Below are 72,089 nucleotides of genomic sequence, written 5' to 3' on the forward strand. Positions count from 1 at the left end.
TGTGGAAGTTGCTCAGCATTCAAATGATCTTTGGATGAATTTGTGGGGGAGAACGTGGTTTCCCTGTCCTATTCCTCGGCCATCTTCCCATTTCCAGTTGTTTACTTTTTCTAGATTCCATGTAGAAGCGATAACATGGAGTGTTTATATTGATATTTAATATACATGTGTTATATATATATTTTAATCTCCCCTTTATCTCCTTTATCCAGTCAAATGTTGGTGAACACTAAGGTTGCTTCCATATCTTGGCTATTGTAAATAATGCTGCAATGAACGTTGGATTGTACATATCTGTTCAAATTAGTGTTTTTGTTTTCTTCAGATATATATACTCAGGAATGGAATTGCTGGATTGTAGAGTAGTTGTACTTTTAGTGTTTGAAAACCTCTAGTAAGTTTTCCACAGTGGCTGTATCAGTTTACATTCCCATCAAGAGTCTAAAAGAGTTTCTTTTTTCCACATTCTTGCCAACATTTGTTGTTTGTAAAGTTTTGGATGATAACCATTCTGATAGGTATGAGGTAATGTCTCATTCTGGTTTTGATTTGCATTTCTCTAATAATTAATGATGTGGAGCATCCTTTTTTTTTTTTTTTGGAAACTACAACTGGTAAATTTATTTCCTTTATTTTAGGTCAAATAATACTTAAACATTTAAGCTGTAATTTTAATGTTTTCATTTTATTTTTTTAATTTAAACTTATTTATTTTAATTGGAGGCTAATTACTTTACAATATTGTATTTGTTCTGCCACACATCAACATGAATGTGCCTGTTAGCCATCTATATGTCTTCTTTGGAAAAATGTCTATTTATGCTTTCTGCCTATTTTTTGATTGAGCTTTTTGGTCTTATTGATACTGAGTTATATGAGCTGTTTATATATTTTGGATATTAACCACTTACCAGTCATACCATTTGCAAATATTTTCTCCCATTCAGTCGGTCATCTTTTTGTGGATTGTCATTTTGTTTTATATATATATATATATTTTCCTGTGCAAAAGCTTTTTAACATTAAGTAGGTCTAGTTTGTTTTTGCTTTTGTTTCTTTTGCCTTAGCATACAGATTCAAAAAAAATGTTGCTATGATTTATCTCAAAGAGTGCTCTGCCTATTTTCTCTCTTAGGAGTTTTATGGATTCTGGTCTTAAATTTAGGTCTTTAATCAATTTTGAGTTTATTTTTTTATATGATGAGTGGAAATGTTGCAGACATTCTTTTACATATAAATGTTCAGTTTTTGATCACTTCAGACTTACAAAAGTTTTCAAAACTAGTAAAGTAAACAGATATGATGATGCTATACAAATTGTTTTTAACTTGCCTCATGCCATGCTCAGTCACTTCAATCGTGTTCGACTCTGTGCGACCCAATGGACTGTAGCCTGCTAGGCTCCTCTGTCTATGGGATTCTCCAAGGCAAGAATACTGGAGTCAGTTTCCATTCCCTCCTCTAGGGGATCTTCCCAGCCCAGGGATGGAGCCTGTGGCAGGATGGAGCTCTTGCATCTTCTGCATTGCAGGCAGATTCTTTACCACTGAACTCCCCAGGAAGCCTGTTACTTGCCTTAATTTTTAATAAATCATTCATTTTTTAAGATTAATAGGCACGTGTAAAAGTAATAATCTTTAATGCCTGCAGATAACTCCTGCCTGCTTCTATAGCATAATTGTCAAGTAGTTATTTTCACATGTTCAGATTATTTCTATTCTTCATTAGGTGCACACAGATACAAATAAACACCACAGTGTATTATGTTTTGGTCTTTGGTGAACTAAATAGCTTTTGGTAAAATGAGCGTATCTGGCAAAACACATCTTGGTCATTAGTGAACATCACTACCATCCTGTGATTGTAGCATCATCACATCTTTTTCTCAGCCTTATTGAGATGAAATAATAAAAATTGTCAAGAGTTAGACTTAAGGTGGGTAATGTGATGATTTTATATTGTCATTGTGAAATGATCACCACAATTAAGTTAAGTAACATATTCACTATCTCACATAGCTATCCTTTGTGTGTGTGGGTGATAGGAACAGTTAAGGTCTACTTTGTTAGCAAATTTCAAATACAATACAGTATTATTAACTACAGTCAGCATGCTCTATGTTAGATTGCTAGAACTTATTCATTCTATCTGTAAATTGTCATGGCAACAGTAAGAGTTCTCCTTTCCTTGTCACATTATCACTACTATGAGTAGTTATTAATCACTTATAGATCACAGCACCTCCCTGAGAACTTGATGTTCAAATTTAAGGTAATGCTTCTATAGATGACTAGAGGTACTTGATTATGTTGTAACTATGTTCATTTCTCTTAAGAGCAAGCTTTTGAATGAGTTCCAAATATATTCTTTCAGAATTCATCTGCACATATGTACATTTGGTAAACTACATAAAAATTAAACTTGCTTTTATTAATTATGTTTAGTTCAGCTTTATTCTTCCTTTCTTGAATTTAAATCTGATTTCTCTTTCTTTTAAAAAATTTTTTTACGATGGAGACTCTTGGTAAAAATTTCTCATATTATTCTGCAACAAATTCCTCTGAATTTTATAATTTTGCTCTTTTGGATGGTTACCTATTTTCATAGTACCCACAACTCAAAAAAATAGTTATTTAAATCTACACTGCTGCTGCTGCTGCTAAGTCGCTTCAGTCGTGTCCAACTCTGTGCAACCCCATAGACAGCAGCCCACCAGGCTTCCCCGTCCCTGGGATTCTCCAGGCAAGAACACTGGAGTGGGTTGCCATTTCCTTCTCCAATGCATGAAAGTAAAAAGTGAAAGTGAAGTCGCTCAGTCGTGTCCGACTCTTAGCGACCCCATGGACTGCAGCCTACCAGGCTCCTCCAACCATGGATTTTCCAGGCAAGAGTACTGGAGTGGGGTGACATTGCCTTCTCCAAATTAGTAAGGATAAAAAATTTTTAAATATTTTTATGGAAAGAAATAATTCACATCATAGAGTTGTTGGGGAACTAAGAGTCACAAGAGACAGATATTTGTGGAAGTGCTACTCAGCGACCAGAATGTGAAAGTGAAAGTCGCTCAGTCCTGTCTGACTCTTTACAACGCCATGGACTGACCATGGAATTTTCTAGGCTAGAATACTGGTTGGGTAGCCTTTCCCTTCTCCAGGGGATCTTCCCAACCTAGGAAAGGAACCAGGGTCTCCTGCATTGCAGGCGGATTCTTTACCAACTGAGCTATGAGGGAAGCCCTCCCAGTGACCAGAGCAGAAGTCATAGGAACCTCTCATGGACTTGTGGTGGTGGTGGTTTAGTAACTAAGTCATGTCTGACTCTTGCAACCCCGACTGTAGCTCACCAGGCTCCTCTGTCCATGGGATTCTCCAGGCAAGAATACTGGAGTGGGTTGCCATTTCCTTCTCCAGGGAATCTTCCCTACCCAGGAATCGAACCTGAGTCTCCTGTGTTGCAGGCAGATTCTTTAATGACTGAGCTACAAGGGAAGCCCTTATAGTGCTTTTTCCTCTCATGGATTAGAAAATGCCTAAGGCTATAGGTAAGAATGTCCTAGACTTCTGAGATATAATCTGGTAATTTGTACTTTAAGCCTGTGCATGCATGTGGACTAAGTTGCTTTGTCAAGTTTGACTCTTTCCGACCCTATGGACCATAACCCACAAGGATCCTCTCTCCATGGGATTCTCCAGGCAAGAATACTGGAGTGGGTTGCTGTGCTTCCTTCATGGGATCTTCCCAGCCCAGGGACTGAACTCACATATGTCTCCTACATTGGCAGGTGGGTTCTTTGCCACTAGTGCCACCTGGTAAGCCCCATTTTAAGTCTGTACATTAACCTAAACTGAAATATTTTGGAAAACCTGTCTAGTACTGGACTCATGTATCAAAATTCTTTGGTAGCCAATTTCATTCCAGAACTTGACAATCAGAACTTTAGCAATAAGAAGACTGCTGTCTCCAAAACTGCAATCACTGTTATTAAAGAAGGTTATTACAAAACAGTTTGACAAGTCCATTTTTTCTCCCTTCCTTCCTTTTCTTTCTTTCCTTTTAGATTGAGTATGCATCTTTTTCAAAGAGAAATTTTTATGGTCCTCTAGTATGTTGTTCGGAGAAGGCAATGGCACTCCACTCCAATACTCTTGCCTGGAAAATTCCATGGATGGAGGAGCCTGGTGGGCTGCAGTCCATGGAGTTGCTAAGAGTCAGACATGACTGAGTGACTTCACTTTCCCTTTTCACTTTCATGCGTTGGAGAAGGAAATGGCAACCCACTCCGGTGTTCTTGCCTGGAGAATCCCAGGGATGGGGGAGCCTGGTGGGCTGCCATCTACGGGGTCTCACAGAGTTGGACACGACTGAAGCAACTTAGCAGCAGCAGCAGCAGTATGTTGTTGCTGTTTAGTCACTAAGTTGTGTCCAGCTCTTCTGCAACACCATGGATTGTGCCCTGCAAGACTCTTCTGTCCATGAAATATCCCAGGAAAGAATGTTTAAGTGGGTTGCTATTTGTATCCATGAGTCAAAGCTTTTTCTTTCCCAGAGTTCTGCAAAGAGCTATCTTGACTTCCTTGTTCCGTAAACTGTAGATGATAGGGTTGAGCATGGATGTCACCACTGTGTAGAAGAGGGCCAGGAGTTTATCTACCCCAGGTGAATGGCTAGACTTGGGCCTCAAATAGCTGACAGATGCTGAGCCATAGAAGAGTGTTACTACCAGTAGGTGGGAAGAACAGGTGGAAAGAGCTTTTCGGCGACCTTCAGGGGATGACATGATGAGCACGGCAGCTAGAATTCTGACATAAGAAGCAATGATTAATAAAAATGGGCTGGAAATGCAAAGAGTGGCCACAACAAAGACTGCAGCCTCATTATGGGATGTATCCCCACAGGCTAGTGCCAGAATAGGGGGGAGGTCACAGAAGAAGTGATCTATTTCACAGGGGCCACAGAAGTCCAAAGAAAAAATATAGTTGGTTTGGCCCAAGCTTACTATGCAACCCACTCCCCAAGAAACCATTGCTAAATGGACACACACTCCATGACTCATTCGTGTTGCATAGTGAAGTGGGGAGCATATGGCCGTATAACGATCAAAAGCCATGGCTGCCAAAAGATAGCATTCACTGATCCCAAATAAGGCAAAGAAAAACATCTGTGTAGCACAGCCCTCCCAAGAGATTCCTCGGGCCTCACTCACAAGGCTCTGCAGCATCTTGGGTATGACAGAGCAAGTGTATCCAATCTCCAAGAGAGACAAGTTGGCCAGGAAGAAGTACATGGGGGTATGGAGGACTGGATTGGTCCAGATGGCAAGGGCTATGAGAGCATTGCCTGTCAGTGATGCTAAGAACATGAGTAAGATGAGGGAAAATAAAAGCCAACACTGTTCGGTGACCTCAGAGAATTTGGTAAATGCAAAGTGTTTCACAGACATACTATTGTCTCTCCACAAGGAACAATTGATGCTCATGACCTGAAAAAGAGAAAGGCAGGTCATTAAAAGACTCTTTTACTGGAAATATAAATCTTTATATTGCTCTTAACAAGCTCAAGTCAGAGATAAATTTCTTACCTCTAGTCTAAAAAGTTTGGAAGTTACACTGATCCTGTTGCCAAATCTAGTCAGCAGACATAAAATGGAAAAAGACTTCCCTTTTATATCTAGTCAGCAGGCATAAAATGGAAAAAAATTTCAGCACAATTAGCTTTTATCCCATTATTTTATCAAATAAAGTTATCATATCTAAATATTTATTTCCTATTGTCTTGCCACTGACTTGCTTTCTTCACTCATTCATTCCACAAGTATTTATTGAATTCAGAATATTTTCAGAGTATTTTTCAGTTACTGTTCATGGGTCCTGAGATTAAACAATGGACAAAAAAGGATGGAAACAAATGGACTCATTCAAAATTCTGTTAAATATGAAATAACAACTCTGAATGATTACAGAACCCTTGGTGGATATGATTTTGAAAAATTTATTCACACATCAAGTATTCTATTATGATGCATTTACACTTAAAGCATTTATAAACATTTACTGTGCACTGTGTCTAGTTAAATTAATTAATATAGTTTAATGTATATATTCCCTATGTAGCAACACAATTCAGTTAGGCCGTAGTAAAGAAACAGAGATAATAGTCTATTATCTTTTTTTTGAACCCCAAACATTTTCTTAAATATCTTCAGTTCTCAACAATAGCCTAAGCAGTTGCATAAAAGCTCTGATTGTGGAGAAGTTGTCATCTCTTCTATCACTTAAATACACAAATATGTTATTAATATAATACTTACTGATTCTATCTTCCTGTACCTGGGAAGAACTGCTATTTCCTCAGTGACACTGATGGAGGAAACAAGGAAGAAATCCAAACCAGAAATGGAGAATGCCTCACTCTTTCTTAAGTAGTGACCTCACAAAGATTTCATTTCATAAATATACTGTCCCATTTGGACTGCAGACAGTAAATGCAAATGCTTGTGTTGGGAGTGAGAGTCAGGGTCGTGAGGCATGGGAGAAAGCAGCTGGTGCATGGTACACTGGATGGCTGACTGTGCAAAGGCCAGTGCATGCTGCCAGTCATTTGATAGTCTTAGCCCCACAGGATGAGTAAAAAGTTATCCTGTGATAAGTACTTCTTACAGCTTCACAAAGTTCAGAGATAATTGAAAAAATAAGGTGTCCAGAAAGGTTGGTGAGTGCCTCTAAATAATTAAACTTACAAAGAATTATATTCTGTCTATAAATAATTATTACATCATAGAGAGATAAATGTATGGGTCTGCTTGAGGTGAGAATACAAACAAATGTAGTCAAATTCCTTTCTCCCTCCCTGTCACTGGGAATAGTACTACACGAGGCAAAATCTGATTTTTTTCATGACATTTTCTGTTTTTTTTTTTTTTTTTCCAGGATTTACTCTCTGTTGACCTTTGTCCAGGGACCCTGAGATCCATGTAGTAGAGGTCAGTTTTATGTACATATCAAGAATATTTAATTTTAATCATTGTCTACTGAAAGAGAGGGAGGTCCTCAAGGGCAGCTGTCAGGGGTCTGTAGATAGGAGCATCACAGCAGTACAACAGACGGCTTGGCACAGACATTCTTCAGGCTTTTACCTCATACATTTTCTGGACTTAAAGCTTCTAATTAATCATTTTTGTGAAGAAAAGATGATGAAGCCCTTCCTGTCTTTCTTGCTGAGTTGTTTTGAGTTAAAATGCAAACACTACAGAGGCAAGCCATGAATGAAAAATAAGGAATTAAAGTGCACTTCATCAGCATCAAAACCTCTTGCCTTTTACTAGTCTCATGTTAAGAAACTCATAGGATGATGTGTGCCATACCCTCTATTATAACCAGTCTGTAAAAATAATCGATTTAATGTACATATGTGTAAAAATGAGTTTGCTGTACAGCAGAGATTGACACAGCATCTTAAATCAACTATACTTCAATAAAAAGCCTATGTTAAGATTCGGTCATCAAGAAAATATGCACTGATATTAATCTGAAGATATAGGAGTTTCATGCCCAATAATAAATTGTATTTGTCTATCTCTACTCAATGTGATAAGAGATTAAGTGACCAATGAACATCAACAAGATTCTGAGGATTTGAATTTAGGAATGGAGTTTCAGTGATAGTTAGATGTATGAAGAGATAGAGGAAGGAGACAAGATAATTTTAATAGCTCAACGGGTTGGCTTCATGTGCCACCTTACTCAGCCCCAAGATCCAAGACAAGTACATTCTATATAGTTCTGCTTTGGAAATAATATAGCACAAGTGATTCGTTTTGGGTCCATGCCACATAATCAGAAATGCTCCTTAACTGATTCAGTCCCTTATTAATCTCTGTTCTCTTAATGAAATGTTTCTTTGTTTCCCATCAGTCAAAGGAAAACATGAGACATTATTAGATATTTTACCTGAAACACTTAGTACAGTGCCTGGCATACAAGAAAAATTCAATAAATATTCAACTCTTTGCAACCCAATGGGCTGTACAGTCCATTGAATTCTCCAGGCTACAATACTGGAGTGGGTACCATTTCCCGTCTTCAGGGGATCTTCTCAACCCAAGGTCTCCCACATTGCAGGTGGGTTCTTTACCAACTGAGCTATCAGGGAAGCCCCAGTAAATATTAATCTTTGTTATGCTGAAATTGTCATTTCTAAATGATCAAGTAGTAGATACTGTTTATGTAAATTGTTCATTAGTTTGTAGAGAAGATTTCCCATTGCTTTCCACAATTCACCCATAGTCATTTCATTGAAGACTTAATATTTAGCTGGGTGATGCCTTAACATAACCCAGACGAACTGTGTTATCGTTTCATTGGAATAACATGCACAAGATAATCTAGGCATTTCTATTACCCAACAATAAGAGGTATATCTATTTCCTGAGAAGTAATTATTTTGGAACAATTTGCAGCAATATTATGACAGAGCTACTGGCAAACTGAGTAGATATTTATACGCTTTAGAGAAGGAGAAAATACCTGATTAAAATAATCTCCAGAACTGAATAATGCTTTGGGTGTTATCTGTCCATTTTAGCATTTTAATAGACTGTCTTCCACAACCTTCTTTTTTCAAGACATCAGTTTTATCACATACCTTTAATCCTAAAATTTGAGTGAAAAAAGTAAATGGTTTTTACTTCTGATGAGCCAGTAGCTAATTTTGTCTGCATGCTCTCCATGTAGCCTCCCAAAGTTCAGAGGATATAAATCTCCACATCCTCACTCCTAAGACCATGCACTGAGAAGATTTTGCTGTGGTCAGGACCATGTCTGATTTCACGAAGGCTGTGTGTCTCTTAACAGAGCATCATGTCCTTCCTAGCAATGCTCTCACGGCTAACACACAAAGACACACAGACACACACACACACAAGCATGCAAGACTGTGTTGATTACATAATGATGATGTTTGGACTTTTCTCATCCTGAAACATTAAGAATTATGAATATTTATACTTCATTTCTTCTTCTTGTCCTGAATCCATATCCTGTCTTCCTTTCTCAGGAGACATATTCTTCTCACTAGAGTATGTCAGGAAGCAGTTTGATTCTCTCAGGAATTGCCGTGGACGGGTCTGTCTCTATCTGTTGGGGAGTATGAGTATTCAGAAAGCAAAATAAATAAATATAAAAGATAATTAAAAAGAAAAGTAAAAGTAAATCAACAGTAATATATAATGAATAACCTGTAGTATAGATAGCTGCTATCATAGACTGTGTACACAATGTGATATTAATTCAAGGGAAATCTACTACTGGAACCAAATATGTATGTGACCACTCTATACTATTAATATAAAATACTCACATTTAAATTTTTGTTTGAATTAAACTAAGTAGTTATCAAAAGTAATTATGAAAATGATGTAACTTTCATGTCATATTAATAGTATATTGATGCAGTTAGTATTTATTTTGATTATTATAAAAGACTTAATAATCTTCTAATCTTCTAGTAACATGAGTTTGACAAAGTACCTTTTTGTTTGTATCAAAAGTAAAAAAACCTGAGTCAAAGATATATATTATGATGATGAAAAAAATGTATGATACTTAATATTTTTTGTTTAAATGATATAAAAGAGTGGATAAGATAATAAATACCTATTATTGACATGATATGAAGGCAAAGGAAAAAGCCTACAGAAGAGTAAGTTGTCATTTGTTTTTTTAATTGGAGTAAATTTCTTTACAGTGTTAGTTTCTGCTGTACAAGGATGTGAATTACTTATGTGTATATACATATCCCTTCCATTGTGAATCTCCCTTCCATACCCACAATTCCACCCTTAGCAGTCATTCACAGAACACCAAACAGAGAATCCTGTGCAGCTTCCCACCAGCTAATTTTGCTACCTCATTCTAGAAAAAAAGTTTCAATTCTTCCTCTTTTTGGGAATATAGCTTTATTCCTCTGTTCAGATTCATATTCCATTATTTATTTATTTTTAATTTATTTATTTTACTTTATAATATTGTATTGATTTTGCCATACATTGACATGATCTGCCATGGGTGTACGTGTGTTCCCCATCCTGAACCCCTCTCCCGCCTCCCTCCCCATCCCACCCCTCTGGGTCATCCCAGTGCACCAGCCCCGAGCACCCTGTATCATCATATTCCTTTAAAAATTGTTGTGTGTCCTTTAAAAATTGTTGGGCTTCCCTGGTGGCTGAGCTGATAAAGAATCTACCTGCAATGTGGGAGACCTGAGTTCAATCTGGGTTGGGAAGAGCCCCTGGAGAAGGGAATAGCTACCCACTTCAGTATTATGGCCTGGAGAATTGTATGGACTGTATAGTCCATGGTGTTGCAAAGAGTTGGACATGACTGAGCAACTTTCACACATGCATGCTTAATATACAAAAAGTTGAATATATTTAATGTGTGCATTTTGATGAATTTGGAAATGGGCCTATACATATGATACTGCCATCAAAAACAGTATAAACCATCACCTCCAAAGACTTCTTGTGCTCCATGCATTTTTTTTGTTTGTTTGTTTGTGAGATGAGCACTGGTCATGAGTTTGTGCACTTTAAAACTTAAGAGGGCAGAAATCCATTCTTGAAGATGTATTTTGTCACTATTGATTTCTGAGTGGAAGACAATTACAATTCTGAAATGAGTTGTCTTTACAGGTCTAAAAGATAAAGAAGTGATCTAAATAGCTCTAAACCATTTCTATAGCTAAGTTTTCAACTTAAATCTTGAATTTTGTACTCTAAACCGAAGTTACCATTTTGTCTAAATAAGATTAAGTTAAACAAAGGTTATCTTAATAAAAATGATCAGAGATATTATATAACCTCACAGAATTTTTATTTTTCTTGCTTTGTGTGCATGTTTATGTCAAATTTAAAAACCTTTTATGGCACATCAGCCACCTATCAGCCAACTTTAAAGTTGTTTAGAATTATTATTATTTTTTAAATTTTATTTTATTTTTAAACTTTACATAATTGTATTAGTTTTGCCAAATATCAAAATGAATCCACCACAGGTATACATGTGTTCCCCACCATGAACCCTCCTCCCTCCTCCCTCCCCATACCATCGTTCTGGATTGTCCCAGTGCACTAGCCCCAAGCATCCAGTACCATGCATTGAAACTGGACTGAATTATTTTTGAAGTAAATATACCAAAGTCCATTTGTCTTAAAAACTGGACCAAGCACCAAGATGGTCTGTTCTGTTTCAAAAAATGAATCTGTATTGCAGTTAATTCTTGTTCAGGAAAACTTATGATTTATCATCCAATAATTTGCTTAGACCTTGATTTGCTAGACCAGAAGACATGCCAGAAATATCTAAATCACTCTTGTTGTTCTTACCTATTAATTTTTCACTATACAACATTATGCTGATTTCTGTATTGGCAGGCAGATTCTTTACCACTGCACCACCAGGGAAGCACTGTAATGTTGATTTCTAACTGTATTTTAAACACCAAATAAATGTAATATCCTTTAATTTGCTTTAAAAAATGTGATGTTTTATGACAGAGTTTGAAGTTGGATGTGAGTCCTAGAACTAATTTTGACACTTTCAACTTTAACGATACAGATTCTAAACCTCAAAAATATGCTTACATTGTTGAAGTAATCAGTCTTCTGTCTATTCTAGAAATACAAATTATTTCTTTTTCATCCTGATTCTTGCACAGTTTCAAAAAGCATTCCTGGCTGTCCCCACTATGCATAAATGGTTCCATGTTGTGGTTCATTATTAATATCACTATCTTGTTCTCTCACTGATTCAGAAGGCTCATGCTTATGATATATACAAGGAACATTAAGAAATCCATATGTTTTGTCCAGATATTTTATTCATTTTATATTTAATGATATATTCCTTAGTTAAAATTATAAAACATTGCACACTTGCTTGTTAGAGTAACAATGTGTTGTTAAAAGATTAGTAGAAATTAGATAAATTGAGGTGGATAAACTTTTGGCCTTAGGAAACATCACTACAAGCAAAGCTAGTGGAGGTAATGGATTTCCAGTTGAGCTGTTTCAAATCCTAAAAGATGATGCTGTGAAAGTGCTGCACTCAATATGCCAGCAAATTTGGAAATCTCAGCAGTGGCCACAACATGGGAAAAGGTCAGTTTTCGTTCCAATCGCAAAGAAAGGCAATGTTGAAGAATGCACAAACTACCACACAATTGCACTCATCTCACACGCTAGTAAAGTAACGCTCAAAATTCTCCAAGCCAGGCTTCAGCAATACGTGAACTATGAACTTCCAGATGGTCAAGCTGGTTTTAGAAAAGGCAGAGAAACCAGAAATCAAATTGCCATAATCTTCTGGATCATCAAAAAAGCAAGAGAGTTCCAGCAAAACATCTATTTCTACTTTGCTGACTATGCCAAAGCCTTTGATGTGTGGATCACAATAAACTGTGGAAAATTCTGAAAGAGATGGGAATACCAGACCACCTGACCTGCCTCTTGATAAACCTGTATTAGGTCAGGAAGCAACAGTTAGAATTGGACATGGAACAACAGACTGGTTCCAATTTCGGAACGGAGTACGTCAAGGATGTATATTGTCACCCTGCGTATTTAACTTATATGCAGAGTACATCATGAGAAACTCTGGGCTAGATGAAGCACATGTTGGAATCAGGGTTGCTGGGAGAAATATCAATAATCTCAGAAATGTAGATGACGCCACCCTTATGGCAGAAAGTGAAGAAGAACTAAAGAGCCTCTTGATGAAAGTGAAGGAGGAGAGTGAAAAAGTTGGCTTAAAGCTCAACATTCAGAAAACTAAGATCATGGCATCCGGTCCCATCACTTCATGGGAAATAGATGGGGAAACAGTGGAAACTGTATCACTTTATTTTTTGGGGCTCCAAAATCACTGCAGATGGTGACTGCAGCCATGAAATTAAAAGACGCTTACTCCTTGGAAGGAAACTTATGACCAACCTAGACAGCATATTCAAAAGCAGAGACATTATTTTGCCAACAAAGGTTTGTCTAGTCAAGGCTATGGTTTTTCCAGTGGTCATGCATGGATGTGAGAGTTGGACTGTGAAGAAAGCTGAGCCCCAAAGAATTGATGCTTTTGAACTGTGGTGTTTGAGAAGACTCTTGAGAGTCCCTTGGACTGCAAGGAGATCCAACCAGTCCATTCTAAAGGAGAGATCAGTCCTGGGTGTTCATTGGAAGGAATGATGCTAAAGCTGAAACTCCAGTACTTTGGCTACCTCATGCGAAGAGTTGAATCATTGGAAAAGACTCTGATGCTGGGAGGGATTGGGGGCAGGAGGAGAAAGGGACGACAGAGGATGAGATGGCTGGATGGCATCACTGACTCGATGGACGCGAGTCTGAGTGAACTCTGGGATTTGGTGATGGACAGGGAGGCCTGCCATGCTACAATTCATGGGTCACAAAGAGTTGGACATGACTGAGTGACTGAACTGAACTGAACTGATTAGTTTATATTATAGTTTACAGTACTTTAAAAAAATTGTTTAATAGCCATTATTTCAGTATATATCAAACAGAATAATTTTTTAAATATATTTCCACAGAATGCCCTTACTAGTGTGTATTAGCCAAGTATCACCCTTGCCTAAGAATATGAGAAACATGACATGTTTTGCAAGAAGAACATCTATTAATAACATGATATGGGAAAGTATGAGACAAGATCGAGTTATTAAAGAAACCTCTATATACCTACTAAATGGGTAAATAATTTCATCTGATGTCTACCAACTACCACTTGGAAGTGAAAATGCTCCTCATCAGATTGCCCAGTGCCCCCTTTACATCTTTATTCCTCAGAGTGTAAATGAAAGGGTTGAGTGCAGGAGTCACCACTCCATAGAAGAGAGCCATGAACTTGGGCTGGTCTCTTGAGATGGAGGAGGGAGGCTGAAGGTACATGCTGATACCTGGACCATAAAATAAGAAAACTACAATGAGATGGGAAGAACATGTCCCAAAGGCTTTTTTCCTTCCCTCTGAAGATTTAATCTTAAATACAGCATGTCCAATACAAGCATAGGAAATTAGAATTAAGCATAGTGGCACAGCTAAGAAAAAAATGCATACCACTGAGAGTGTGAGCTCATTAGCACCCTTTTCACCACAGGCAGTCTTTATCAGAACAGGAATCTCACACAGCAAGTGATCCAGGGTATTGCGGCCACACAGTGGTAACTGTAAGGTGACAGTGGCCTCTGAGACAGCATAGGTCATTCCACTCAGCCACACGGTGGCCACTAATAAGATACAGACGCGCTGATTCATGATGAGGGTGTAATGTAGAGGCTTGCAAATGGCCATGTAGCGATCAAAGGACATAACAGCCAAAAGCAGACATTCTGTGCCCCCCATTATGTGGAAGAAATAAAGCTGAACTGCACACCCCATATAGCTGATTGTCTTCTTAGATGTTCCCAGGTTAAAGAGTATCTGAGGGACAATGCTTGTGGTGTAGCACATGTCCAAAAAGGAGAGGTTGGTGAGGAAGAAATACATGGGGCTGTGCAGACGGGAGTCTAACTTGGACACCAGAATGATGGCTATGTTTCCCATCATGGCCATGGGGTACGTTATAAGCAGAGTAATGAATAGAGGAAGCTCTAGCCAAGGACGGTCAGCAAAGCCTAGTAGAATAAACTCTTCAGGATGGCTTTTGTTATTTGGTTCCATTATCTTCAATTTGTTTCACCTATAGCAGGGAGATAGCAAGAAAGGTAAAAAAATTTGAGAAATGATAAAACAGAATTATGTAGCTCACACCATTAAGCATCCAGTCATAGGAGGTTGAGTATAGTAACTAACTGGAAAAAAGTCAAAGTGAAGTCGCTCAGTCGTGTTCAACTCTTTGCAACCCCATGAACTGTAGCCTACCAGGATCCTCCATGCATGGGATTTTCCAGGCAAGAGTACTGGAGTGGGTTGCCTTTTCCTTCTCCAGGGGATCTTCCTGACCCAGAGATCAAACCTGGGTCTCCCGCATTGTAGGCAGATGCGTTACCATCTGAACTGGAGGAGAGGACTAATGAAACAAATGTGACACTAGGTGACTTAATTTCTTTTCAAGAGTCTACAGAATAAAGGTAACTAGCTTAAGTAACCTAACCTTTTGAAATTGAATTTTCTTTTGTGTATAATAAAGATGCAGTGACTGTGTCCTTGTACTATGGTGAGGATTAAAGTTCAAGTAGAAATGACTGTGCTTTATATTTTCCAAAGGAATGCTTTTCATACTATGTTTGCATACTTATCAGCTGAAGATGCAGTTAAAATGAAGTTTATTGGTTCCTATATTCAAATGTCTAGTAGAGTAGATGTGGCATGGGACCTAGGAATCAGGTAGTTTCTTTTCAGAATCACTGCTGCAAGGTATTACTGAAATATTAAGACTAAAATTGTTAGCTATAGCTATAGCACTAGAAGGAGGTGGAGAAAACCCTGCACTTAAGTGCCATCAAGGTAGCCTTGTTCAGATACAAGTATATTATTATAGTTGAAGAGTTACATCATCTGCATAGGAACTGACAAGGCAGGTTTTATTCAATCCATCTTAGTAATTTATAATTGAAAAAGAAATTTAAACATTTTTGTGCCAGTGTCCTGAAATATAAATGGAGAAGATTTAGCTATGACATGTTTTCCTATACTCAGAATTTTGTTTTGGAATGTAAATTTTCTTGCCCAACTACATCATTTAAACTGGGCAATTGGTTTTTCATGTTAAATTTTAATCATTTATCTTGCAGGAATTTTTCTTTATTGAGTGGGCTTATCCTGTTTGTACATAAGAATTTGGATAGTTATCTATGACTTAGTTAATTGTCAGTTCAGTTGCTCAGTTGTGTCCGACTATTTGTGACCCTGTGGACTGCAGCACGCCAGGCTTCCCTGTCCATCACCAACTCCCAGAGTTTACTCGAACTCATGTCCATTGAGTCAGTGATGCCATCCAACCATCTCATCCTCTGTCATCCCCTTTTTCTCCCGCCATCAATCTTTCCCAGCATCAGGGTCTTTTCAAATGAGTCGGTTCTTCGCATCAGATGGCCAAAGTATTGGAGTTTCAGCCTCAGCATCAGTCCTTCCAATGACTATTCAGGACTAATTTCCTTTAGAATTGACCAGTTGGATTTCCTTGCAGTCCAAGAACTCCAAGAATCTTCTCCAGCACCACAGCTCAAAAGCATCAATTCTTCAGTGCTCAGCTTTTTTTTATAGTCCAACTCTCACATCCAAAAATGACTACTGGAAAAACCATAGCTTTGACTAGACAGACCTTTGTTGGCAAAGTAGCTACAAATCTAATCTTTATGTCTAGGGAACTGGATCAGGAGGCAAATCTTTATTCCCGTTCAGGATAGGAGACTTATCAGTTTAGGGGCAACAGATTACATTTGTAGGGTTGCAGAGCAAAGTTTTCACATTCACTAGTTCATCAAATCCTCAAAGCCATCCTGGGAAGTGTCACATAAGGTTACTCAGGGTCAAGATGTCACCGTGGCTCTTTGATTTCACACTACCCCAGGTCAGGTGTGTGAAATACAATAGTAAAATAATAATTCCAACTAATCCTTAATGAGTGCTGTGTGTCAGACACTACAGGAAGCATTTTACATCCATTGACTCATTTAGTATCTATCCCTAAACCTCAGGATGAAGGAAATATTAGTATCCATATTTTAAGATATTATTAATCATTTATCCCTATTAATAGCCTAACAACTATGAATGTTCTAAAGATAAAAAAGCAATCAATTTCTTCAACCAGGTAGGAGATAATGAGAGTAAAACTTCAAGTTTAAAGATTCCAAAACTGTATATTTAAGTGCTCTAATCCCATCCTAAATCTCTTTCTAGTCTTTTCCATGTGATTCTCATGATATTTCTTTACTTTTAAATCTCAAATATCATGACATTTTTATCCAACTTTTGAAGTGCTTCCAGTGATTTTTCCATCACTGTTTAACCACATAGGGATCTCTTTATCCGTGAAGGTTTAATGTCCACTAAATTTTATTGTAGTGTATCTTTTACTATATAATTTTCATTACACAGTATTTTATTTATATTTACAGTGACTTTAAAGTTATATGTGGAAAAAGATTATTGAAGAAAGAAAATTTTTTATCTGATTTCAAAACATCTGGATCAATCATGTAGACAAGTTGATCCACCAGATTTTTACTACATATTGAAAATGTTCACATAATTGAATACAAGCTACACATTTAATTCAGGTATTTAATATTTGTCAGATTTAGTGTTTATTGGGCTTCCCTGGTGGCTCAGATGGTAAAGAGTCTGCTTGTAGTGCAGGAGACCCAGGATTCACCCCTGGATTGGGAAGATCCCCTGGAGAAGGAAACAGCAACCCACTCCAATATTCTTGCCTGGAAAATCCCAGGGATGGAGGAGCCTGGCAGGCTACAGTCCATATGGTTGCAAAGAGTCAGACACGCCTGTGCGACTTCACTTTCACACTTTTATAGTGTTTATTAAAATGTACATGCTTTTAATGTAGGTTCAAATGAGAGAATGAGTTTGATTACAGAGAAAAATCTAGTTTCTTTCTACACCACCACACTAGTTATTTCCAATGTTTAAAGAAGGCTCTCAGAATTGAAATGCTTTCTGATTTTCCTTCGAATATTTGGCACTATGATGTACACACATTCCAACCTTCCCTAAGAATGGATAGATTTGAAAACAAAAGTCTTTTTACTTACCCTTATTTTGATAAATATCATTTAAGAAAAAGAAGTGTGAGACATCAAGGACTGCACTTGACTTTTTCAAATTTTCAGAGAAGGATGAGAAACTGGAGTATGCAGATGAGTACTTAAGAAATAGCTTCAGAAGTGTGAGTTTTCCATTTGATAAAATGCTGCCACAAAGAAAAAAGCCCAGCTTAGGAAGACCTTAGTAGATAATATCAAGAGTGTCCTGTGGGTGTGCAATTTTAATATATTCCTGAGACCCTTGGGCATTATTTTCAAACAGCCCATTTATGGTTATCTCAGATGAGTTAGCAGACAAAGTTCCTTGGGACAGAGTTCTCCATGGGAATGCTCCTGATGTACGTTTGTTTACCTTCTGAATTGAGGTTTGTATTAAACATCCTCTATTGCTAGATTTGTTTTAAAATAGACTCATTTGATTTCCCAAAACACTGGAAACTAATTTTATTTTATTAATTTATTTTCCTTTTAACTGTATGTTTTATTTTCATGATTTTTAAAATTGGAGTATAAATGACATATATTACATTATTTTCAGGTGTACAATATGATGATTTGACATTTATATACATTTCAATCACAGTAAGTCTAATTACCATTGATCATTATACAAAGTTACAATTTTTTCTTTGTGATGAGATCTTTTAAGATTTATTTTCTTAGTAATTGTCAAATTTGCAATGTAATGTTATTGACCATATTCACAACATTGTACATTACATCCCCATGACTAATTTATTTTATAGCTGGAAATTAACCTGTTGATTCCCTTCACCCTCTTTCCCACCTTTCAACCCTCATCCTCTCTGGCAAACACCAGTCTTTTTTCTATAAGACCTGTTTTGTTTGCTCATTTGCTTTTTAAAAAATATTCCACATACAGTATGTGTCTTTGTTTGTGTGACTTATTTTCTTAGCATAACTTCCTCAAGGTCCATCTGTGTTATTACAAATGGCAAGATTTCATTCTTTTCTTATGGCTAGGTAGAATTGCGTTGTGTATGTGATACTACATCTTCTTTATCCATTTTTCCGTTGGTGGACACTTAAGCTGTTTCCATATCTTGGCCATTGTAAATAAGGCTGCAATGAACATATAGGTGCATATATCTTTTTGAATTAGTGTTTTTGTCATCTCTAGATATACACCAAGAATTGGAATTGCTGGATTATATAATAATTCTATTTTCAATTTTTGAAGGAATGTCCATATGATTTTCATAGTGTCTCCACCAATTTTCTTTCCCATGAGTTGTGCATATATTCTTCTTTCTCTACATTCTTCCCAACACTTATTATTTCTTGTTCTTTTGATAAAAGCCACTGTGACAAATGTGAGGTCATACTTTTGGTTTTGATTAGCATTTCTCTAATAATTAGTCATGTCGAACCTCTTTTCATGTGTTTGTTGGCCATCTGTATGTCTTCTTCAAAAAACTGTGTATTTGGAACTTTTACTTGTTTTCAGTTAGATTGTTTGTTGTTTTGTTATTGAGTTATATGGGTTCTTTATTTTGGATATTGTTTTTATAAATTTTTGTATATAATGATTTGTAAATATCTTTTCCCATTCTCTAGGTTGCCGTTTTAATTCTGTTTATGGTTTCCTTCACTGTGAAGAAGCTTTTATGTTTGACGCAGACTCATTGGATTATTTTTGCTTTTCTTGCCATTGCTTTTGGGGTTAGATCCAAAAAAACTATTGCCTTGAGTGATGTCAAGGAACTTACTGTCTACATTGTCTTCTGGGAATTTTATATGTTTTCATCTCATATTGGAGTCTTTAATCCATTTTGAGTTAATTTTGTGTATAGTGTCAGGTAGCAGCCCAGTTTCATACAAAAAAGATCTTAATGACCCTTGTAACCACGATGGTGTGACCACTCACCTAGAGCCAGATATCCTGGAGTATGAAGTCAAGTGGGCCTTAGGAAGCATCACTATGAACAAAGCTAGTGGAGGTGATGAAATTCCAGGTGAGTTATTTCAAATCCTAAAAGATGATGCTGTTAAAAAATGCTGCACTCCATATGCCAGCAAATTTGGAAAACTCATCAGTGGCCACAAGACTGGAAAAGGTCAGTTTTTACTCCAGTCCCAAAGAAAGACAAGGCCAAGAATGCTCAAACTACTGCACAATTGCACTCACCTCACACACAAGCAAAGTAATGATCAAAATTCTCCAAGCTAGACTTCAACAGTACATGAACTGAGAACTTTCAGATGTTCAAGCTGGATTTAAAAGAGGCAGAGGAACCAGAGATCAAATTCCAACATTTTTTTGATCATCAAAAAAGCAACATAATTCCAGAAAAACATTTACTTCTGCTTCACTGACTATGCTAAAACTTTTGACTGTGTGGATCACAACAAACTGTGGAAAATTCTTCAAGAGATGGGAATACCAGACCACTTTACTGTTTGGCAAAACTAATACAATTATGTAAAGTTTAAAAAAAAAAAAAAGAGATGGGAATACCAGACCACTTTACCTGCCTCCTAAGAAACCTATATGCAACAAGAAGCAACAGTTAAACTGGCCATGGAATAATGAACTGGTTCCAAATTGGGAAAGGAGTATGTCAAGGTGGTATATTGTCACCCTGCTTATTTAACTTATATGTAAAGTATATCATGCAAAATGCTGGGCTGGGTGGAGCACAAGTTGGAATCAAGATTGCTGGGAGAAATATAAATAACCTCAGATATGCAGATGACACCATCCTTATGACAGAAAGTGCAGAGGAACTAAAGAGCCTCTGATGAAAGTGAAAGAGGAGAGTGAAAAGCTGGCTTAAAACTCAACAGTCAAAAAACGAAGATCATGGCATCTGGTCCCATCACTTCATGGCAAGTAGATGGGGAAACAATGGAAACAGTGACAAGCTTTATTTTCTTGGGCTCCAAAATCACTGTAGATGGTGACTGGAGGCATGAAATTAAAAGACACTTGCTCCTTGGAAGAAAAGCTATGACAAACCTAGACAGCATATTAAAAAGCGGAGATGTTACTGCCGACAAAGGTCTGTCTAGTCAAAGCTATGGTTTTTCCAGTCATCATGTATGGAGGTGAGAGTTGGGACTCTAAAGAAAGCTGAGTGCCAAAGAATTGATGCTTTTGAACTGTGGTGTTGCAGAAGACTCTTGAGAGGCCCTTGGACTGCAAGGAGATCCAACCAGTCAATCCTAAAGGAAATCTGTCCTGAACATTCCTTGGAAGAATTGATGCTGAAGCTGAAGCTCCAATACTTTGGCCACCTGATGCAAAGAAATGACTCATTTGAAAAGACCCTGATGCTGGAAAAGTTTGAAGGCAGTAGGAGAAGGGGATGACAGAGGATGAGATGGTTGGATGGCATCACCGACTCAATGGACATGAGTTTGAGGAAGCTCTGGGAGTGATTGACAGGGAAGCCTGGCTTGCTGCAGTCCATGGGGTACTGAAGAGTCAGACATGAATAAGTGACTGAACTGAACTTCCAATTTTTACAGCACCATTTGTTGAAGAGACTGTCCTTTACCACATCATTATTGCCTTTTTTGCCATAAATTAATCAACCATATGTGGGTGGGTTTGTTTATGGGCTCTCTATTTTGTTACATTGATTACTATGTCTTTTTTTATGCCAGTACCATACTGTTTGTTTTTTTTTTCAATTTATTTATTTATTTATTTTTTTTTCAATTTTATTTTATTTTTAAACTTTACATAACTGTATTAGATTTGCCAAATATCAAAATGAATCCGCCACAGGTATACATGTGTTCCCCATCCTGAACCCTCCTCCCTCCTCCCTCCCCATTCCATCCCTCTGGGTCGTCCCAGTGTTTTCTGTTGATTCTTAATATAGTTTGAGATCAGGGAGATAGATGCCTCTGGATTTGGTCTTCTTTCTTAAGATTTCTTTCAGGAACTTTTATAGTTCCATATAAAGTTTTAAAATTGCAAGTTCTAATGCTGTGTAAAATGCCATTTGAATTTGATAGGGAATTCATTGAATCTGTATATTATTCTGAGTAGTATGGATATTTAAATTAATTCCATCAATCTGTGGAATATATTTTCAATTATTGGTATGTCCTTCAGTTCCTTTTTCAGTGTCTTGTAGTTTTCAGTGTACTGATCTTTCACTTCTTTGGTTAAATTCATTTTTAGGTATTTTATTATTTTCAATGCAATTGTATATGGGATTGCTTTCTTAATTTTTGTTTCAAACAGTTCTTAAACAACAATTTAAGATCTCATCAGAGTAAAGCTAGTTTGAGTAAATGATTCTGGAGGATTTAAATGTGAGTTCCTTAAATACTTATTTTTTTTATTTGTAGAATATCTCACATAAGACTTAATATTTCTGACCATACAATGAAGGGGCATAAAAATGAGCTGGCAAGAAAAGAAAAAAAAAAAAAACAAAAACAAACGAACCATAATTGGGCTTTCCAGTGAAAAAGAATAAAGTGACATTAAAAAATTCTTTAGAGCATTTAAAAACTTTTCTAATATAAGGACTCAAGACAGTCTCTCTTTCAACCACTCACTCTCTTTCTCTTAATCTCTCACTTACACATAATAGTAGTCAGTTTTGTATATATGCCTTAAGATTAAAAAGTTACACTCATAGATTCCTTAGAAACCTAGGAATAAAACCACCATATAACCCAACAATCCCACTCCTAGGCATATACCCTGAGGAAACCAAAATTGAAAAAGACACATATACCCCAATGTTCACTACAGCACTCTTTACAATAACTAGAACATGGAAGCAACTTACATGTCTATTGACAGATGAATGGATAAAGAAGTTATGGTACTTTTACACAATGGAATATTACTCAGCCATAAAAGGAATGCATTTGAGTCAGTTCTAATGAGGTGAATGAACCTAAAACCTATTATACAGAGTGAAGTAAGTCCGAAAGAGAAAGATAAATATGTATACTAACACATATATATGTAATCTAGAAAGATGGTACCAAAGAATTTATTTGAAGGGCAGAGATGGAGAAACAGACATAGAAAATAGACTTTTGGACATGGGCAGAGGAGAAGAGAGGGTGAGATGTATGGAGAGAATAATATGGAAACTTATATTACCATATGTAAAATAGATAGCCCATGGGAATTTGCTTTATGTCTCAAGAACTCAAACAGTGGCTCTGTATCAGCCTAGAGGGATGGGCTAGGGAGGGAGATCTGAGGGAGGTTCAAGAGGGAGGAGACATATGTATACCTATGGCTGATTCATGTAGAGGTTTGTTAGAAAACAATGAAATTCTGTAAAGCAATTATCTTTCAATTAAAAATAAATTAATTAAAAACTTAAATTCTTACATACAAAAAAAATTTCACTCATATCCATGAGTATATTATATATTTTGAAGAAAGCGAATTTAAATGTACTGAATAACAGTTATAAACAGATATATCTCTCTTTGAACATTCTCTTTCCATGGCTTGTAATCCCACCATCCTTTCCCTAAATGTAGGCACTAGTATAAAGTGAATCATATGTTTGTTCCACTTTACAAGTGTGATGAGTGGATATATTTCATGCCTCTTCTGTCCAGATCCCCTCTTTATGGCATTAGGTATGTAGAAGGATGGGCACTCAGCTTCTCCTGTGAGAACTCCAAAATTACAACTTGTTGCTGAACAACCGTGGACAGGAGAATGTTGGATCCCACCGAAAAAAAGATACTCCTTGTCCAAGGGCAAAGAAGAAGCCCCAAAAAGATGGTAGGAGAGGCAAGATCGTGTTTAGAATCAAACCCCATACCTGCCAGAGATGCTTAGAGGGCTCCAACAAAATCTTGTGCACACCAGAAGAACTCACAGAGAATGAGCCAGACCTGCCTTTGAGTGTCTGAGTGTCTCCTGTGGAGGTACAAGTGAGCAGTGGCCTGCTGCAGGGGTAGGGGCTCTGGGTGCAGCAGACCTGGGTATGGCATAAACCCTCTTGGAGGAGGTCACCATTAACCCCACAATAGAGCCCCAGAACTTATACAGGACTGGGGACTTAAACAGACTCTTGGAGGACACAAACAAAACCTTGTGTGCATCAGGACCCAAGAGAATGGAGCAGTGACCCCACAAGAGGACTGACCCAGACTTTCCATGAGTGTCCAGGTGTCTCCAGTGAAGGTGTTGGTCAGTGGTGGCTTGCTGCAGGGGCACTGAGTGGGGCAGGAAATGGCAAACCACTTCAGTATTCTTGCCTTGAGAGTATGAAATGAAGAGTATGAAAAGGCAAAAAGATAGGATACTGAAAGATGAACTCCCCAGGTCGGTAGGTGCCAATATGCTACTGGAGAACAGTGGAGAACTAACTCCAGAAAGAATGAAGAGATGGAGCCAAAGCAAAAACAACACCCAGTTGTGGATGTGACTGGTGACTGAAGTAAAGTCTGATGTTGTAAAGAACAATATTGCATAGGAACCTGGAATGTTAGGTCCATGAATCAAAGTAAATTGGAAGTGGTCAAACAGGAGATGGCAAGAGTGAACATCAACGTTTTAGGAATCAGTGAACTAAAATGGACTGGAATGGGTGAATTTAACTCAGATGACCATTATATCTACTACTGTGGGCAAGAATACCTTAGAAGAAATGGAGTAGCCCTCATGGTCAACAAAGGAGTCCGAAATGCAGTACTTGGATGCAATCTCAAAAATGACAGAATAATCTCTGTTTATTTCCAAGGCAAACCATTCAATATCACAGTAATCCAAGTCTATGCCCCAATCAGTAATGCTGAAGAAGCTGAAGTTGAATTGTTCTATGAAGACCTACAAGACCTTCTAGCACTAACACCCCCAAAAGACGTCCTTTTCATTATAGGGGACTGGAATGCAAAAGTAGGAAGTCAAGAGATACCTGGAGTAACAAGCAAATTTGACCTTGGAGTACAGAATGAAGTAGGGCAAAGGCTAATAGAATTTTGCCAAGAGAATGCACTGGTCCATAGCAAACACCCTCTTCCAACAACACAAGACAAGACTCAACACATGAACATCACCAGATGGTCAATACCAAAATCAGACTGATTTTATTCTTTGCAGTCAAAGATGGAGAAGTTTTATACAGTCAGCAAAAATAAGACCAGGAGCTGAGATTATGAGACCAAGACTCAGAGATCATGAACTGCTTATTGCCAAATTCAGACTTAAATTGAAGAAAGTAGGGAAAACCACTAGACCATTCAGGCATGACCTAAAACAAATCCTTTACGATTATACAGTGGAAGTGACAAACAGATTCAAGGGATTAGATCTGATAGGAAAGAGTATCTAAAGAAATATGGATGGAGGTTTATGACATTGTACAGGAGGCTGTGATCAAGATCATCTCACACAATGGATTATTACTCAGCCATTAAAAAGAATACATTTGAATCAGTTCTAATGAGGTGGATGCAACTGGAGCCTATTATACAGAGTGAAGTAAGCCAGAAAGAAAAACACCAATACAGTATACTAACGCATATATATGGAATGTAGAAAGATGGTAACAATAACCCTGTGTACGAGACAGCAAAAGAGACACTGATGTATAGGACAGTCTTATGGACTCTGTTGGAGAGGGAGAGGGTGGGAAGATTTGGGAGAATGGCATTGAAACATGTATAATATCATGTATGAAATGAGTTGCCAGTCCAGGTTCGATGCAGGATACTGGATGCTTGGGGCTGGTGCACTGGGACGACCCAGAGGGATGTTATGGGGAGGGAGGAGGGAGGAGGGTTCAGGATGGGGAACACATGTATACCTGTGGCAGATTCATTTTGATATTTGGCAAAACTAATACAATTTTGTAAAGTTTAAAAATAAAATAAAATTTAAAAAAAAAAGAAAAAAAAAAGATCATCTCCAAGAAAAAGAAATTAAAAAAAGCAAAAAGGTTGTCTGAGGAGGCCTGACAAATAGCTGAGAAAAGAAGAGAAGCAAAAAGCAAAGGAGAAAAGGAAAGATATACCCATCTGAATGCAGAGTTCCAAAGAATAGCAAGGAGAGATAAGAAAGCCTTCTTCAGTGATCAATGCAAAGAAATAGGGGAAAACAATAGAATGGGAAAGACTAGAGATTTCTTCAAGAAAATTAGAGATACCAAAGGAATATTTCATGCAAAGATGGGCACAATAAAGGACAGAAATGGTGTGGGCCTAACAGAAGCAGAAGATATTAAGAAGAGGTGGCAAGAATACACATAAGAACTGTACAAAAAAGATCTTCAAGACCCAGATAACCATGATGGTGTGATCACTCACCCAGAGCCAAAAATCCTGGAATGCAAAGTCAAGTGGGCCTTAGGAAGCATCACTATGAACAAAGATAGAGGAGGCGATGGCATTGCAGTTGAGTTATTTCAAATCCTAAAAGATGATGCTGTGAATGTGTTGCACTCAATATGCCAGCAAATTTGGAAATTCAACAGTGGCCACAGGACTGGAAAAAGTCAGTTTTCATTCCAATCCCAAAGAAAGGTAATGCCAAAGAATGCTCAAACTACCACACACTTGCACTCATCTCACATGCTAGTAAAGTAATGCTCAAATTTCTCCAAGCCAGGCTTCAGCAATACGTGAACTGTGAACTTCCAGATGTTCAAGCTGGTTTTAGAAAAGGCAGAGGAACCAGAATTCAAAATGCTAACATCCACTGGATCATCGAAAAAGCAAGAGACTTCCAGAAAAACATCTATTTCTGCTTTGTTGACTATGCCAAAGCCTTTGACTGTGTGGATCAAAATAAACTGTGGAAAATTCTGAAAGAGATGGGAATACCAGACCACCTGACCTGCCTCTTGAGAAACCTATATGCAGGTCAGGAAGCAACTGTTAGAACTGGACATGGAACAACAGACTGGTTCCAAATAGGAAAAGGAGTATGTCAAGGCTGTATATTGTCACCCTGCTTATTTAACTTCTATTCAGAGTACATCATGAGAAATGCTGGGCTGGAAGAAGCACAAGCTGGAATCAGATTGCCAGGAGAAATATCAATAACCTCAGATATGCAGATGACACCACCCTTATGGCAGAAAGTGAAGAGGAACTCAAAAGCCTCTTGATGAAAGTGAAAGAGGAGAGTGAAAAAGTTGGCTTAAAGCTCAACATTCAGAAAACGAATATCATGGCATCTGGCCCCATCACTTCATGACAAATAGATGGGGAAACAGTGGAAACAGTGTCAGACTTTATTTTTTGGGGCTCCAAAATCACTGCAGATGGTGATTGCAGCCATGAAATTAAAAGACGCTTACTCCTTGAAAGGAAAGTTATGACCAACGTAGATAGCATATTGAAAAGCAGATACATTACTTTGCCAACAAAGGTCCGTCTAGTTAAAGCTATAGTTTTTCCAGTCATCATGTATGGATTGAGAGTTGGGCAATAAAGAAAGCTGAGTGCTGAAGAATTGATGCTTTTAAACTGTGGTGTTGGAGAAGACTCTTTTTTTTTTTTTTCCGTTTTCTTTTAATTTTATTTTATTTTTAAACTTTACAATATTGTATTGGTTTTGCCAAATATCGAAATGAATCCGCCACAGGTATACATGTGTTCCCCATCCTGAACCCTCCACCCTCCTCCCTCCCCATTCCATCCCTCTGGGTCGTCCCAGGGCACCAGCCCCAAGCATCCAGTATCGTGCATCAAACCTGGACTGGTGACTCGTTTCATACATGATATTCTACATGCTTCAGTGCCATTCTCCCAAATCTTCCCACCCTCTCCCTCTCCCATAGAGTCCATAAGACTGTTCTGTACATCAGTGTCTCTTTTGCTGTCTCATATACAGGGTTATTGTTACCATCTTTCTAAATTCCATATATATGCGTTAGTATACTGTATTGGTGTTTTTCTTTCTGGCTTACTTCAGTCTGTATAATAGGCTCCAGTTGCATCCACCTCATTAGAACTGATTCAAATGTATTCTTTTTAATGGTTGAGTAATACTCCATTGTGTATATGTACCACAGCTTTCTTATCCATTTGTCTGCCCATGGACATCTAGGTTGCTTCCATGTCCTGGCTATTATAAACAGTGCTGCGATGAACATTGGGGTACACGTGCCTCTTTCCCTTCTGGTTTCCTCAGTATGTATGCCTAGCAGTGGGATTGCTGGATCATAAGGCAGTTCTATTTCCAGTTTTTTTAAGGAATCTCCACACTGTTCTCCATAGTGGCTGTACTAGTTTGCATTCCCACCAACAGTGGAAGAGGGGTCCCTTTTCTCCACACCCACTCCAGCATTATTGCTTGTAGACTTTTGGATTGCAGCCATTCTGACTGGCGTGAAACAGTACCTCATTGTGGTTTTGATTTGCATTTCTCTGATAATGAGTGATGTTGAGCATCTTTTCATGTGTTTGTTAGCCATCTGTATGTCTTCTTTGGAGAAATGTCTATTTAGTTCTTTGGCCCATTTTTTGATTGGGTCATTTATTTTTCTGGAATTGAGCTGTAGGAATTGCTTCTATATTTTTGAGATTAGTTGTTTGTCAGTTGCTTCATTTGCTATTATTTTCTCCCATTCTGAAGGCTGCCTTTTCACCTTGCTAATAGTTTCCTTTGTTGTGCAGAAGCTTTTAAGTTCAATCAGGTCCCATTTGTTTATTTTTGCTTTTATTTTCAATATTCTGGAAGGTGGGTCATAGAGGATCCTGCTGTGATGTATGTCAGAGAGTGTTTTGCCTATGTTCTCCTCTAGGAGTTTTATAGTTTCTGGTCTTACGTTTAGATCTTTAATCCATTTTGAGTTTATTTTTGTGTATGGTGTTAGAAAGTATTCTAGCTGGGAAAACTGGAGAAGAGTCTTGAGAATCCCTTGGGCTGCAAGGAGATCCAACCAGTTCATCCTAAAGGAAATCTGTCCTGAATATTCATTGGTAAAACTGATGCTGAAGCTGAAACTCCAATGGCCACCTGATGAGAAGAACTGACTCATTGGAAAAGACCCTGATTCTGGGAAAGATTGCAGCTGGGAGGAGAAGGGGATGATAGAGTTTGAAATGGTTGGATGGCATCATTGACTCGATGGACATGAGTTTGAGTAAGCTTCAGGTGTTGGTGATGGACAGGGAGGCCTGGCGTGCTGCACTCTATGCGGTCATGAAGAGTTGGACACGACTAAGCGATTGAACTGAACTGATGTCTTATTCTGTGCTGTACCTCAAGGGAAACCAGAAAAAGAGAATCTGTAATACATAGGAGCTATGACTCCTGTGTGATACCTCCAGGAGCTATGACTTTTGGTTGAGCAACTTGGGCAACCTCATGTTTCCCAGCTGCTGCTGCTGCTAAGTCGCTTCAGTTGTGTCTGACTCTTTGCAACCCATAGACGGCAGCCCACCATGCTCCCCTGTCCCTGGGATTCTCCAGACAAGAACACTGGAGTGGGTTGCCATTTCCTTCTCCAATGCATGAAAGTGAAACGTGAAAGTGAAGTTGTTCAGTGGAGTCTGACTCTTAGCGACCTCTTGGACTACAGCCCACCAGGCTCCTCTGTCCATGGGATTTTCCAGGAAAGAGTACTGAAATGGGATGCCATTGCCTTCTCTTGTTTCCCAGCTAAGAGGGAGCAAATGGAAAATAACACAAATTAGTTTTTCTCTTATTCTCTAATCCTCAACTGTCTGCTGTCATTGGCTGAACCCAACCAGAAGCCATAAATCAAGGAATTCTTTCTTTTGTTTTGAATACTTGAAGTATATGTGAGGTATCCGAATCAAAAGAACTAAAGAATTCTTTGATACCTCAAACCTTAGGTTTGAGAGAGACTCCTAAATGTGACAAGTTTCAGGGTAGTTCATGTGTAGTACTCATATAGAAATCCTTTGTTGATGTTTAAATTCTTCTCACACCTTTGTCAGTTCGTCCTTTGTTCAACTTTTCTCATTTTCCCAGTTGGAATGTGCAGCTATTTTATGCTGGGATCATAGCTGATATAACTCTCCATTTAAAAGCAGGCCAATAGAACTGTCTTTTGGAGTCTGGGAGAGGGAGAGGGAGGGATGATTTGGGAGAATGGCATTGAAATATGTATAATATCATTTATGAAATGAGTCGCCAGTCCAGGTTTGATGCACGATACTGGATGCTTGGGGCTGGTGCTCTGGGACGACCCAGAGGGATGGCATGGGGAGGGAGGAGGGAGGAGGTTTCAGGATGGGGAACACATGTATACCTGTGGCAGATTCATTTTGATATATGGCAAAACCAATACAATATTGTAAAGTTAAAAAATAAAATAAAAAAAGTATAAACTATATATTCAAAAAAAAAAAAAGAAAAAAAACCAAAACAGACCAAGATCATTTCTGGCTTCTATACTGTTTGTTTTTGTTTTGTGTTTTTTTTCCCCAAAACTTTGAACTTTTTATTTTTTATTGGGGTATAGCCAATTATCAGTGTTGTGGTTGTTTCAGGTGAACAGTGATGGACTCAGCCATACATACACATGTATCCATTCTCCCCCAGACCTCTCTTATTCAGGCTGGCACATAACATTGAGCAGAATTCCCTGTGCTATACAATAGGTCCTTATTGGCTATCCAATTTGAATATGGCAATGTGTACATGACCTTTCCAAACTCCCAAGTGTCCTGTCCCCCTGGCAACCATAAGTTTGTTTTCTAAGTCTTTGAGTCTCTGTTCTGTAAGTTCATTTGTATCATTTCTTTTTAGTTTCCACATTTAAGGGATGTCATACTCTATTTCTCCTTCTCTGTTGGCTTCCAGAACTTTCGAATTACCTTTTCTCCCACTTAAAATGCTGTTTCCCTGATTTCATCATGGCTGGCTTCTTCCTGTCTTTCAGTTTTGAGTTTAAATATCACCTTCTAGGAAGGAATACCCAATATGAATTTACTACCTAGTATCTCAATATCATATTGTTTTAAAATTTCAATCAATGGCTGAGTAGTACTCCACTGTGTATATGTACCACAGCTTTCTTATCCATTCATCTGCTGATGGACATCTAGGTTGCTTCCATGTCCTGGCTGTTACAAACAGTGCTGCGATGAACTTTGGGGTGTACGTGTCTTTTTCCCTTCTGGTCTCCTTAGTCTTATGGATTCTGTTGGAGAGGGAGAGGGTGGGAAGAATTGGGAGAATGGCACTGAAACATGTGTAATATTATGTATGAAACGAGTTGCCAGTCCAGGTTCGATGCACGATACTGGATGCTTGGGGCTGGTGCACTGGGACGACCTAGAGGGATGGTGTGGGGAGGGAGGAGGGAGGAGGGTTCAGGATGGGGAGCACATGTATACCTGTGGCGGATTCGTTTTGATGTTTGGCAAAACTAATATAGTGTTTGAGGTTTAAAAATAAAATAAAATTAAAAAAATAAAATTTCAATCAAAAGACTATGTATTTTCTAAATTATTTTGCTTTCCAAGTATATCCAAAATTATTTTGCTCTGAAAGATGTAAATTTCATGACACTAGTAACTGAAAAAATATAATAGAGTCATCTTCTACATATTATGTCAGTTGATTTTTATACACACACAGAAACTTTTCATGGCAGATAAATTGATAAATCAACAATTAAAATATATTTATTCTTCATACAAAACATATCTGATATACTTTTGCTACATTCCATATATTTTGGTATGCTGTGTTTTCATTCTTCTCAAATTCTTTGCTAAGACATTTATTTCTTCTGAGACATTTATTATTTATGAGTGCATTATCTAATTTCTACATACTTGTATGTTTCACAATATTTAAAAAATTTATACTAATATCATTTCATTGTGCATAGAGAACATACTTTCAGTCACTTAAAATGTATTGTGATTTTTTTCATGGCCTAACAAATGATCCACTCTGTAGAATGTTCCATATGCAATGAGAAATATATGTATTCTATTTTTGTTGGGTGCAGTGTTATGTAGATGTCTGTTAGCTTTAGTTTGCTTATATTTTTCAAAACTTCTCTTTTTTTGCTGATTTTATGTCTAATTCTTCTTTCCATTATTTTAAGTGGGGTATTGAAGTTCAACTATTATTGTGGAATTAACTATTTCTTCAATCACTTCTGTTAGTTTTTACTTTACATATTTTGCAATCTGTTACTAGATACATATGTGTTTGTAACCATTATATCTTCTTGATTGATAGCATAAATTTATCACTATGAAAAGATTTTTTGACTGTGGTAACAATTCTTGTCTTTATGTCTTTATTCTGTTATCAGTATAACTAAATAGTACTGTCTTTTCCCTTTATCTTATTAGCATTTTATTGAAGTATAGCTATTTTAGAATATTATAGAATTTTCAAGTATATAATATAGTGACTCAGTATTTTTATAGATTATCAGTTCAGTTCAGTCACTCAGTCGTGTCCAACTCTTTGTGACCCCATGGACTGCAGTACTCCAGGTCTCCCTGTCCATCACCAACTCTCAGAGTTTATGCTTACTCATGTCCATTGAGTCAGTGATGCCATCCAACCATCTCATCCTCTGTCATCCCCTTCTCCTCCCACCCTCAATCTTTCCCAGCATCAGGGTCTTTTTCAATGAGTCATTTTTTTTGCATCAGGTGGCCAAAGTATTGGAGTTTCATCTTCAGCATCTGTCTTTCCAATGATTATACTCTATTAAAAATTATTACAAGAAAATGGCTATAGTTGACTGTGTTATACAATATATTCTTGTTGCTTGTCTATTTTATACATAGTTTGTATCTATTAATCCCATACTAATCCCATACTTACTCCTATCTTGCCCCTCCTTTCCCTCTTTCCTTTGGGAATCTCTAGTTTGTTCTCTTTATTTGTGAGTTTGTTGTTACATACATTTGTTTTATTTTTTAGATTCCAATAGAAGTGATGATATGGACCATTTGTATCAATATTTCAATATCTATGCTTATATATATATATAAATATATATATATATATATATATATATATATATTCTTTATCTCCTTTATGCATTCAAGTGTTGATGAACAGTAAGGTTGCTCTCATGTCTTGGCAAGAAGATGCTGCTATGAACATTGGACTGCATGTATCTTTTCAAATTAGTGTTTTTTTTTTTTTCTTCAGATGTATCCCCAGGAATGGAAATCCTGGATTGTAGTATACGTTGTATTTTAGTTTTTTGAGAAACCTCCATAATGTTTTTCATAGTGACTGCACCAATTTACATTCCCATCGTGAGGAGTTTTCTTTTCTCCACATCCTTGCCAATGTTTATTGTGCATACATTTTTTTGATGATAGCCATTCTCATGGGTGTGATGTAACATCTCATTCTGGTTTTGATTTACATTTCACTAATAATCAGAAAGTGAAGAGGAACTCAAAAGCCTCTTGATGAAAGTGAAAGTGGAGAGTGAAAAAGTTGGCTTAAAGCTCAACATTCAGAAAACTAAGATCATGGCATCCGGTCCCACCACTTCATGGGAAATAGATGGGGAAACAGTGGAAACAGTGGCTGACTTTATTTTTCTGGGCTCCAAAATCACTACAGATGGTGACTGCAGCCATGAAATTAAAAGACACTTACTCCTTGAAAGGAAAGTTATGACCAACCTAGATAGCATATTCAAAAGCAGAGACATTACTTTGCCAACAAAGGTTCGTCTAGTCAAGGCTATGGTTTTTCCTGTGGTCATGTATGGATGTGAGAGTTGGACTGTGAAGAAGGCTGAGCGCCGAAGAATTGATGCTTTTGAACTGTGGTGTTGGAGAAGACTCTTGGGAGTCCCTTGGACTGCAAGGAGATCCAACCAGTCCATTCTAAAAGAGATCAGCCCTGGGATTTCTTTGGCAGGAATGATGCTAAAGCTGAAACTCCAGTACTTTGGCCACCTCATGCGAAGAGTTGACTCATTGGAAAAGACTCTGATGCTGGGAGGGATTGAGGGCAGGAGGAGAAGGGGACGACAGAGGATGAGATGGCTGGATGGCATCACTGACTCGATGGACGTGAGTCTGAGTGAACTCCAGGAGTTGGTGATGGACAGGGAGGCCTGGCATGCTGCGATTCATGGGGTCGCAAAGAGTCGGACACAACTGAGCGACTGATCTGATCTGAATAATTTGTAATGTTGATCTTTTAATGTGCTTGTTAGCCATCTACATGTCTTCTTTGGAAAAATGTCTATCCATGCCTTCTGCCCATTTTTTTGATTGCAGTATTTGGTTTTTTTGATACTGAGTTGTATGAGCTATTTATATATTTTGGATATTAATCCCATACCAGTCATATCATTTGCAAATTGATTTTCTCCCACTTAGTAGGTTGTCTTTTGGTTATGAATAGATTGTTTTCTTTGCTGTGAAAAAGCTTTTAACATTAATTAGGTCCAATTTGTTTGTTTGTTTGCTTTTTTTTCCTTTTGCCTTAGCATACAGTTTAAAAAAAATATGGCTGTGATTTTACTGAAAGGGTGTTCGGCCTATGTTCTCTTCTAGAAGTTTTATGGTTTCTGGTTTTACATTTATCTTTAATCCATTTTGAGTATACAAAAGTATACTTATTTTGAGTATACATTTGCATTTTGTATATGATGAGAGGAAATGTTCTAATCTTATGCTTTTACATGTAACTGCCCAGTTTTTGATATTTTTGAACTTATAAGATTTCACAAAATTAGTAAACCAAGCAAAAATTATCATGCTATACAAATTGTTTTTACTTGCTTTAATTTTTAATAATCATTTTTCTAGATTAATAAGCACTTTGAATAATAATCCCTAATGCCTGCATATAATTCCTGCCTATTTCTATAGCATAATTGTTAAATAGTTATTTTTTCATGTTCATATTCTTTCCATTTTTTGTTAATTGCACACAGATATAAATAAAAACTGCAATATATTATGTTTTGGTCTTCAGTGAATTATATAGCTTTTGGTAAAATGTGTCCAGTAAAACATATCTTGGTCATTAGTGAACATCACTACCATCCCCTAATCGTAGCATTATCACATCTTCTTTTTCTTTTTCAGCTTTATTGAGATAAAATGGAAAAAGTTGTCAAGAGTTAAAACTTAAGGTGGATAATGTGATGATTCTATATATGTGTTCATCGTGAAATGATTGCCGAAATCAAGTTAAATAACATCACCTCACGAAGATATTTTTTGTGTATGTGTGTGGTAGGAACACTTAGGTCTACTCTCTTAGCAAATTTCAAGTATACAATACAGTATTATTAACTACAGTCAGCATGCTCTATGTTAGATCACTAAAATTTATTCATCCTATTTGTAAGTTGTCATAGCAGCAGAGTTCTCCATTCCTGTCATGTTATCACTACTGTATGGGTTGTTGCTAAATCCTCATAGACCACAGCTCTTCCCCAAGGACTAGAGTTCAAATCCAAGATAATTTCTTCTATAGATGCCTTGAGATACTAGATTTTGTTGTAACTATGTCCATTTCTCTTAAGAGCAAGTTTTGGATAATTTCCAAATATATCCTGCCAGGATTCATCTGCACATTTGTACATGTTGTAAATTACATAAAATCATTGAAATTATTTATATTAATTATTTAAGCTCAGTTTTTTTCTTCCATCCTTGAATTTAAGTATGATTTCTCTTTCTTTTCGAAATATTTTTTCTTCGGGGACTCTTGGTAAAAATTTCTCGTGCTTTTCTTTTAATATTCTGTCACAATTACCTCTGAATTTTAAGAGTTTGCTTTTTTGAATGTTTACACATTTTTATAGTATCCACAACTCAAAAAAGAATTATTTGACTACTTCATATACCAACAATTAAGGATGAAGAATTTAAAACATTTTTATGGAAGAAAGTAATGAACATCATAGAGTTATTAGGGAATTAAGAGCCATGTGGGACTGGCATATGTGGAAGCACTACCCCAGTGACCATGGCAGAAGTCATATTGACCTCTCAGAGGAGAGACAATGCCTAAGAGTAGGGACTGAGAATTTCCTAGGCTTCTGAGATATAATCTGGTAATTTATACTCTAAGCCTGTACTTCAGTCTAGACTGAAATGTTTTAGAAAGCCAGTCTAGTATTAGATTCACTTATTAAGATTCACTGGTAGCCAATTTCCTTTCAGAATTTGGCAATCAGAACTTTTGCTATAAGAAGAGAACTATCTCCAAAATTAAAATCACTGTTACTCAAGAAGTTTCTTACAAAACACCTTGACAAGTACAGAGTTTCCTTCCTTCCTTTCTGTCTTCCTTCCTTTCTCCCCGCCCCCAACCTCCTACACTCCCTCTCTCCTTCTCTCCCTCTTTCTTTCTTTCTCTCCTTCCACCCTTCCTTCCTCCTTCCATCCTCCCTCTCTTTATCCCTACCTCTGTCTTTCTTTTTTTCCTTCCTCTGAGGTTGAGTGTGCATCTTTTTCAAAGAAATTTGTGTGGTCCTTTGGTATCTACCCGTGAGTCAAAACATTTTTCTTGCCCAGAGTTCTCCGAAGAGCTGTCTTGACTTCCTTGTTCCGTAAGCTGTAGATGATAGGGTTGAGCATGGATGTCACCACAGTATAGAAGAGGGCCAGGAGTTTATCTACCCCAGGTGAGTGGCTAGCCTTGGGCCTCAAGTAGGTGACAGATGCTGAGCCATAGAATAGTGTTACTACCAGTAGGTGGGAGGAACAGGTGGAAAGAGCTTTTTGGCGGCCTTCAGGGGAGGGCATGACCAACACAGCAGCTAGAATTCTCCCATAAGAAGCAATGATTAATAAAAATGGACTGGAAATGCAAAGAATGGCTGCAACAAAGACTGCAGCCTCATTATGGGATGTATCCCCACAGGCTAGTGCCAGAATAGGCGGGAGATCACAGAAGAAATGGTCTATTTCACAGGGGCCACAGAAGTCTAAAGAGAAAATATAGTTGGTTTGGCCCAAGCCTACTATGCAACCCACTCCCCAAGAAACCATTGCTAAATGGACACACATTCCATGACTCATTCGTGTTGCATAGTGAAGTGGGGAGCATATGGCCATATAGCGATCAAAAGCCATGGCTGCCAAAAGACAGCACTCACTGATACCAAATAATGTAAAGAAAAACATCTGTGTAGCACAGCCCTCCCGAGAGATTCCTCGGGCCTCACTCCCAAGGTTCTGCAGCATCTTGGGTACGGTAGAGCAAGTGTATCCAATCTCCAAGAGAGACAAGTTGGCCAGGAAGAAGTACATGGGGGTATGGAGGACTGGATTGGTCCAGATGGCAAGAGCTATGAGAGCATTGCCTGTCAGTGATGCTAAAAACATGAATAGAATGAGGGAAAATAAAAGGAAACACTGTTATACCTGTGGCGGATTCATTTTGATATTTGGCAAATCTAATACAGTTATGTAAAGTTTAAAAATAAAATAAAATTAAAAAAAAAAAAAAAAAAAAAAAAAAAAAAAGGAAACACTGTTCAGTGACCTCAGAGAATTTGACAAATGCAAAGTGTTTCACAGACATGCTGTTGTCTTGCCACAAAGAACAATTGAAACTCATGATCTGAAGAAAAGAAAGGCAAAGTCATCAGAAAGATTCTTTCAGATAGAAGCATACATCTTTATATTACTCTTAACAAGCTCTAGTGAGTCAAAGAGATAAATTTCTTACCTATAATTTAAATTTAAACAGTTTTGGAGTTACACTCATCCTGAAACCAAATCCTATCCTGTGTTCACTGTACCAGTTGATTTTTCCAATATATGTCTAGTCAGCAAGCAAAAATTGGAAAAAAAAAATTCAGTACAATTTTCTTTCACCCCTTCATTTTATCAAATAAAGGTCTTATGATTTCTATTTTTTCCTCTTCTTTGGTTGCTTAGTGCTTTCTTCAGTTGTTCACTCAACAAACATTTACTGAACATTGAGTATTTTCAGATTATTTTGCATTTACTGTTGTCATGGGATTAAACAGTAGGAAAAAAGGGTCAGAAATAAGTGGACTGATTCAAAATTCTGTTAAATATGGAGTAATAACTCTGCATGATGACAAGAACCTGTGATTATTATTGTTGAAAAATTTGCTCACACATACAATATTATAATGCATTTACATTATTTAAAATAATTTACATATATTTACCTTGCATTGTATCTAATTAAATTAATATAATTTAATATCTATATTCGACATGTAGCAAAGAAATTCAGTTAAGGCTGTGGCAAGAAAAAAAAGACAATTGTTTACCTATCTTTTTTTAAAACCCCAAACATTTTATTATATATCTTCACTTCTAAATAATAGCCTATGTTGTTGCATAAAAGCTCTGGATATGGAGAAGTTATCATCTGTTTTGTCAGTTAAACACACAATTTTTTTTAAAGCTAATTCTATCCTCCTGTATTTGGGAAGAACTGCAGCTTTCTCAGTGACACTGATGGAAGAACCAAGGGGGAAATTCTGACCAAAAAGGAGAATACCTGACTCTTTCCTAGGTAGTGATATCGCAAAGATTTCATTTCATGAGTATCTTTGTCCCATTTAGGCTGTAGACATAAATGCAAACGCCTGTGTTGGGGGTGAAAGTCGGGGGATGTGGGGAAGGGGAGAAACCTAGTTGTGGAAGGCACACAGGGAGGGCTGACTGCACAAAGGCTAATGCATGCTGTTAGTCATTCTATATTCTCAGATGCACAGGATGAATAAACAGTCATCCTGTGTTAAGTGCTTTTTAAAACCTCATGAAATTCATAGACATTTGAAAAAATAAGTTGTCCAAGATAGTGAAGTGAGTGCTTTGAAATATTTAAATGGACTTAAGTATATTAATAAAACTATACCAGGTAAAATCTGATTTCTTCATTGCAGTTTCTATTGTTTTCAGGATTTGCTCTGTTGACCTTTGTGCAGGGACCTTGAGATACATGTAGTAGAGGTCAGCTTTATGTTCATAGCAAGAATGTTTCATTTTAATCATTGTTACAGAAAAAGAGCCAGATGCTCAAGGACAGGTGTCAGGAGTCTGCAGAAAGGACCATCACAGGCAGTCTAACAGTTTGGCACAGACATTTTTCTGTCTCTCAACTGATACCTTTTCCTGACCTAAAGCCTCTGATTAATTCATTTCTGTATGAAGTAAGGATGATGAAGCCTTTCCAGTCTTGCTTGCTGAGTTGTTTTGAGTTAAAATGGAAACATTATAGAAGGAAACCATGAATGAAAAATAAGGAATTAAAATTCACTTTTATCATCATCTAAACTCAACTCATATGGCCTGCAGTATTCCCTATTATCACCAGATTATTAAATAACTATATATTGTTGATGAGTTATATATCACTCATCAAGCAAATATGCACTGTGTTATTAATATAAAGACATAAGAGCTTCATGCCCTATTTTAAATTGCATTTGCCTATTCCTACTCAATGTGATAAAAGATTATGTGGACATTGGACATTGACATGTGTGTGAAGGTTTGAATCTTGAAATGGAGTTTCAGTGACAGAGGAAGAAGACAAGATAATTTTAATAACTCAATGGCTTGGGATCATGTACCACCTCACCCAGCCTCAAGATCCAAGACAAGCACATTCTATATAGTTCTGCTTTGGAAATAATCCAGCAGAAGTGATTCATTTTGGGTCAGCACCACATAGTTAGAAATGCTCCTTAACTGACTCAATCCCTGATTAATCTCAGTTTTCATAATGAAATGTTTGGTTCCTATTAGTCAAAGGAAAACATCTGAGACATTATCAGATATTTTACCTGAAACAATACAGTGCCTGGCATACAAAAAAACCTCAATAAATATTAACCTTTGTTATTCTGAAATCATCATTTCAAAATGCTTCAATAGTAGATACAATTTATATAAATTGGTCATTAGTTTGTAGAGATTTCCCATTGCTTTCCACAATTCACCCATAGCCTTTTCATCAAGCACCTAATATTTAGCTGGGTGATGCCTTAACATAGCTCAGCAGAAACTATGTTATCATTTGTTTGGAGTAACATTTACAGGATAATCTAGGCATTTGCATTACCCAACAATAAGAGATATGCCTATTTCCTGAGAAATAATTATTTTAGAACAACTTATAACAATTTTATAACTGCAAACTGAGTAAATCCTTATAGTCTTCAGATAAGGAGAAAAGAACTGATTAAAATAATCTCCAGAACTGAATAATGCTTTTGTTATTGTCTATCCATGTGCACATTTTAATCCACTGTTTTCTACAACCCTCTTTTCTTTTAAGGCATCAGTTATATCACATACCTTTAATCCTAATATTTGAAGAAAAAAGTAGATAGTATTTGCTTTTGATGAGCCACTCCCAATTTTTGTCTAAACACTCTCTGTATAACCTCCCAAAATTCAGAGGATGTATATCTCCCTAATCCTCTTTTCTAAGAGGAAGATTTTGTTGTAATCAGGGCCACGTCTGATTCCAGGATGATTGTCTTCTCAGAGAGCACTATGTCCCTCCTAGCCATGCTCTCAACTAACACACACACACACACACACACATGCATGTGTGGGTGCGTGAGGGCTGTGCTGATTACATGATGGTATATTTGAACTTTTCTCGCCATGAAAAAAAAAAAAGGTATATGAATATGTTACACTTCATTTCTTCTCCCTGTTCTGAATCCTTATCCTGTCTCTCTTGCCCAGGAGACATATTCTCAGAAGTATGTCAGGAAGTAGTTTGATCCATCTCTCAGGGATTGCCATGGACACATCTGTCTCTGTTTATTGGTGAATATGAACATTTAGGAAGCAAAATAAATAAATATAAGAGGTAATGTAGGGACTTTCATAGTGGTACAATGTTTAAGATTCTTCACTTTCAGTATAAGGTGTATGGGTTCAATCCCTGGTCAGTAAACTAAGATCCCACATGCCTCACAGTATGGCAAAAAAAAAAAAAAAAAGTAAAACAATAGTAAAAGTACATCAACAGTAAAATATAATGAATAACCTATATTATATGTAACTGCTATCATAGAGTGTATACACAATGTGATATTAATTCTGTGGAAATGTACTACTGGAATCAAATATTTATGTGACCACTCTATGCTATTAATATTACTTTGAAATTCTCAGATTTAAAATTTTTGTTTGAATTAAACTAAGTAGTCATCCAAAATAATTATGAAAACAACAAATAACTTTCATATCATATCAATACAGTTAGTATTTATTCTCGGAGAAGGCAATGGCAAGCCACTCCAGTACTCTTGCCTGGAAAATCCCATAGACGGAGGAGCCTGGTGGGCTGCAGTCCATTGGGTCGCTAAGAGTTGGACACAACTGAGCGACTTCACTTTCACTTTTCACTTTCATGCATTGGAGAAGGAAATGGCAACCCACTCCAGTGTTCTTGCCTGGAGAATCCCAGGGAAGGGGGAGCCTGATGGGCTGCCATCTATGGGGTCACACAGAGTTGGACACGACTGATGTGACTTAGAAGTAGCAGTATTTATTCTATTATAAAACATTCTAATAAATCTTAATAATCTTCCAGATACACAAGAGTTCACAAAAGTATCTATTTGTTTCTGTCAAAAGTAATAAAAAAACCCCTCAGTAGTCAAAGATATATATTAAGATGATGAAAAAAAGTAGATGATACTTAATACTAATTGTTTAAATGATTTAAAAACTGGATACATGTACACCCATGGTGGATGCATGTTGATGTATGGTAAAACCAATACAATATTGTAAAGTAAAAAAAAAAAAAAAAAATAATAAAAAGGAAAAAAAACATGGATAAGGTACTGAATACCTATCATTGACATGATCTAAAGGGAAGTGAGAAAGACTAGGGAGGAGGAAGTTGTCATTTGGATATAAATTCTGCTTCTTGCAGCCCCACTAGATGAATTATGCATAGTAAGAGAACAAATGTGGAATAGGAGGATGGGGAAACTCCCTCCCCTAATGAACGCACAAAAATTATATCTACATGTGGAACAATTCTTACTGGAAACTAACTGGAGACTGGGAGAAAGACTCCTGTACAACCAAGGCTATAAGAAATATCCATATGGAAGCCAGTTAGGAAGAGAAGCATCAGGTCAGGACCTGTACCCTTGGGCTGGGACTCAGAAGAAAAGAGAGATTACATGGGCAGAGATCCTCCCCAGGGAGTGAGTGGTTCCAGCCAGATGCTGGGCACCCCAGGTCTGTGTTCCTCGACAGAGAAGATGAGCCCCTTTGACTGATTGGAGGACTTGTGAGATTAAGAGAAGGGCTGTGGGAAGCTTGGACTCCACTCCTTAGGAGCCATGCACAGTTGCTTGCTCCTAGAGCAGTGAGGAGAGAGAGGATTGAAAACTGCATGAGTGACTGACCAGTTTCCCAAGACTGCCCCCCAGGCTCATGTCCCAGCCTGAGCCTAGGGAACACTCCAACTCTGCTTGCTTCAAGATGCAGCTCCACATTTACATATTCCATACTCTTCTCTCTCTGTCCTCTTTCTGGGATCCCTATAAGGTGAATGTTGGTACCCTTGATGTTGTCCTAGAGAGTCCTTAAATTGTTTTCACTTTTAAAGAGAAATGCATTTCATTATTTATTTAATGTTTAAGTCCTTACACTGTATTTTTACAAGCTGGTGAACACTGACAAATTATTTCTCCCATAGAACTATAGCCACATGTTCCCAGACAGTATACATATATGGTTTTAATCAATTACATAGTAAAACAAATTGTCAAGTATCAAATGTTAAGTTACCCAGCTCCAAAGGCATATAAAATATTAAATGTCTGCTCAATTCATTAGCAGAAACCACTTTTTTTTTTTTTTTTTGTGAGAGAGATTGGGAATCACACTTCAAACAAAAATAAGTTGGTAAACAACTTTGGACAAGTATGGGAAAATTACAAGAATTTCAGAAATTTTATGATTAATAATTGTTTCAGCTAGAAGTATTTTTTAATGAATAAAATTCCTTTTAATTTCACATAAATTACACCCACCTTGAAAGTGAAAGTGTTAGTCACACAGTCGTGCTCAACTCTTTGTGATCCCATGGACTGCAGTCCACTAGGCTCCTCTGTCCATGGGATTTTCCAGGCAAAGATACTGGAGTGGTTTGCCCTTTCCTTTTCCAAGGGATCTTCCTGACCCAGGGATGGATCCTGGGTCTCCTGCACTGCAGGCAGATTCTTTACCAACTAAGCTACCGGGGAACACCCATCTTATTTCTCTCCATATGGTTCTGATTCAAAGTTAGAGTTATTATAGATATTTCCTCTCTAAAAGGTTATTCTTTAGTATTTTCTAAGGAATTTATTCAACTAATATTTATTTAAAAAGTAACACTAACATTGGTTTTTCAGGGATTCATACACACACACTAAAGACATAATGGTAGACTTGACACAAAATAGGGAATTCATTAAATACAGGGGAAGCATAGTGTCTGTTGAAGATGGTTAGCAAAAATAGCTACCTTTTTCTCTCTCCACACCCTCTGCAATGTGTGTGATTAGCTCCTTCCATGCATAAGTGATGTGTTAGTGTTTCTCAAGTGTTTCCTCCCTTGAATTTTGACTGGTCCTGTGACTTGCTTGGCTAATAGAACGTGTGTGGTAGAAGGGATATTGTGCTGGACTTCAGAAGTGTTGCATGCTTCCACTCTCTCCCTTGGATCCTCATGATCTTACCATGCGAACAAGTGTTAGCTAAAAGATAAAGCACTATCTGAAAGGGGGTTCATTTATCTTAGTAAGGAGTCATTCAACTTCTGAATTTATGAACGAGTCCTTACCATTCAGCACCATCATCAAAAGGCCAGCTGAGATCACGGATGCCTTCTTTCTCAAAATAGTGTTGTAAGTTTCTTCACACACTCTTATTATTGTGGTAACTTGACATACTCTTATAATTGTGGTAACACTTTGTTGACAATGGTCCGTATAGTCAAAGCTGTGGTTTTTTCAGTAGTCATGTATGGATGTTAGAGTTAGACCATAAAAAAAGAATGAGTGCAGAATTAATGCTTTCGAACTGAGGTACTGGAGAAGACTCTTAAAGTCCCTTGGATAGCAAGGAGATCGAGCCAGTCAATCCTAAAGGAAATCATCCCTGAATATTCACTGAAAGGACTGATGCTGAAGCTCCAATATTTTGGCCACCCAATGCGAAGAGCTGACTCATTGGAAAAGACCCTGATGCTGGGAAAGATTGAGGGCAGGATGAGAAAGGAGCCACAGAGGATGAGATGGCTGGATGGCATCATTGACTCAATGGAAATGAGTTTGAGAAACCTCCATGAGATAGTGAAGGACTCTGATGCTGGGAAAGATTGAAGGCGGGAGGAGAAGGGGATGACAGAGGATGAGATGGTTGGATGGCATCACCGACTCAATGGACTTGAGTTTGAGTAAACTCTGGGAGTTGGTGATGGACAGGGAAGCCTGGCGTGCTGCAGTCCATGGGGTTGCAAAGAGTCAGAGAGGACTGAGTGACTGAACAACAACACATACTCTTATTTTTGTGGTACTTCTTAAGTTCCTCTATACAGTTGTTTAAATTTGCATAAATTTGATTGTGTGTAATAAGAAATCTCATGTTCTTGTATATGAGTTCCACAGGATCTTGGTGGTTCATATGAAGCATGTTAATTTAGTTAAAAAATAAGATTATGAAAAAATTTAAAAATTGAATAACAGAAATGATGCAAAGAAACTGAATCTACTTCAATATACTCCACTTGAAATACTCAGTGCTTTAGAGTATGAAGTTGAGAGTAATGGGAAATGAAATGACCCTCCTAACAAGAAGCAACAATTCTTTGGTCCAGTAATACTAAGGTGATAGAAATGAAGTGCGCTGAGGTTTACTCCATCCAGGTCAGAAGTCTTGTAAAAAATGCTCTGTGAATTTCAGTTCAGTTCTTCTGTGTCCAGGTTACTTACTGGAAGCTTCTTATTGGAGTGGTAGTGAATTTCTACAAATCACTTGTCTGCATAGAGGTTGTGCTGTGCCTGGCAATAGTCTCCACTGCCCTTCAGAAACTTCGTAAATGTGTGATGAAGAACACCAGAGAACTGAGGAATATGTCTCCTCACTGAAGGCTGTGGCCTAATTATACATCCTGTCCCCAGGTGGTGGCGACACAGGTGGTGGCGGTGGCAGGGCAGGGGAGGAGGTGGTTGTCACAGGGTGGTGGTGGAATTTTTGGCTTTGACAGGGGTGTTGGACTCCACCCTGCAGTGAGCAGTGCAGAGAAGCTCATTTTTTGAAATTCTGTTTTCTTTTTGCTAGTCTCCTTTGGTGATTTTAAAGTAATCTTTCAAACCTTATGTATTTTTCTCTATCACCTAGTTTGCTGTTCGTTCCTTCTAGTGTGTTTTAAATTTTAGTTATTGTATGCTACAGTTCAGACTTGTTCTTTTAAATTTTTGTATTTTCTTGGTAAAATTCTTAGTTTTCATCTATTCTTTTCATCCATTTTTCATCTTGCACTTTCCATTTATTCAGTTAGCATTCTTATCACTAATGCTTTCAACTTTTTTGTTGTTGTTCAGTTGCTCAGTCGTGTCTGACTCTCTGCAACCCCATGGATGACAGCAAGGCATCGTCCTGTCCTTCACCATATCCTGGAGCTTGCTCAAACTCATGTCCATTGAGTTGGTGATGCCATACAACCATCTCATCCTCTGTTGTCCCCTTTTCCTCCTGCCTTCAATCGTTCCCAGCATTCAGGGTCTTTTTTAATGAGTTGGCTCTTCACATCAGGTGGCCAAAGTATTGGAGCTTCAGCTTCAGCCTCAGTCCTTCCAATGAGTATTCAGTATTCAGGGTTGATTTCCTTTAGATTTGACTGGTTTGATCTCCTCACAGTCCAAGGGACTCTCAAGAGTCTTCTCCAACACCACAGTTCAGAAGCATCAGTTCTTCAGTGCTCAGCTTTCTTTATGGTTCAACTCTCACATCCATACATGACTACCAGAAAAACCTTAGCTTTGACCTGAGATGGACCTTTGTTGGCAGTAACATCTCTGCTTTTTAATATGCTGTCTAGGTTGGCCATAGCTTTTCTTCCAAGAAACAAGCATCTTTAATTTTATGGCTGCAGTCACCATCTGCAGTCATTTAGGAGCCCAAGAAAATAAAGCTTGTCACTGTTTCCATTGTTTCCCCATCTATTTGCCATGAAGTGATGGGACTGGATGCCATGATCTTAGTTTTTTGAATGTTGAGTTTTAAGCCAGCTTTTCGCTCTCCTCTTTCACATTCATCAAGAGGCTCTTTAGTTCCTTTTGACTTTCTGCCACAAGGGTGGTGTCATCTGCATAGCTGAGGTTATTCAATTCTTTAGTAAATTGTTTATTTCATCTCATTAGTTTTTTTTTTTTTTTCCAGGAGTGTTCTCTTGCTTTTCAACTGAGAAAAATTACTCTGTCTTCTCATTTTGCTTAACTTCCTCTGTTTTTATGAAATTAGGTGAAACAGTTACCACTGGCAATCTTGAAATAGTGTACAGATTTGGGAGTGTCCCTGTACAATTTGTGTGGGTGCAGTGGCTTTCGGGGAAAAGCTGAGTTTGATTTGAATACAAGACAGATATTTCTTCAGAGTGTGCTGGCAGGTACCACCTGGTTAGGAGGTGGGGTTAGAGATCAAAGGGCTAGGGCCAGAGCCAGGTGTGAGCCAAGACATCCTCTCTGCTCAATTGCTGTTACCACCCTATTTAAGGCAAGGGTGGGTCCCATGTTGCTGGAACAGAAGCCCTGAGGGTTGCATTAGTTGGCTCCATTCCCTTATAGTGTGTGCTCTTCTCCCTTCCAGCATTACCCACCCCTCAGCCCCAGAGGGGAGCAGTGCTGGAGTAAGAGAGGCTGGGATGTTTATTTGGTGGGGTTGCACAGAGTCGGAAACGACTGAAGCGACTTAGCAGCAGCAGTGTATTGGGTGTGGTGGTCTGGCTGCCGTCAGAGATCTGTTCTGCTCATAATGTGCTGTCTGTGTAAGTGCCAATAATGGCTGCCTGCTCCCTGCTCAGAGGCCATTTGATTTTTCAGCTGCCGCAGCATTCCACACTAAGCTAAGCTTTTCCCTCTGTCATGGCAGCCCTCCCTCCAGTGTGCAGCTGTGAGTGTTTGATCAGCTCAGAGTGGGGCATGCACAAGGGCATTCTAGGGAAACCAGTCAGCTAACTGAGTGGTTTAAATCGGTCTTTTCCACCCTGCTTTGGGAGAAAGCAGGAAACTGTTCTAACCTAGGACAACTCCTTGCAGGGCATTAATTGCTACTTTGGGATTTATACTCCCAGTGGCCTCAGTCGAGGAAAACAAAACAGTATTCTTTTGTTTCCATAAGGGCTCTGTTTGCTCTAGGAAAAAGGGTCCATTCCCTGACAGAGTATATGCTCCAACTAGTTCCTCCTTCCAGCTAAAATGAGATCTTTTTGGTAGACTCAGGATCCCTTCTTGTGTTGTAATGATAATCATAGTTATTTTCAGACTCTGCTTTCCTGTACTGATGTTATAGATTAGAATACATGGTGTAGGCAGACATTTATGTTGGTGATTTCAAAGAGATCATTGGCCCACAGATAAAGAGGCATAGATTGGGCAGACAAATACAGGGAATCCTCCATAATGTTGCATTTCAAAACTAGAGAAGAGATATTTCATTCTACAGCCTATGAAAGCAACCTTTGATGAGGTCTTTATTTTCCTTTCCTACTGTAAGTAGAAATTTAATCCTAAATTTCCTACCAGTTTTCTACTTACATCTATTTTTAAATTTTTTTAAAAAAAATTTTGGTCTCATTTTTTTTTAACATCTATAAGAATGCTGAAAGATGGGTCATGCAACAGATAAATATATCTCAGAGCTGTTACTGTTTAAAATTAATGTATTATGTTATTCATGCAACTGTGTAAGGAAGAGGAAAAGTATATCTGCATCAGAAGAAGCAACAAAAGCATCTGCGTTTATATTTCTCATGATATACTGTCTCATTCTAAAGAAATTTTTAAAAATCTTGAAATTTTCCTATTACCCCTCAAATGGCAGTGATCTCTAAGTGATGTATCTTTGTAATTCACTCTTTGACCATTGCTATTTTTTGATTCAGCCACAGTTAACTTCATCATCCAGGGGACTCAACCACACCCTCTTTGAGGCGGTCTGAACTGCAGCCTTGAGCAGGAAGTGCCTCTTTCCAAGCTTGTCCTTTCTTGGATACTGTCCCTTGGCCCAAGACATCATTTAGAGTCCTAACTACATTTTTTTTTTAATAGTTCCTCTCCTTTTATAGCTTAATAATTCTTTATAATAAATCTTATGTTTAATTACACAAAGTTTCTTTTAGGCAATGTGCTGATTATCCTCTATGGTTTCTGAGCTGTAGACAGTAGTCTAGTGTAACAATTAGTTAAAGACTAAGAGTTTTAAAGCCTGAATCAGACTTACAAGTGTGAGGCTAACTGTTTTTAATGTGCCTGCTGAAATTCAAGTATTTGTCTACTGCTAACATCTTTTTCAAGAGTTGCACTTATAAAACACAAGCAATTAAAAGACCCCAAAAGAGGTAACTACAGGTGGCTCTGATGTGATTTTGTTTTTCCTCTTGCAGTATTTCTTTACATTTCTAGGGTATATATGATACTTGCCTCAGATAACAAGTAATGAATGACCACGAAAAAAATGAATGCAACCTCTGAAGGCTACTTTGTTCTACTGGGTTTTTCTAATTGGCCTCATCTGGAAGTAGTTCTCTTTGTGGTTGTCTTGGTGTTCTACTTGATGACATTGATAGGCAACCTGTTCATCATTATCTTGTCATACTTGGATTCCCATCTCCACACTCCTATGTATTTTTTCCTCTCAAATCTCTCTTTTCTGGATCTCTGCTACACCACCAGCTTCATCCCTCAGTTGCTGGTCAACCTCTGGGGTCCAGGAAAAACCATCTCTTATGCTGGTTGCATGATTCAGCTTTATTTTGTCCTCGCACTGGGATGCACAGAATGTGTGCTTCTGATGGTGATGTCCTATGATCGTTATGCAGCTGTGTGTAGACCCCTGCATTACTCTATCCTCATGCACCCTCGTTTCTGCCATCTGTTGGCTGTGGCTTCTTGGGTAAGTGGCTTTACCAACTCAGCACTTCATTCCTTCTTTACCTTTTGGGTACCCCTGTGTGGACATCGCCAAGTGGACCATTTCTTCTGTGAAGTTCCAGCACTGCTTCGACTGTCATGTGTTGATACCCATGTTAATGAGCTGACCCTCATGGTCACGAGTTCCATTTTTGTTCTCATACCTCTCATCCTCATTCTCAGCTCCTATGGTGCCATTGCCCAGGCAGTGCTGAGAATGCAGTCAACCACTGGACTCCAGAAAGTCTTTGGTACATGTGGAGCCCATCTTATGGTTGTATCCCTTTTTTTCATTCCAGTCATGTGCATATACCTCCAGCCACCATCAGGAAATTCTCAAGATCAAGGCAAGTTCATTGCCCTCTTTTATACTGTTGTCACACCTAGCCTCAACCCTCTAATCTACACCCTCAGAAACAAAGATGTAAGAGGGGCAGTAAAGAGACTAGTGGGGTGAGGATGGTCTGTTATGCTGGTGACATGAATGGTAAAATGGAATATCTCTTCACCAATGGTTTTTCCAGTCATCCACTCATCAATCTTTCTTTCATTCACTCAATTAGTACTTAATGAATGTGTACACTCACAAGGTCACAAAGTTCATGGTAATACATATGAATTAGACACAGTCTGTCTAAATACTAATCATTCTTTAGTGGTGATGACAGCCATGTAAAAATGGATCAAACATGAATATTAAGGTTTTAGTGCACAAACATAATAAAAGTATAATTTTCTTAATTGAAAATGAAGTATAGAATTTATTATAAAAATTGATAAAATTCAGGTATAATTCCTTAAAAAAACCCTGGAATATGTTGTTTAATTTCTTGCTTTGTAGGCAGAATTTGTCATACAATTTGTCTTCCATCTCTGGTCTAATGAAAGATATTTTGAAACACTTTAAATATTTTCTCCAACATTGTTATTCTTTTTTTGAATGCTAGTTAATATTGAGAGGAGTTTTGGTCTGTATTCTATAATATCCCATTATCATTAGTAACAAAGTGACTTGCATGAGTGGTAACAAGAAGTGCTCTCAGTAATGCAGCGGAAGTAAGCATCTCATATTTCTCTTTTTTCCAAGTCAGTGAGAAGCGTAAAGGAAGTGAAAATAAGTTTAAAGCTGTGCTATATAGCTCATAAAGTAATGGTCATCATAGGCTAGGTATTGTTAAGTGAAATAAGTGCTTGTAGCACCTGCGTAACCCAAGAAGCAGTAAACAATATCTAAAGCGACCAAGTGCTAGGCTCTGAAAAGTGTATTGATGAATCCAATGGATATTTGAAGGAATTACTTGAAAATATATTGGAAAAATTTTATGATAAAAGCTATATGAAAATGGTAGTTTTTTCTTTTCTAAGCTCAATCTGATTTGAATATTTGTGGTTAGAAAGTTCTTATGAAAATTAGCATGTATTTTTCAAATAAATAAATAAATGCACTTTTAATTAAAGTAATAGTGTTGTTTCCTATATTATTAATACCATCTCCATCTGAAGTAAATGTACTATGTGTATAATACTTTTTTTTAAAAATTTTTTGTTAAACTTTACATAATTGTATTAGTTTTGCCAAATATCAAAATGAATCTGCATCATACTGAGATAAAAAATGGAATAAGGAATAAAGTAAAATCTTGGCAACACCTGAGTTTTGTATGGTTCTTAAATGTCTGTTTAGTTTTGGGGGCCTCTAAATTTTAGATATGATTGATTCAAGCCCTTTCCCCTAAATTATTAAGAAGAAAAACGTCCCATATCGCCCTCTCAATTTCTTGTGTGGCTCTCATGTACGTTGATTCTGATGTCTTTGTCTTTGCCTTTGTGTGTCTGTGAGTTTTTTTCTCTGCTGCTGCTGCTGCTGCTAAGTTGCTTCAGTCGTGTCCGACTCTGTACGACCCCATAGATGGCAGCCCACCAGCCATAAATAATAATATGGGGTATATACATTTGTCCTTAAGCTGCTGCTGCTAAGGCGCCTCGGTCGTGTCCAACTCTGTGCGACCCCATAGACGGCAGCCCACCAGGCTCTGCCCTCCCTGGGATTCTCCAGGCAAGAACACTGGAGTGGGTTGCCATTTCCTTCTCCAATGCATGAAAAGTGAAAAGTGAAAGAGAAGTCGCTCAGTCGTGTCCGACTCTATGCGACCGCATAGACAGCAGCCTACCAGGCTCCTCTGTCCATGGGATTTTCCAGGCAAGAGTACTGGAGTAGGTTGCCATTGCCTTCTCCGTGTCCTTAAGCTACTTTCCAAGAAATGAAGAACCAATAATCATGTCTATAAAAGAACTTTTAGTAAATAATTGGGGCCACACAAAAGAACTATCACAGAGCAAAAATCTTTTCAGAACTTACAAGACATAGTTTAGTTCTTTGAACCACCTTATACTTATGGAATTCTTATTGTTTGGTATACCTCATACAGTACCAGAGTATCTCACTATCTAACTTGAAAAATCTTTGAAATTTCCCATTTCTTCTTTTCCTTTTATGCTTGAAAAACACAGAAATATCTTTTTGTATGTGTAGACTATTTTTCTTGAAATGTATAAATTTAGTGTTTATGATTTTGAATCCTAGCCATGTTGCTGTAATATTTATTTGTAATCTAAAATAAAGATTACTTTCAAAAAATTCTCCCAAAGATCACCACAGATACTATTGTTTTTATTGCTTGTATTTTCATACCTCTTACATGAAACTTTTTTGATCACAGGCAGGATATAAGTATGTTTTTTTCTCACTTTCTAGATGAGAAAACTGAAGAGAGGAAGATATGAGACTTACCTAAGCTTAAGCAACTTGTATATGACAAATCAGGTAATGACAATAGATTTTTACCTGAGTTCCCTTGTTATGGTCAACAACAACTAGGAGATCTGAGACTCTATCATTGCCAACCCTAAACCTCCAACCAATATTTGGTAAATTGACATTTACACAGCACACATGAATTTGGGTCACAGGCAACTTTAGTGAAGAACTGATGATGAAAGCATTTTCTCAGCTAAGAATGGAAACTAAATGCACTGAAGGATCATCTTCTTCTTTTATCTTAGTAAAATTTTCCTCTTCTTCAGGACAATATCTCCCAATCTTTGCCCACTTCTCATACTGATTCCTGTGCAGCATATTCCCTAAACACATGCTCAATGATTTGTTCTTAGTGTATCTCAGCAGTGCAGGATTATTGGCACAAATATGCCATCAGATAGTTACAGAAACTAGCTCTGGCTTCCAGTTCAGATTCACTCATTCTGTACTATTTTATTAGCCACATTGCCATACATTGTATTCTTTTTACAAATATTAAGCTGAAAGGTCACTGGTTATCATATGCTATGACAGCATCAAGTGATTTCAAGCATAATAAAATTTCAAATACAAGTACACCATATTCGAATTACAATTCAACAGCGATAAAACTTACAGAAAAGAAAATAGTACAGATTTAGACCTCCACCAGATTTCATAGTGTTAATGTTTTGCCATTGGTGCTTTGCCATTCTGTCTGTAATTATATAATATTAATATGAATTTAAATATTTTTCTGAAATAGTATATATGCACATCCATCCCTAACTGTTCCTGAGAGTATTTCCTAAAGTGAAGAGCTAATTCAGGATAACAAATTAGATTTAGGTGTTATGTCTCTTAGTGTCCTTTAATCTGAAACAATTTTTCAGTTTTTCTTTGCCTTTAATAGCTAAATATTTCTGAAGAGTATAGGGCATTCATTTTATACAATGTTTTTCAGTTTATATTTGCCTAGTGTTTATGCAGAATTAGAATTTTCCTTTTTGACAATGAGACTCCACAAAACTGATATTGTGTCCACCCGAGCTGCATCTTAATAGAAGGAACCTGGTATTTACTTATTCTATTACTGATGATATGAGCTTTGAACACTTGGATAACATGGTGTCTTTTAGGCTTCTCTACTATAAAGTTACTATGTTTATTTGATAGTTCACAAGAACCTGGTGGGGAGAAGGTCGAAATTAGGCGGAATTCCAATTTCCTTTAATTTTCATCCATAATTTTTATGTATTTGTATTTTTATTTTTCCTCCAGCTTTATTGAAGCATCATTGACATACAATATGTTCAAGTTCAAGGTGTACATTGTGATGATTTATACGTGTATATATTGCAGATATTTACCAAAAAATAGTTAACCCATCTGTTCTCCCATTTATTGTACATTTTTTTTTGTAGTGAGAATATTTAAGATTTACTCTTTTAGTAAATTTGAAGTATATAATACAGTAGGTGGCACTAGTGGTAAAGAACCTGCCTGGCAATGCGGGAGACTTAAGAGACTAGTTTTGATTACTGGATGGAGAAGATCCCCTGGAGGAGGGCATGGTTGCCCACTCCAGTTTTCTTGCCCGGAGAATTCCACAGACAGAGGAGCTTGGTGGGCTACAGTCCCTGGAGTCACAAAGACTGAAGCGACTTAACACGCATATATTGTTATAGGTACCAGTGTAAATTAAATCTCCAGAAAGTATTTTAGTGCTGAGAATTTGTACTCTTTGACCAGCATTTTCTGTTTCTCCCAATCAGCACCTAGTAACCGTCCTTTTACTAGCTATTTTTCTGTTTGCCTTTTTTTTTTTTTAATTTCACATAAAAGTGAGAGCATACTTGTTTTTGGTCTTTTTAATTTATTTTACTTAGCATAACGCCCTCAAGTTTCATCTATATTTTTGCACAAGGCAAGATTTTCTTCTTTCTCAAGGTTGAAGGATATTTCACTGTATGTAAAGTATTCTTTATCCATTCATCTTTTGATAGATTCTTAGGTTGTTTCCATGTTTCAACTATTGTGAATAAAGCTGCTCTCTCTGTTTTTCTGTGCTAATCTTGCTAAAGGTTTGTCAGGTTTATCTTTCAAATAAACCAACTCCTAGTTTCGTTGGTCTTTTCTATTGCTTTTCTTGTATCTCTATCATTTATTTCTGCTCTTTGTTATTTTCTTTCTTGTTTCTAACTTTGTGCTTAGTTTGTTTCTTTTTCTAGTTACTTGAGATAAAGATAGATTGCTTTTTGTAATTTTTTATTTTTATCTTTATAAACTTGCCTATTAGAATTGCTTTTGCTGCATCTTCCAAGTTTTGGTATTTTGTATTTCCATCTTCATTTGTCTTAAGATATTTTTGGTCCCCGCCCCCCCATTTTTTTGACCAATGGTTGTTCAGGAGTGTGTTGTTTAGTTTCCATTTGTTTGTAATTTTCCAATTGTCATCCTGTAATTGACATCTAATTTCTTATGTTTCTGGTAAGAAAAGATACTTGATATGAATTCAGTCTTCTTACATTAGCTAAGGCTTGTTTTGCAACTTAACATACATTCTATGCTGAAGAATAATCTGTGTCCACTTGAAAAGAGTGTGCGCACTGCTGCTGTTGGATGAAAATTTAATCTACCAACTGTCTAACAAAGAATTCAAATAATCCTTTAAAAAATTCAGTGAAGTACAAGAAAACAGAGGTATACAACTAAATAAAATTAGGAAAATATTATATGAACAAAATAAAGTTCAACAAAAAATGCTATGGAATTAGATATTAATAATAGGATGAGAATTGAGAAGTTGGCATTTCTTTACAGTATGTATTGTGTTTGGTGGTATCATACCTTCTTGATTAGTCATGATATTTGTGGTCTTGCCTTGGTATCTGTGCATCTGAGGATGTAGGTTCCTGTACTAGTCTTTATAAATCTGCTTTGGCAGGCAAAGGCCTCTACCAGTCAGCTTGTCTAGGGAGTCTATGTGTGCATTCTGGTGGCATCCATGGTCAACTGCTGCTGGAGTATTTTGGTGACCTGGTGCTGGGGTGCATCAAAAGCCTGAAATAGGAGTCAACTTGGTACTGGGGCCCCTCAGTATCATGAGTTAACAAGTGCTCTCTAGACCCTGGTTTGTGCTCACTGATTGAACGCCTAAGACCAGAGGAGATATCCTAGACTGTGGGAGTTGGGCAGGGCAGAAATATGCCAGAAGCCTGGGTGTGCTGGCCTGCTGAGAGCCTGGTACTTAGGAGATGCCCCTGGTCGTGGGAGCTGGTCAGGAACTTGATGCCATGGGTGTTGGTTGGTGCCCTGCTTGATTGGGAGCCTGGGTTCACAGGATCTCTTTAGAATCTTGGAGCAAATGAAGCTTCCTCTAGCCAAGGGAAACTTCTGGGGCCACCGAGCTACTTGTGACTACTGGAAGCAACTGGCACTCAGGTGGTCAGGAAGCTTAGGTTTGTAGGGCCCTCTGAGAGCCTGAAGCCATCACCCACTGGTCTTATTATCCTTTATTAATTCTTCCAAGAAACAGTGATTGTTGTTTTGCACAAAATGGTGATTTTTAGAGTTCATTTATTCTTGTGCAGAAAAGGGAACATTTGTGTACTGTTGCAGAGATTGTAAATTGATGCAGTCACTATGGAAAACAGAATGTGGAGGTTCCTCACAAAATGAAAAATAGAAGTACCATCAGTTCAGTTCAGTTCAGTCCCTCAGTCGTGTCTGACTCTTTGCAACCCCATGGGTTGCAGCACAACAGGCATCCTTGTCCATCAACCCCTGGAGCTTGCTCAAACTCATGTCCATCGAGTCGATGATGCCATCCAACCATCTTATCCTCTGTCATCACCTTCTCCTCCTGCCTTCAATCTTTGCCAGCATCAGGGTCTTTTCCAATGAGTCAGTTCTTCGAATCAGGTGGCCAAAGTATTGGCGCTTCAGCTTCAGCCTCAGTCCTTCCAATGAATATTCAGTATTCAGGGTTGAATTCCTTTAGGTTTGACTGGTTTGATCTCCTCGCAGTCCAAGGGACTCTCAAGAGCCTTCTCCAACACCACAGTTCGGAAGCATCAGTTCTTCAGTGCTCAGCTTTCTTTATGGTCCAACTCTCACATCCATACATGACTACTGGAAAAACCATAACCTTTGACTAGATGGACCTTTGCTGGCAAAGAACTACCATATGATCCAGCAATTTCTCTTTTGGGTATTTACCAGAAGAAGACAAAACCACTAATTTGAAAGAATATAGGCGCACCAAAGTTCACTGTGGCATTACTAATAGCCAAGATATGGAATCAATCTAAGTGTTCATCAATAGAGGAATAAAGAAGACATATATATATATATATATAGGGCTTCCCAGGTGGCTCCATGGTAAAGAACCCACCTGTCAATGCAAGAGATGGAACAGATGTGAGTTTGATCCCTGGATCGGGAAGATCCCCTGGAGTAGGACATGGCAACCCACTCCAATATTTCTTGCCTGGAAAATTACATAGAGGAACCTGGGGGACTACAGTCCATGGGATCACAAAGAGTCAGAAAAGACTGAGTGACTGAGCATAAGGAGGTATGAAATCTGCCATTTACTTCAACATGAATAGATCTATAAGATATTATGCTAAGTGAAATAATAAAGAGAAAGACAAATATCATATAATCTCACTTATGTATAGAATATAAAAAAATAAAGCAAGCAAGCAAATAAAACAAAACAAACATACTCATAAATACAGAGAACAAGTAGATGGTTTCCAGAGGGGGTGTAAAATATAAAATGGGATTAAAACATACAAACTTTTTTTGTTTGTTTTATTTATTTATTATTATTATTAATATTATTTTTACTTTACAATATTGTATTGGTTTTGCCATACAAACTTTCATTCAGAAAATAAGTAAGTCTTAGGAATGTAGTATACAACATAAGGAATATTGTCAGTTCCCCATTATATTGCATAGGGACAGATGGTTATTAGACTTATTGTGGTGATCATTTCATGGTGCCTGCAAATGCCAAATCACTACATAGTACACCTGAAATGAACATAATTGTTCAGTTGCTCAGTTGTGTCCAACTGTTTGTGATCCCATGGACTGCAGCATGCCAGGCTTCCCAGTTCCTCACCATTCCCTGAGTTTGCTCAAACTCATGTCCATATCTATTATATTTCAATAAAAAAGAAAAAGTTACATTATTTCTTGTACATTTATTACTTAATTTGGTATGTAAATAATGCCTCGCTGTTCTTTTTTTTCAAATTGTTCACATCCCAATCCCTGGAACCCGTGATTATACATTGTCTTTCATAGTATAAGAATTTTTACAGATAAAAATAAATCAAGGAAATTGAGATGGGGAGATTAACCTGAATTACCCAAGTGGGCCCATATAATTACAAAGGTTCTTATAAGAGGAGGCAGGAGTTAGGGAGGAGACAGGATACTATGCTTCTGACTTTAAAGATGGAGAAAAGGATTATAGGTGGCTTCTAAAAGTTGGAAAAGACCAGTAAATAGATTCTCTCCTAATGTCTGCAGAAGGACACAGCCCTGTTGACCTATTTTAGCCTCCTCATCTCCAGAACTCTAAGGTACTAAGCATTTGTGTTATTTTAAGCCATTAAGTATATGGCAATATGTCATAGCAATGATGGGAAACTAGCACAGTTGTCATTCTACTGGAAGGAAAAGTTTTTTTTTACCATATATGTTTATATATACTGTATCATATATCATTTTTAATAAGATGATCTTGACTAGTCTCAGATTTTCCTTTGGGATAGAAAGACTAATTTACCTGTTTTGGTCATATGACCACTCCTGTTATCACAGAGGTGATGTTTCCTAATGAGCAGTTCACCAGAAATGCATGGAGTGGACCAAATCAAGAGTAAGGAGTGTCTTGATGAAGGTGAAAGAGGAGAGTGAAAAAGCTGGCTTAAAACTCAACATTCAGAAAACAAAGATCATGACATCTGGTCCCATAAGTTCATGGCAAATAGATGGGGAAACAAAGGAAACAGTGAGAGACTTAATTTTCTTGGGCTTCAAAATCACTGCAGATGGTGACTGCAACCATGAAATTAAAAGACGCTTGCTCCTTGGAAGAAAAGCTATGACAAACCAAGACAGCATATGAAAAAGCAGAGACATTACTTTGCCAACAAAGGTCCATTAGTCAAAGCTATGGTTTTTCCAGTAGTCATGTAAGGATGTGATATTTGGACCATAAAGAAGGCTGAACTTGTAAGAATTGGTGCTTTTGAACTGTGGTGTTGGAGAAGACTCTTGAGAGTCCCTTGGACTGCAAGGAGATCAAACTAGTCAAACCTAAAGCAAATCAACCCTGAATACTCAATGGAAGGACTGATGCTGAAGTTGAAACTCCAATACTTTGGTTCTTCTTTGTGAAGAACCAACTCATTGGAAAAGACCCTGATGCTAGGAAAGATTGAAGGCAGGAGGAGAAGGGTACAACAGAGGACAAGATGGTTGTATGGTATCAATGATTCACTGGGCATGAGTTTGTGTAAGCTCCAGGAGATGGTGATGGACAGGTAAGCCTGGTGTGCTGCAGTCCTTGGGGTTGCAAAGAGACACGACTGAATGACTGAACAACAACAAAGATCAAATCAAGACATGGTACTACTGTTGACAACATTTATTCGTTCTTTTCCTTCTTCTGAGAAATAGAATTTTTCTATTGTGTTTGAGAATGAGGCAATACTGGTATGGGTTTGGAGAGTCATTTATGGCAGGACTGTAAATCCTTGAAATTGAAGACTTTCCAGGTTAACTTGATTCTTTAAGACTTCTTAAATTTGAAGTTCAGGCTGATAAGTTAACAACAATTTGAATTCAACTCTGCATGACTACACTTGTGATCTAACCAAAAATGAAACAGGGGGAACACGTGTACACCTGTGGCAGATTCATGTTGATATACGGCAAAACCAATACAATATTGTAAAGTAATTAGCCTCCAATTAAAATAAATAAATTTAAATTAAAAAAATGAAACAGGGATTGGTTATTGAAGGCGAGAAAATGATCTTTTAAAAATATTAGGCCCTGTGCTCCCAGAAAGATAAACTTAGTTTAAGAGAACATTGACTATTAATGTGGACATGTAAATTTGTAATCTCCAAGCTTCTTAAACAGTGATCCCTGTACGTGTGTACATGTGTGAAAAGGCCTTTATCCTCTCAGACTTTGCAGTTACTGATTAGGGCCTGGGAAGGCAGAGTCACTGTAGTCAGTGTCTTCTGGACAAGAGTAGACTTGTACATTTCCACCTTATGTTGGCATTGGTGGAAACCAATACAATAAAGACATTTGGTAATGTTTGTTAATCTTCCCCCACTGCTATCCCACTGATGGTTTCTCCTGGTTTTTAGGTGCTGATTTATCTTCCAAGCAGGACCTTCTTGATGTTCTTTGAAATTTGTTGTATAATAGAAAAGTCCTGGAAGCTTGAGGCAGATCTGTTGCTGTGGTGAACATGCTTAGTGCTACTGATTTCTACTTATTCAAGTCCTGGAGAAGCTGAGGCCTGCCATGTCAGTGTTGCTAGAAGCCAGGACACTCACACAGGATCAGAAGGCTTCACCTAAAGTTGATGTTAAGTCTAGGTTTATTTTGGCTTCCCAGGTGGTGCTAGTGGTAAAAAACTTGCCTGCCAATGCAAGATATATAAGATGTGGGTTCAGTCCCTGGATTGAGAAGATCCCCTGAAGGAGGACCTGGCAACCCAGGAGGGCATGGTAACCCATTCCAATGTTCTTACCTGTTGAATCCCATGGACAGAGGAGGGAGGAGCCTGGTGGGCTACCATCCGTAGGGTTGCAAAGACTCAGAAATGACTGAAGTGACTTAGCAGGCACATACTAGCTTTATTTATCTATGTATTTTTATTAAAAGTTCACTCTATGCAAATAAGAAAAAAAAGTTTATCATAAGATTTTCTTCTCCGGTGAAAGCAAATATAAGGTTGCTCATAAATTAGTCTGATTAAAAAATAATATAAAGGCCTAACTTAATGGAATCTATTCTTGAGAAAAAGGCATCAAGTGCTCTAAGTCTAAAGGAACTTTGAGTTTAAAATATAAACTTAAAAAGAGTGGAGAGGAAGGACTTTTTTTTTTTTTTTACATTTACATGTATCTATTCTTTTTCAAATTCTCTTCCCATTTAGGTTATTACAGAGTATTGAACACAGTTCCCTATGCTATACAGTAGGTCCTCATTGGTTATATATTTTAAATATAGCAGTGTGTACATGTCAATCCCAAACTCTATCCCTTCCCCCCAGCCTTCTCCCTTAGTAACCGCAAGTTTATTCTCTAAGTCTGTGAGTCTTTCCGTTTTGGAAATAGGTTAGTTTGTATCATGCTTTTAGATTCCACATATAAGTGATATCATATATTAGTCTTGTCTGTCTGACTTACCTCACTTAGTATGATAATCTCCACATCCATCCATGTCACTGCAAATGTCATTATTTCATTCTTTTTGATGACTAATATTCCACTCTCTCTCTCTCTCTCTCTCTCTCTCTATGTATATATATATATATATTCCATTGCATATATGTATGTATATGTATATATACTTCAGTTCAGTTCAGTTGCTCAGCCGTGTCCGACTCTTTGCAACCCCATGAATCGCAGCACGCCAGGCCTCCCTGTCCATTACCAACTCCTGGAGTTCACTCAGACTCACGTCCATCGAATCAGTGATGCCATCCAGCCATCTCATCCTCTGTCGTCCCCTTCTCCTCCTGCCCCCAATCCCTCCCAGCATCAGAATCTTTTCCAATGAGTCAATTCTTCGCATGAGGTGGCCAAAGTACTGGAGTTTCAGCTTTAGCATCATTCCTTCCAAAGAAATCCTAGGACTGATCTCCTTCAGAATGGACTGGTTGGATCTCCTTGCAGTGAATGTATATATACAATGGAATATTGTAGTATATGTATACATATGTATACTACATCTTGTTTATCCTTTCATCTGTCAATGGATATTTCTGTTGGTTCAATATTTTCGTTGCTTCCATGTCCTGGTTATTGTAAAGAGAGTTTCAATGAACATTGAGGTGCATGTATATTTTCAAACCAAGTTTTTCTCTGGATATATGCCCTGGAATGGCATTGCTGCTGCTGCTGCTGCTAAGTGTCTTCAGTTGTGTCTGACTCTGTGCAACCCCAAAGAGCCTGTGCTGCTGCCCAGCAGGCTCTTCCATCCCTGGGATTCTCCAGGCAAGAATACTGGAATGGGTTACCATTCCCTTCTCCAGGGGAATGAGTACCAATAATTGTTCTTGTGCATATGGAATGTATTAGACAGAAAATAATCAGAATTAAGATATTCATTAATTTGTAAATAAATAACTCAAGAAGGCTATACTAAGAGGTATATTGATATACCTTGCCAGCAATCAGAATCAGTTCATAGCCCTATTAATGTGACTTTTCTGGTGTGCCTTTTCTGTTTAGACTCATTTAGTAAACTTGGATTCAGTCAGTAGTTTGTACTATCTCTTTTTGTGCTGTAAATTGTCTTCATTTAAACTGGGCAATTGATTTTTCTTGTTAAAATTTAATTACCTATGTTGTAGGAATTTTTCTTTATTGAGTGGGATTATCTTATTTTTATGTAAGAGTTTGGACAGTTATCAGTGATTTACTTAATTCTATGTAGCTACGAAGACAGCCTTTGGGTCCAGGAGAAAAATCTTTTTCCAATTTAGGATCAGAGACATTGGTTTAGGGGCAACAGACTACATTTGTAGGGTTGCAAAGCACAGTTTTCTTTTTTTTTTTTTCCCCACAGTTTTCATATTCTCTGTTTCATTACATCCTCAAAGCTATCCTGGGAAATGTCACACAAAATTTCTCAGGGATAAGATGTCACTATGGCTCTTTGATTCCACACTACACCTAGGTCAGATGAGTGTAATATAAAAATAAAACAATAATTCCAACTAATTCTGAATAAGCCTGGTGTGCCAAACACTACAGGAAGCATTTTACACCCATTAAATCATTTAGTTAATTAATGATTAAATCATTAAATCACTGATCCCCAAATGCTTTGACAAAGGAAACTTTAGTATTCCCATCTTAAGATATTGTTAATAATTCATCCCAATTGTATGCTAATAACTAGGAAATTTTTTAAGGATCAAAAATCAATACATTTCTTCAATGAAGTAGAGAGATAATGAGAGTATAAATTCAGATTTCTACATTCCAAAAATGTATATTTAAGTACTATAATTCTACCCTAGATCTCTAATTTTTCCCATATCAATCTCATGATATTTCATTACTTCTAACTCTTGCATACCATGGCATTTTAATCCAATTTTTGATCTACTTTCAGTGATTTTCTGTCACTGTTTAACCATAGTAATTTAGTCGTTAAGTCATGTCCTACTCTTTCGACCCCATGGACTGTATCTGCCAGGCTCCTCTGTCCATGGGATTCTCCAGACAGAATACTGGAGTGGGTTGCCATTTCCTTCTCCAGGGGATCTTCCTGACCCAGGGATTGAACCCAGGTCTCCTGCATTGTAGGCGGATTCTTTACCAACTGAGCTACAAAGAAAGCCCATAGGCTTATGGTTTAACCATATAGGGATCTATTGATCTGTGAAGGTTTAAAGTTCTTTGTCTCTCCACTAAATTATCATTCTAGTGTATCTTTTTATATATAATTTTCTTTATACAGTATTTTCTTTATATTTAAAGTGGTTTTAAAGTTATGTGAGGGAAAATATTATTTTTTATTTTAAAATATTTATACATTTGAAATGGTCACAGTAAATCTAATTACCATTGGTTATTATACAAAGTTACAATTTTTCTTTGTGATGAGATCTTTTAAGATTTATTTTCTAAGCAATTAAGAAATTGCTAAGAAAGAAAATATTTTTCTCTGACTTCAAAACATCTGGATGAAACATGTGAACAAGTTGTCTATCAGATTTTTATTAAGCTACACATTAAAAATGTTCAGATGATTGTATGAAGGTTACACACTTCATTCAGGTATTTAATATCTGTCAGATATAGTGTTTACTAAAATTTACATGTTTTTAAGGTCGGTTCAACTGAGAAACTGAGTTGATTACAATGAAAAATCTCATTTCTTTCTATAGGTACCACACCAGTTATTTCCAATATTTAGAGAAGGCTCCCAGGAATGAAATACTTTCCAATTTTCATATGAATATTTGGCACTATGATGTACACACATTCCAACCTTCTCTAAGAATGGATAGCTTTTAAAGCAAAAGTCTTTTACTTACCCTTATTTTAGATAAATATCACTTAAGAAAAAGGAAGTGTGAAGGAACATACTTGAATTTTTCAAATTTTCAGAAAAGGACAAAGAAACTGTAGTTTGCAGATGAGTACTTAAGAAATATCTTCAGAAATATGAATTTTCTATTTGATATAATGCTGTCAGAAAGAAAAAAAGCCCAGATTCAAAACACCTTAGTAGATATTAGTGATATCAAGAGTGCTTTGTGGTGTGCTTTTTTTTTTTTTTTTTATATTCCTGAGCCCCTTGGATATTATTTTCAGCAGCCCATTTATGGTTATCCCAGATGAGCTAGCAGAAAAAGTTCCATGGGACAGAGTTCTCCATGGGAATGTTCCTTATGTATAATTAGTTACCTACTGAATTGAGGTTGGTATCATCTCCTCTATTGCTAGATTTGTTTTAAAATAGACTCATTTGGTTTTCAACACACTGGAAACTAATTTTATTATATTCATTTATTTTCCTTTTTAGTGTGTCTTTTTTCAAATTTATTTATTTTACTTTATAATATTGTATTGGTTTTGCCATACATTGACTTGCTTTTACATTATATGACATAATGATCTGATGCTTGTATACATTTTGAAATGATCACAGTAAATCTTATTACCATTGGTTATTATGCAAAGCTACAGTTTTTCTTTGTGATGAGATCTTTTAAGATTTATTTTCTTAGCAGTTTTTAAGTTTTCAATGTTATATTATTGACTATATTCACCATGCTGTAGATTACACCCCCATGACCAATTTATTTTTATCTGGATATTATACTGCTTGATTCCCTTCACCCCCTCTCCCTTGCCTCAACCCTCCTCCCCTCTGGCAAACACCAATCTTTTCTCTATAAATCTTGTTTGGTTTGTTCATTTGCTTTATTAAAAAGTATCCCTCATATAGTTGAAATCATATGGTATGCGTCTTTGTGTGACTTATTTCCTTAGCATAATACCCTCAAGGTCCGTGTTGTTGCAAATGACAAAATTTCATTCTTTTCTTATAGCTGAGTAGGACTGCATTGTTTTTATAACACACCTTCTTTATCCATTCATCCATCCATGGACACCTGGTCTGTTTCCATATCTTGGCTCTTGTAAATAATGTTGCAAATGAGCATATATGTGCACATATCATTTTGAATTACTGTTTTTGGTGTCTCCAGATAAATAACAAGAATATGAATTGCTGCATCACATGATAGTTCTATTTTTAATTTTTTGGAGGAAACTCCATATTATTTTCCATAATGTCTGCCCCAATTTTCAGTTTCATGAATCAAGCATATGTTCCCTTTCTCCATATTTTTTTGCCAACACATTATTTCTTGTCCTTTTGATAAAAGCCACTGTGACAAGTGTGAGGTGATTTTTTTGGTTTTAATTTGCATTTCTCTAAATAATCATGTTGACAACTTTTCATGTGTGAAGTGGTGACATGGACTATTTGTATTTCAGTACATATGTGACATGTATATTGTAACAGCTCCTTTATCTCCTTTATCTGCTAAGATTGCTCCCATATGTTGGCTATTATAAGTAATGCTGCTATGAACATTGGATTCTATGTATCTTTTCAAATTAGTGTTTTTTTTCCCTTCAGATCTATATCCAGGATTGGTAGTTGTATTTTTTTTTTTTTTTGAGAAACCTCCATAATGTTTTCCATTAGTGGCTGCACCAGTTTACATTCCTATCAAGAAGAATTTCCTTTCCTTTTCTCCACATACTTGCCAAAATTCATTGCTCAAAGATTTCTTTTTTTTGATAGCCATTCTGATAGGTGTGAGGGTGATATCTCTTTCTGTGTGTTTTTTTTTTCAGTTCTGTAATAATTAGTGATGTTGATCATTTTTTAATGTGCCTGTTGGTCATCTATATGTCTTCTTTGGAAAAATGTCTATTCATGCCTCCTGCGCATTTTTTGACTGAGTCGTTTGGTTTTCTGAATACTGAGTTGAATGAGCTATTTATATATTTTGGGTATTAACCCCTTATCAAGCATATCATTTGCAAATATTTTCTCACATTCAGTAGGTTGTCCTTTTGTTATTTATAGATTGTTTTCTTTGCTGTCAAAGGCCTTTAACCTTAATTAAGTCCAATTTGGTTTTGCTTTTATATCTTTTGCATTAGCATACAGATCCAAAAAGATTGCTGTGATTTATCTCAAAAAAGTGTTCTATGTTCACTCCTAGGAGTTTTATGGTTTCTAGTCTTGTTATTACTTTTAGGTCTTTAATCTATTTCTTGAGTTTATTTCTTGTGTCTATTTCTTGAGTTTATGGTTAGAGGAAATGTAATTTTATTTTTTACATGTAACTGACCAGTTTTTGATCATTTAAAACTTGTAAAACTTTTCAAAATTAGTAAATGAAACAAAAATGATCATGCTACTTAAATTGTTTCTAAGTTGCTTTAATTTTTAATATCATTCATTTTTTTAGATTAATAAACACTTATAAATAGTAATCTCTAATGCCTACAGATAATTCCTGCCCATTTTTGTAGGATAATTTTTAAATAGTTATTTTTGCATGCTCAGTTTATTTCCATTCTTCACTGACTACACACAAATAAAAATACAAATAGAAACCACAATATGCTGTTCTGGTCCTAAATGAATTTATTAGGTTTTGGGAAAAACAGCATATGTGGCAAAACACATCTTGGTCATTAGTGAGCATCACTACCATCCCCTGATTGTAACATTATTATAACATTTTTTCTTCTTCATCTTTATCGAGATAAAATTGACAAAATTGTCAAGAGTTACGACTTAAGGTATATAAGGTGATGACTTTATGTGTATGCACATTGTGAAATGATTGCCACAATCAAGTACATACTGATAACATATATTAATATAACATATTAATTATTTTCAATTCAACTTTCTTCTTCTATCCTTAAATTTAAGTATTATTATTTTTAAAATTTTTACTATGAGGACTCTTGGCAAAAATTTCTCATATTATTCTGCAACAAACACCTCTGAATTTTAAGAGTTTGCTTTTTTATGTTTATACATTTTTATATCTCACAACTCAAAAAAGAATCATTCAATTCTATATTATGTACCAATAACTGAGAATGAAGAATTTGAATGGAAGGAAATAATTCACATCATAGTTATTGCAGAACTGAGAGTCATATGAGACAAACATATGTGGGGGAACTACCCCAGTGATCAGTGCAGATGTCATACAGACCTCTCAGGGGATAGAAAATGCATAAGAGTATAGAGTGAGAATTTCTGAGGATTCCAAATATAAATCTGGTAATTTATACTCCAAGCCTGTACTGTAGCCTAAAATGAAATATTCTGGAAAACCAGTCTAGTGTTGACTTCACATTTAAAATTCTTTGCTAGCCAACTTCCTTCTAGAACTTGGCAGTCAGAACTTTAGCTATAAGAGAGCTGTCTTCAAAATTACAATCACTGTTCCAGTCACTGTTATTAAAGAAGCTTCTTATAAAACACACTGACAAGTACAGTGTTTTCTTCCTTCCTTTCTTCCTTCTTTCCTCCCTCCTTTTCTCCTTCCTCCCTCTCTCCCTGCTTTCTTCCTCCCTTTCCTTCTTTCCTCTTAGGTTGAGTGTGCATCTTTTTCAAAGAGGAATTTAGTTGTTCCCCTAGTATCTTACCCATGAAATCTGTAGAATAGACTCCTCTAAATGAGGTTGCTTTTCTTGCCCAGAGTTCTCCGAAGAGCTGTCTTGACTTCCTTGTTCCGTAAGCTGTAGATGATAGGGTTGAGCATGGATGTCACCACAGTATAGAAGAGGGCTAGGAGTTTATCTACCCCAGGTGAATGACTAGCCTTGGGTCTCAAGTAGGTGACAGATCCTGAGCCATAGAAGAGTGTTACTACCAGCAGGTGGGAGGAACAGGTGGAAAGAGCTTTTCGACGGCCTTCAGGGGAGGGCATGACCAACACAGCAGCTAGAATTCTGCCATAAGAAGCAATGATTAATAAAAATGGACTGGAAATGCAAAGAATGGCTGCAATGAAGACTGCGGCCTCATTATAGAATGTATCCCCACAGGCTAGTGCCAGAATAGGCAAGAGGTCACAGAAGAAGTGGTCTATTTCACAGGGGCCACAGAAGTCTAAAGAGAAAATATAGTTGGTTTGGCCCAAGCCTACTATGCAACCCACTCCCCAAGAAACCATTGCTAAATGGACACACATTCCATGACTCATTCGTGTTGCATAGTGAAGTGGGGAGCATATGGCCATATAGCGATCAAAAGCCATGGCTGCCAAAAGACAGCACTCACTGATACCAAATAATGTAAAGAAAAACATCTGTGTAGCACAGCCCTCCCGAGAGATTCCTCGGGCCTCACTCACAAGGCTCTGCAGCATCTTGGGTATGACAGAGCAAGTGTATCCAATCTCCAAGAGAGACAAGTTGGCCAGGAAGAAGTACATGGGGGTATGGAGGGCTGGATTGGTCCAGATGGCAAGAGCTATGAGAGCATTGCCTGTCAGTGATACTAAGAACATGAATAGGATGAGGGTAAATAAAAGGAAGCACAGTTCGGTGACCTCAGAGAATTTGACAAATGCAAAGTGTTTCACAGACATGCTGTTGTCAAGCCACAAAGAACAATTGATGCTCATGACCTGAAGAAAAGAAAGGCAAAGTCATCAGAAAGATTCTTTCAGATAGAAATATAAATCCTTATATTACTCTTAACAAGCTCTTAAAAACGCTTAAAAGAAAAAGACGCTTACTCCTTGGAAGGAAAGTTATGACCAACAGACAGCATATTAAAAAGCAGATACATTGCCAACAAAGGTCTATCTAGTCAAGGCTATGGTTTTTCCAGTAGTCATGTATGGATGTGAGAGCTGGACTATAAAGAAAGCTGAGCACCGAAGAATTGATGCTTTTGAACTATGGTGTTGGAGAAGACTCTTGAGAGTCTGTTGGACTGCAAGGAGATCCGTCCATCCTAAAGGAAATCAGTCCTGAATGTTCATTGGAAGGACTGATGTTGAAGCTGAAACTCCAATACTTTGGCCACTTGATGCGAAGAGCTGATTCATTTGAAAAGACCCTGATGCTGAGAAAGATTGAAGGTGAGAGGAGAAGGGGATGACAGAGGATGAGATGGTTGGATGGCATCCCTGACTAAATGGACATGAGTTTGAGTAAACTCCGTGAGTTGGTGATGGACAGGGAGGCCTGATGTGCTGCGATCCATGGGGTTGCAAAGAGTCGGACATGACTGAGCGACTGAACTGAACTGAACTGAACAAGCTCTCGTGAGTCAAAGAGATAAATTTCTTACCTATAATTTAAAATTTACAAAGTTTGGAAGTTAGAAATTAGACTCATCCTGAAACTGAATCCTACTTTATGTTCACTATCTCAGTTGATGTGTCAAAGATATATCTACTCAGCAGGCATAAAGTGGAAAAGATATATCTACTCAGCAGGCATAAAATGGAAAAGAAAAAAAAAAGAAATTTCTGCACAATTCTGTTTCATCCCTTTATTTTATCAAATAAAGTTCTTCTCATACCTATTTATTTCCTAATCTTTTGCCACTGACTTGCTTTCTTCACTCATTCAGTCAACAAGTATTTATTGAACACAGAGTATTTTCAATTATTTTTCAGTTACTGTTGTAGGTCCTGGGATTAAACAATGTAAAATAAGATAGAAACAAGTGGACTCTTTCAAAATTCTGTTAAATATGGACTAACAAGTCAGCACGATTACAGGACCCCCCCCTTTTTTTTTTTTACAGGGACCCTTTATAGGTATAATTGTTGAAAAATTTTCACATATCAAATATTCTATTATAATGCATTTACCCTTGGACTGCAAGGAAATCCAACCAGTTCATTCTAAAGGAGATCAGTCCTGGGTGTTCTTTGGAAGGAATGATGCTAAAGCTGAAACTCCAGTACTTTGGCCACCTCATGCGAAGAGTTGACTCATTGGAAAAGACTCTGATGCTGAGAGGGATTGGGGGCAGGAGGAAAAGGGGACAACAGAGGATGAGATGGCTGGATGGCATCACTGACTCGATGGACGTGAGTCTGAGTGAACTCCGGGAGTTGGTGATGGACAGGGAGGCCTGGCATGCTGTGATTCATGGGGTCGCAAAGAGTCGGACATGACTGAGCAACTGAACCTAACTGAACTGAACTGAATGCATTTACACTTGTAGCATTTATAAACATTTACCTCACATTCTGTCAAATTAAATTAATTAATATAATTTAGTATCTGTATTCCTCATGTAGGAACACATTTCAGTGAAGGTTTTGGCAAAGAAAACAGAAAATAGTTTACTTATCTCTTTTAAAAACCCCAAATATTTTCTTAAATATCATCAGTTCACAATAATAACCTATGCAGTTACTTAAAAACTCTGGATGTGGAGATGTTTTCATTCTTCTTGTCACTTAAATACCCAAATATTTTTTAAACTAATTTTATCTTCCTGTATCTGAAAGGAACTGCAATTTCCTCAGTGACAATGATGGAGGAACCAAGGTGGGAATCCCAACCAGAAAAGGAGAATGCCTGACTCTTAAGTCGTGACATTGTAAAGATTTTATTTCATAAATATCCTTGTCCCATTTAGACTGTAGAGAGTAAATGCAAATGCCTGTGTTGGGGGTGAGAGTCAGGGGATGTGAGGAATGGGAGAAACCTACTGATAGATGGCACATGGTGAGGGCTGAGTGCACAAAGGCTAATGCATGCTGTTAGTCATTTAATATTCTTAGACCCACAAGATGAATTAAAAAGTCATCCTGTGGTAAATACTTTTTAAAACCTTACAAAGTTCAAAGATGAAAAAAATTACCTGTCCAAGATAGTGAAGATCTGTGAGTACTTCTAAGTATTTAAACTGACAAAGAATTATACTTTGCCTAGAAATAAGAATTAAATAATATAGAAATAAATGTATATACCCACTTGGAAGTGAGAATACAGACAAACAGTCAAATTCTCTTCTCCATTCCTGTCACCGGGAATAATTCTACATCATGTAAAATCTGATTTTTTCATTATCCTTTCTATTGTTTTCAGGATTTAATCTATTGACCTTTGTCCAGGGACCCTGAGTTCCATGTAGTAGAGGTCAGTCTTATGTACATACCAAGAAAGTTTAATTTTAATCATTGTCTATAGAAAGAGAGTGAGTTGCTCAAGAGCAGGATGTCAGGAGTCTGCAGAAAGGAGCATCACGGGCAGTACAATTTGGCACATTCTTCTGTCGCTCACCTGATATATTTTCTTGACAAAGTTCCTGATCCATCATTTCTGTGTAAAGGAAGGATGATGAAGCCATTCCTATCTTTCTTGAGGAGTTATTTTGAGTTAAAATGGAAACATAGAAGCAAACCATGACTGAAAAATCAAGAACTAAACTACTTTATCATACTCAGTATCAAAGTCTCTTATACTTTTTAAAAGCCTCATGTTAATGATCTCATAGAATGTTGCCTACAATATTCCCTATTATTACCAAGCTATCAAAATCACCTATATTCAGTGTCAATCATCAAGCAAATGTGCACTGTGATATTAATCTAAAGATATAGAAGTTTAATGCTCAATGGCAAATTGAATTTTTCTATTCCTACTCAATATAATAAAAGATTAAGTGACCATTGGACATTGAAAAGGTTCTGACAGTTTGAATCTTGAGATGGAGTTTCAGTGACAGTTGGGTGTATGAAATAAACAGAGGAAGGAGACAAGACAATTTTAATACCTCAATGGCTTGACTTCATGTGCCACCTTACCCAGCCTCAAGATCCAAGACAGGTGCATTCTATATAGTTCTGCGTTGGAAATAATCCAGCCTAAGTGTTTAATTTTGGGTCAGTGCCACATAATTAGAAATGATCTTTCACTGACTCAGTCCCTTATTAATCTCTGTTCTCATAATGAAATATTTCTTTGTTTCCTAACAGCTAAAGGGAAACGTCTGAGACATTATTAAAATTTCACCTTAAACAGTACAGTGCCTGGCATACAAGGGAAACTCAATAAATATTAACGTGTTATTCTGAAATTATCATTTCTAAAATGCTTGAATAGTAGATACAATTTATGTAAATCGATTATTAAATTTTGTAGAGATGATTCACCCATAACCATTTTATCAAGCACCTAATATTTAGCTGGGTGATGCTTCAACATAAACCAGCAGAAACTATCATTTGATTGGAGTAACATGTACAGGATAACTAGGCATTTCTATTACCCCAAAATAAGAGATATATCTATTTCCTGAGAAGTAATTATTTTGAAACACTTTATAGCAATTTTAAGACAGGGATCCTGGCAAAATGAGTAAATTATTATACTACTCAGAGAAGGAAAAAGAACTGATTAAAATAATGTCCAAAACTGAATAACGATTTTGGTGTTGTCTATCCATTTTCACATTTTAATCTACCATTTAATGCAGGCTTCTTTTTTAAGGCATAAGTTATACCACATACCTTTGATCCTAATATTTGAAGAAAAAAGTAGATGGTATTTTCTTCTGATGAGCCACTCCTGAATTTTGTCTGAACATTCTCAATGTGACCTCCCCAAATTTAGAGAATGTAAATCTCCCCAATCTTCTAAGACCTTGCACTGAGAAGCTTTTGTTGTAGTTAGGACCATGTCTGAACCCAGACAAGATTGTGTGTCTTCTCTGATAACATTATATTCTTCCTAGCAATGCCATCAGCTACACACACACACACACACACACACACACACACACACACAAGCATGCTTGGCTGTGCTGTTTACATGATGATGTATTTGAACCATTCTTGCCTTGAAAAAAAATGGTATATGAATAGTTTTACTTCATTTCTTCTCCTTGTTCTGAATCCTTATCCTGCCTCCCTTCCCCAGGAGACATATTTTTCTCACTAGAGTATGTCAGGAAGCAGTTTGATTCTATCTCTCAGGAATTCTCTCTCTCAAGTTAGTCTGTATTAATGGTAAAAATGAATATTTAGAAAGCAAAATGATAAACATAGAAGGTAATATAGGGAGTTCCATGGCTGTGCAGTGGTTAAGACTTACATTCCAGTGCTTGAGGCACTGGTTCCTTCCCTGGTCAGACAA

At 37.2% G+C, this 72,089-nt stretch overlaps 5 protein-coding genes across 5 annotated transcripts; 1 reads left to right on the forward strand and 4 right to left on the reverse strand.

Moving 5' to 3' along the window:
• Positions 1–4,525: 4,525 nt before the first annotated feature.
• On the reverse strand, positions 4,526–5,503 carry LOC129647477 (olfactory receptor 10C1-like). The gene has a single exon (XM_055574560.1). The coding sequence runs from the start codon at positions 5,501–5,503 to the stop codon at positions 4,526–4,528; it is 978 nt and encodes a 325-aa protein (XP_055430535.1).
• An 8,280-nt stretch (positions 5,504–13,783) lies between these two features.
• LOC129647172 (olfactory receptor 2B11-like) lies at positions 13,784–14,725 on the reverse strand. Its single transcript, XM_055574374.1, has one exon. The coding sequence runs from the start codon at positions 14,723–14,725 to the stop codon at positions 13,784–13,786; it is 942 nt and encodes a 313-aa protein (XP_055430349.1).
• A 21,452-nt stretch (positions 14,726–36,177) lies between these two features.
• LOC129647478 (olfactory receptor 10C1-like) lies at positions 36,178–37,273 on the reverse strand. Its single transcript, XM_055574561.1, has 2 exons — positions 37,177–37,273; positions 36,178–37,058 (listed from the first exon to the last, which is right to left on the reverse strand). The coding sequence occupies exons 1-2, from the start codon at positions 37,256–37,258 to the stop codon at positions 36,178–36,180; spliced, it is 963 nt and encodes a 320-aa protein (XP_055430536.1). The 5' UTR covers positions 37,259–37,273.
• An 11,099-nt stretch (positions 37,274–48,372) lies between these two features.
• Positions 48,373–49,299, forward strand: LOC129647479 (olfactory receptor 2J3). Its single transcript, XM_055574562.1, has one exon. The coding sequence runs from the start codon at positions 48,373–48,375 to the stop codon at positions 49,297–49,299; it is 927 nt and encodes a 308-aa protein (XP_055430537.1).
• Positions 49,300–66,649: 17,350 nt separating this feature from the next.
• LOC129647480 (olfactory receptor 10C1-like) lies at positions 66,650–67,621 on the reverse strand. Its single transcript, XM_055574563.1, has one exon. It carries the CDS (start codon positions 67,604–67,606, stop codon positions 66,650–66,652), a length of 957 nt encoding a protein of 318 aa, XP_055430538.1. The 5' UTR covers positions 67,607–67,621.
• Positions 67,622–72,089: the final 4,468 nt, after the last annotated feature.

This window comes from Bubalus kerabau, chromosome 3 (genome assembly GCF_029407905.1).
Source record: "Bubalus kerabau isolate K-KA32 ecotype Philippines breed swamp buffalo chromosome 3, PCC_UOA_SB_1v2, whole genome shotgun sequence".
Lineage (NCBI taxonomy): Eukaryota > Metazoa > Chordata > Mammalia > Artiodactyla > Bovidae > Bubalus > Bubalus kerabau.

Excerpts from the sequence above, each read along its gene's own strand:
- LOC129647477 (XM_055574560.1), bottom strand. The coding sequence starts at position 5,503 with ATGACCTGCCTTTCTCTTTTTCAGGTCATGAGCATCAATTGTTCCTTG.
- LOC129647172 (XM_055574374.1), bottom strand. The coding sequence starts at position 14,725 with ATGGAACCAAATAACAAAAGCCATCCTGAAGAGTTTATTCTACTAGGC.
- LOC129647478 (XM_055574561.1), bottom strand. The coding sequence starts at position 37,258 with ATGAGTTTCAATTGTTCTTTGTGGCAAGACAACAGCATGTCTGTGAAA. Across the intron at positions 37,059-37,176 it reads CAAATTCTCTGAGGTCACTG|AACAGTGTTTCCTTTTATTT; the intron begins AACAGTGTTTCC and ends CGCCACAGGTAT.
- LOC129647479 (XM_055574562.1), top strand. The coding sequence starts at position 48,373 with ATGACCACGAAAAAAATGAATGCAACCTCTGAAGGCTACTTTGTTCTA.
- LOC129647480 (XM_055574563.1), bottom strand. The coding sequence starts at position 67,606 with ATGAGCATCAATTGTTCTTTGTGGCTTGACAACAGCATGTCTGTGAAA.